This window comes from Sceloporus undulatus, chromosome 4 (assembly GCF_019175285.1).
Source record: "Sceloporus undulatus isolate JIND9_A2432 ecotype Alabama chromosome 4, SceUnd_v1.1, whole genome shotgun sequence".
NCBI classification, from domain to species: Eukaryota; Metazoa; Chordata; class Lepidosauria; order Squamata; family Phrynosomatidae; genus Sceloporus; species Sceloporus undulatus.
This window is the reverse complement of record NC_056525.1, coordinates 4,364,836-4,436,924: the sequence shown is the minus strand read 5'-3', so window position 1 is coordinate 4,436,924 and position 72,089 is coordinate 4,364,836. Positions and strand designations below refer to the sequence as shown.

General features: G+C 44.5%; 2 protein-coding genes across 2 annotated transcripts; both read right to left on the bottom strand.

The window, feature by feature from the left end:
- Window positions 1-13,589: 13,589 nt before the first annotated feature.
- Window positions 13,590-27,184, bottom strand: NRSN2 (neurensin 2). The gene is made up of 3 exons (XM_042464533.1): window positions 26,684-27,184; window positions 18,701-18,897; window positions 13,590-13,967 (listed from the first exon to the last, which is right to left on the bottom strand). Exons 2-3 carry the CDS (start codon window positions 18,890-18,892, stop codon window positions 13,590-13,592), a joined length of 570 nt encoding a protein of 189 aa, XP_042320467.1. The 5' UTR covers window positions 18,893-18,897; window positions 26,684-27,184.
- Window positions 27,185-54,862: 27,678 nt separating this feature from the next.
- Window positions 54,863-61,092, bottom strand: SOX12 (SRY-box transcription factor 12). The gene is made up of 2 exons (XM_042464528.1): window positions 60,699-61,092; window positions 54,863-57,201 (listed from the first exon to the last, which is right to left on the bottom strand). Exon 2 carries the CDS (start codon window positions 56,733-56,735, stop codon window positions 55,752-55,754), a length of 984 nt encoding a protein of 327 aa, XP_042320462.1. The 5' UTR covers window positions 56,736-57,201; window positions 60,699-61,092; the 3' UTR covers window positions 54,863-55,751.
- Between the last annotated feature and the right edge of the window lie 10,997 nt (window positions 61,093-72,089).

The following is a 72,089-nucleotide window of genomic DNA, read 5'->3' as shown; positions in this document are numbered from 1 at the left end:
TGTTTTAGGCAGGCGGTGGTGAGACCATTACTGAAAAAGACCTCCCTGGATCGTACTATTCTCAATAACTATTGGCCAGTCTCTAATATTCCATTCTTGGGCAAGGTTCTGGAGTGAGCGGTGGCCTCCCAGCTCCAGGGGTTTCTGGATGAAAAGGATTATCTAGATCCATTTCAATGTAGCTTCAGACTTGGCTATGGGATGGAGACAGCTTTGGTCGCCTTGGTGGATGACAAAAGGCATTCCAGGGGAGTCTCAATTGGCTACAAAATGTGTCTTGGGGACCACACATCACCCAACCCTGCCTTCCGATGTCAGGGCAGTGCCCCCTTTGAAGCCAGCTTTGCTTCCCAGGGCTGGCAGCCTTATTATGAACAGAAGAGGTGCCAAGCAAAGCTGCCACTGTCCTTTTAAAGTCCAGGCACTGATCTCTCACCCTTCCTTTTCTTGGAAGAGCAACAACTCCAGCTCGTGCCAGAGGAATGCAAGTTGCATCAGGACAGGAGTTACGCAAGGAGCTGAGTTTGTTGACCAGAAAATGTTCTCTGGAGTCAAGACGCCACCGACCAGAGAGTGAGGCCTAGTGGGTGGAGGAGGGAGAGGGTTTCCTTCTTTCCTTCCTTCCTCCAGACATTCTGTCCAGCTTTGGCCGTCATATTTTAAGGAGAGAGGAGACAGTGTTGGAGGCAGATGCTGATCCTGTTTTGCCTGATCCTTGCTCCAGAAATAAGAACAGCATGAACTTGCCGCTCTAACAGAGTAGCCAGATGTTTTCCTTTTCCAGGACATGTCCGGCATTTCAGCCTTCTGCCCAGGAGGAATTCTAAAATGCCCTTCCTTTTGAGCATGACTAAGAAGCATGCATTTATGTTTATATGGAGTTTATCACACTGGGGCTAATTTTGCCATTAAAGAGAGATTAAAGCGCATTTAAAGCATCCCGCAAATCAAGCGAAAATGGTGAGTAATTGCATGAAGGATTATCACATGCAATTGCGCAAATAAAGCAATATCGGAAATGCATTGTCGCTGAAATCCTGAAAATAAAAAGATGCACATTAATGCTTCTCTGTGACCACTTCAATGGCAGGTTTTATGCACCATTGTGTGAAATCGATTCACATAATTATGTAATTTCCCCAGGATATTCATGGAATAAACTCCCGATTTCTTTCATGTGATAAACTCCTATGAGTGTTTTCATCTTTTGTTTGGTAATGGCCTACACTTTTCTGGAATGTCCTACATTTTGCGGTGCCTTTCTCTTCTCTGGTTAGGACATCTGGTCGCCCTGGGTTCCATCAGAAGCTAGAGAGTGGTGTAATGGTTTAAACCTTGTGCTGGAGATCAGTGTTTGATTCCCCGCTCAGCCGTGGACACCCGCTGGGTAACCATGGATGAGTCACACACTCGCAGCCCCAGAAAACGCAGTGATAGGTTCACCTTCGGGTGACCAAAAGTCAGAAATTAGTTGAAAGCACACAGCAACATTCCAGTCTTAGCCATGGAAACCCACTAGGTGAGCTTGGGCAAGTCACACTCTCTCAGCCTCGGGAAGGCAATTACAAACCTCCTCTAAACAAATCTACCATCCCTCCCTCTCTCAGCGCTGCCTTTGTGCTTGTGGTGTGACCTAGGGGCGCATGATTTTTAAAAAATTGATAGAAGATTCGATTCATTGAGGTAAGGAGTTGCAAAACCAAAGAATCAAATCTTCTACCAGTTAAAAAAATTGATAGAAGGTTCGATTTTTGATAGAAGATCACGGAGGCTCATAGTGGAGCAAGTAGTTGCAAAACCAATGAATGAAATCTTCTATCAATTTTTATTATATATATATATATATATATATATATATATATATATATATATATATAGTTCCCAAGCCAGGCTGCCCAGGCTGCCACGTACAGCACTGATGATGCACAGATGATTGACATGCATTTTGAAGCAGCACAAACTAATGGGGACGACAATCATGCCAAAAAAGAAGCGATTACAAGGGAATAATGAAACATCCGCTTTCATAATGGAAACAACGAGTCTTTTGGAACTGATTTACCAACATGGAGTGAAGGTGAGTCACAAACTAGTTTAAAAGTAAGTGGGAATAAGCCACTTTTTTTGACTGGCTGGCTGGAGGATGTTGGGAGTTGCTGTCCAAAAAAGAAGAACATTTCCAAACTCTTCGGTGCAGGGAAATATCAGGATATCATCCCATGGGAGACTCAAGCTGTGTCTGGAATGTCAACTCCCCCGCACCCCCCCCCCAAAAAAAACCCCTTCCTCCTGCCAAAGGAAACTCTCCCCACATGGGATGACATCCGTTTCCCTGACCCCTTGCTTTCCCACAGGCTTGGGGTCAGACTCTCAGGTCAGGACAGGGCCTTTTCTGCAATATTTGGTGGAAGCCTCCGCGACCGCAACCTCCCTTTTGAGTCCTGCCCAAATTTCAGGCTTTCTGGGAATCAGATGTCATACTAGATGGAAAGGAGGAGGCCATTGTACCTTAGGAGTTGATCACACTGGGGCTAATTTTGGCATTAAAGAGAGATTAAAGTGCATTTAAAGCATCCTGCAAATAAAGCGAAAATGGTGAGTAATTGCACAAATTGTTATCACACACAAAAGCAATATCAGTAATCCATTATCGTTGAAATCCCAAAACTAAAAAGATGAGCATTAATGGTTCTTTGTGATCACTTGTGACGGCGTGTGAAATCGTTACATGTAATAACCGAATTTTCCTGGGATATTCATGGGATAAACTCCCAATGTCCTTCATGTGATAAACTCCTTAGCTAGTTCTACCAAATGAAGGAGAAGCTGCCCTCTATGAAATTCCCCCTTCTGGGAAATGACTAAAAGGTATTCCTAAGTCTTAGGAAGAAAATGCTCTGGTGGGAAGAGCTGTTGAACAGCGGGAGGCGGTAGACTCTTCTTAGAAATTTTTTACGATCCCAGATCCACAGTTCTGTGAGTCTAGATCCTGGTCAGGGAGATATAGCACGGTTTGAATACTGGACCAGGAGTCTGGGAGACCAGGCTTTAAATCCCTGTTCAGCCATGGAAGCCCAGTGGGTGACCCTGGGCAAGTCACACTCTCTCAGCCTCAGAGGGAGGCAAGGCAAACCCTCCTCTGAATAAACCAGAGCCAATGGGGTGTGATGGTCTGAGCGTCGGACTAGGACTCCAGGAAACCAGGGTTCAAATTCTGCTCAGCCATGAGGCTCATTGATTGACCTTCTACAAGTCACTCTCTCTCAGCTTCAGAAGAAGGCAATGGGAAACTGCCTATGAATAAATCCTGACCCCCAGAAAACCCTATGAGAAGCAATGTGTTGTAGCAGTTTGAGTGCTGAACCAGGTTTCAAATCCCCAGTCAGCCATGGGAACACATTGGGTGATCTTGGACCAGTCACACTATCTCAGCCTCAGAAGAAGGCAAAACCAAACCACCTTTGAAGCCATCTGGCCAATAAATCCCTATGATAGGGTCCCTATCAATTGGGGACATGTAACAGCAAACTCCTGATCAGGCAGATTTTGCCTTTATAATACAACCTCAGTGGGGAGATGCTGTCAGCAGTGAGTAGCTCTGAGAACTGAATGATATAGCTTGGGAAAGTTACTTTTTTTGGACTACAGCTCCCAGAAGGCTGCTGGTTGCATGGCCTCTGGCCATACAAGCTGGAAACTCAGGCTGCATCTGCGCTGCAGAAATAATCTGGTTTGACACCACTTTAACTGCCGTGACTCAATGCTACAGAATTCTGGGAACTGTAGTTTGTTGTGGCACCAGAGCTCAAAATACAGTGAGCCACGGCAGTTAAAGTGGTGTCAAACTGGATGATTTCTGCAGTGCGGATGCAGACTCTGAGACCTTTGCTGTTTTGGTTTTTTTAACAGTATTGTTTCCAAGTTCCAACCTCTTGCTAAGTGGAACATCCAGCTATTGGCACAGTATACCTGAGTATACTAGGTATATGGCAAGGAAACAAGCAGCAGGAAAGAGTTGTTGTTGGGAGAAATAAAAGCAGGAATGAGAAGCTAGCTGGGGATTCAGGAACAAATTCCTCTCTCTCAGATCTGGCACTAAACCAGAACAGGAGCGCCATTCTGTTTCCAAAACAGAATACAATCTCACAACATTTCCTCTACTTGGTCCCAGGAAAGGGAACAACTTGACTGGCTGTTATATCTTCGTTGCAAGAAGAAGATGTCAAATTTTGCAGAAATTGGCAGCGAAAAGACGTGTTTGCTGCATCTACACTGCAGAATGAATGCAGTTTGACACTACTTTACCTGCCATGGCTCAGTGGAAATATGAGATGTGTAGTTTTGTGAGATATCTTGCTAAGTCCCCTATAGTTTTTGGTTTCTTGATTGCATTACAGAATCACCCTGTAAACTACAGAGTTCTGGATAAATTAGCTCCCCATTCCTAAATCTGTTCCTTGCTTCCTTCCTTTCACCCTGAGTTTCTCTTCTTCCATCCTTTCAGTAGTGACTCATGCTTCCTCTTTGCAGAGGGGTTTGAACCCTACCAGGAAGCTCTGACTCATATGCTCTCTTGCCTTTGTCACAGAGTGGGAGGATTCGGCCGGAGGTGGCAAATGACCCCATTCATAACAAGAGCCATGTTGCAATGGAAACACTTTGCCAATGAGTTCAATGTCTATATTTGCACTTAGAGAGTCAGGCAAGGGAGAGATGGATCAAAAATCAGGATTATGTTCTGCACTTGCATAAGGCTTTGGGCAAGTTCTTCTGGTTTTGGTTGTTGTTGTTGTTGTTACTATTAAAATTAATTTCCCCAAGATAGGAAAAGGCAGCTTACATACAGTTGGTCCTTCTTATATGTGAATCCTTTATCCATGGATTCAAACACTCGCAGCTTGAACACACACACACACACACACACACACACACACACACACACACACTCCAAATAGCAAAGCATAATTTTGGCATTTTTTAAAAGGAATTCCACTTTACAGTGCCGTTGCATTTAATGGGACTTGCGCATCCAGGGATTTTGGTTTCCATGGGGGTCCTGGAGGAAGCAAACTCCAGTGGATACCATGGGCCTGCTGTATTTAAAATATTACAATTAAAAACATACAAAAAGTGAACAACATTAAAACCAAATTAAACTCTGGTCAGCCCTCTACATCTGCAAATTATTTATCCATGGATTCAAGCATTTGTGGCTTGAAAATATTTTTCAAATCTATACATCCCAAAAAGCAAACCTTGATGATGCCATTTTATATAAGGGACACCGTTTTACTAACCCACTGTATATAATGGAACTTGAGCATTCATGGATTTTTAGTATCCACAAAGGATCCTGGAACCAAACCCCAGCAGATACCAAGGGCCCACTATGGTCCAAAACACACTCCAGAAATAATCCAGTTTGAAACCACTTTAACTAACCTGGCTCAATGCAAGGAAATTCTGGGAACTAGTTTTGTGAGACATATAGGCCTCTCTGTCAGAGAGCTCTGGTGCCACATCAAACTACAAATCCCAGGGTTCCATAGCATGGAACCATTGGAAGTTAAAGCGATATCAAACTACATTAAATCTGCAATGTGGCAGCAGCCACAGTCCAAAGAGGTTTTAAAAGCAACACAATGTAAACTAAAACAATGCAGCATTTACAGCCCTTTGTTAAAAGGTACTTTGAAGAATGTACTTGCTAATTATTAAAGGTAAACATGTTAAAGCTACAGTTGCTGTCTCCTGTCTACAAAGTTACCTCTATTGTAACAATTAGTGTATTATTATTATTATTATTACCCTAATTTCTTGTTACTGAAAACTCAGCAGTTACTTTCAGTCAAAAGACTAGGGCTTGGAAGAGTTATTATTTTGGACTGAACTTCTGAGAATAGCTCAGCTTGTGGCACGGAAATTATAGTCGGCACCACATTTTGCAGCCAACGCTGCAATTACTTGTGATAACTGTAACCCAACTACTCCCAGCGCAATGGCATTTTGACATTGAAGAATCTTCTCTTCCTTGAAACATCACATGGAAACAGCTTTCCAGGATCAACTCAGTAGAAGTGAAACCCATTCTGCAAGGTGGAATTTTACTTTTATGGCTTTTTAATTTTTTTAAAAAAAAAATTAAAATGTGCTGAGAAAACTTTATAAAATAAATAAATAAAGGAAGCTATCTTTAAAAGTTCTCCTTTCCACTGGGAAAATTTGCAAGAAATCTGGATTTTCAGTGCGAGGCAAAATTAGAATTTGAGCATTAGGGAGACTGATTGATTTGTAGTTGGTCCTAATGACATACCTAATGAAAGAGCTGATTAATTACCTATCAACACATAAGTAAATCCATGGATTCATTTGGTTTACTCCAGTTCAAAGATCAAGGAGATGGAGCATAACTATATGACAGAGCGGTTGCGCTGCCTTGGGAGTTCATGGCAATGCGGCATAACCAAATGACCAATGCATCATGCATCCATGTGCAATGCACTGTTGAATCCATGTGCAACCCTGCACAATACATGTAGACATCAATGCTCAGTTAATGGCCATGCATGCACAGTGGCATTGACTTAAAACTAAATATGTTGGTTCTGCAATGGATAAAAAGGTCTAAGACACCAACAGGATTCTGGTCAAAGACAACTCTAGCTTCCAACTAGAAAAATAGGACTTAGGCTGTGCCTTCAGGATTGTTGTTGTTGTGTGCCTTCAAATCATTTCCAACTTATGGTGACCCTAAGGCAAAGCAATCATAGGGTTTTCTTGGCAAGTTTCTTCAAAGGGGCTTTGCCAATGCCATCCTCCGAGGCTGAGAGAGTATGACTTGCCTGGACACATCTCTCCAGGGTCTCTGACGATGAATGGTCTCTCCCTTTACCTGCTGCTTCATAGTTTGAGGATTTGCCTAGTCTCCCAGGTTAGACTATTCTAAACCCAGACCTGGCTGGATGATAATCCTGGGGTTTTTCTCCCCAGATGTCTTCTGGCTTCACCTCCTGCCTGCCTGCTTTTTTTCCCCTCAGCACTCCACATCTGCAAATATAAATGGACATGAGGTGTGGAGGGACCCTTTGGTACCTGTTGATCATGAGTCAACAGTGTGATGCAGCAGCAAAAAAGGCCAATGCAATAGTAGGATGAATCTACAATACCAGAACATCCAAACTGAGAAAAGTAATACAGTCAGCCCTTAGTATCTGCTGGGATTTGGTTCCAAGACTCCTCATAGATACCAAAATCTGTGGATACTCAAGTCCCCTTATGTATAATGTAACGTGTTCTATGCTCTGTGAGAGCAAAATGCTAACTGGTTGGGGATGGAAAAACCAGCAGAGAGGGCAAATGGAATGGAGCTTCTTATGCAAGGGAGGAACTTTTCACTGCAACGTTTCATTGCCGTTTGCATGGGATTCTCCCTTTTCTAGCCTCTGGTGTAGAGCTCCCCCTAGTGGCGATGTGGTGAAGGAGAAGGGAGGCATAAGCATAGCAAAGATCTAGAATGTTCCTGGAAGGATATGTTTAATGAGAGTTGTCATGTTTTAAAACAGTATAGTCAGCCTTCCATGTCCATTGATTTTTTTAATCCATGGCTTCAAGCATCCATGGTCTGAACATGAATTTCAACAGGGAGAAATGTAAGATATAGCATTAAGTAGAAAAAAAATGGTGTGTGTTTGTGTGTGTGTGTGTGTGTGTGTATGATGGGGCATGGGGGACACCTGGTTTAACAAGACTTCTATGTGTGAAAGGGATCTAGGAGTCCTAGTGGACCATAAGTTGAATATGAGTCAACAGTGTGATGTGGCAACTAAAAAGGCCACTGGGATTCTAGGCTGCATCTATAGAAGTATAGTGTCCAGATCAAGGGAAGTAACAGTGCCACTCTGTTCTTCTTTGGTCAGGCCCCACCTGGGCACCACAGTTCAAAAAGGATGTGGACAAGCTGGAGCATGTCCAGAGGAGGGTGACCAAAATGGTGAAGGGTCTGGAAACCATAAAGCCCTGTGAGGAGAGACTTAGGGAGCTGGGTATGCAGAGTGATCTTGTAGCATCTTTGAGACTAACAGCCTTGACAGACTAGCCATCAAGGCTGGCATTGGGGTTGAGTGGGGGCATGGCGTCTGCATGATACACGGCATGACTCCACCCCATGCCACATGGCGGGCAGCATCATGGCGCTCCTCTGCCACTGCATCCAGATGACACAGTGCCAAAGGAGCGCTGAAAAGCCATAGCACCAGCGGCTATGGTGCCCTTTTTGAGGAGCAAAAAGTCCTGATTGGGGCCGCAGCATATAGTTTAGCCCCGATCTGGCGCTAAAAGGAGCGGCTGCAGGCCACTCCTAAGGGGCGGTCTGTTCAGCCCCAAACTGAAGAAAGAGTTGGGAGAATGAGTTTTCACAGGCCCTTATCACACGTGAAATTTGAACTAAAATCCAGAGCTGATTCGAAGTGAAAGGGATGCAGAGTCAATTCGAATCCAAGGCAATTCACATGATGAACTATCACACGTAAAGAACGAAATTGTGGTGATTCCTGAGTCAAAGCGGAGCAAGTGCACATTGAATTACCACACCAGTACATACCATGCAGATTCACCAATGCGAATTGGGACCCATGCGATGATGCGCATGCTCAGTGGGGGTCTGAATGCATTGTGAACCTTTGCACTTCTGGGGAGAAGAAGGGGCCACTTCCTAGTTCCAGTTTCACGTGAATGCTAGCCTCACCTGAATGATAGGGAATGCCACCTATCCCTACATGCCCTCTGCTTCATCCGTATGTGTCGCCGGCAAAACTATTATTATTATTATTATTATTATTATTATTATTATTATTATTTTGCAGCGAAAGAATTTTAAAATAATAATAATAATAATAATAATAATAATAATTCCATAACAACAACAACAACAACAACAACAACAACAACAACAATTTCTTTCACTGCAAAATAATCAGTGTAGAAGCTGCAGCTTTACTTGCAAGTAAATCCTTTGGATCTGAAGGAGACCCATTTTGGAGGATTGCAGAAATGATCCGGTTTCCCTTATTCTCCATGCTCCCTAAAGTACCACCTCCCTGAATCCAATCCACTCTCCTTCCCTTTGTAACAGTTGCCTTCTCTTAGGCTGCATCTGCACTGGGAAATAATCCGGTTTGACACCACTTTAACTCTCCTCATTTAGTGGTATGGAATTCCACACCAGACCAATTCGGAGTGAAATCGAAGTGAGCTTGGAAGCAACTTGCTAATTCGCTTGTTACTGAATTCACAAAAATCAGGAGTCACTTTGGATTGACTGTGGATCAGCCTCGGAACGACCCCCCATAGAAAGCAATCATGTGAGATAATACATCACGTTCTAACGCGAATTCGCATCGTTGGACCTGCAGTGGCTTCGGATCAGAGTTGCAAAACCCTATGTGTGATAAGGGCCACATACTTAAGTCTACTTCCTTGGATGCTCAAATGCGTCTGAGAAAGTAGACTTAAGTCTACAAAAGCTCATGCTGCCAACTTCTTTCTTTAGTTAATCTCAAAGGTGCTACAAGATCTCTCTACATACTGATTCTACAGACTGACACAGCTATATCTTTGAATTCTACCAGAGTTGAGTATGTTTAACCTGGAGAAGAATCATAGAATCATAGAATCATAGAATCGTAGAGTTGGAAGAGACCACTAGGGCCATCCAGTCCAACCCCATTCTGCCATGCAGGAAATCCAAATCAAAGCATCCCCGACAGATGGCCATCCAGCCTCTGTTTAAAGACCTCCAAGGAAGGAGACTCTATCACCCTCCGAGGAAGGAGTGCATTCCATTGTCGAACAGCCCTTACTGTCAGGAAGTTCCTCCTAATGTTCAGGTGGAATCTCTTTTCCTGTAGCTTGCATCCATTGTTCCGGGTCCTGTTCTCTGGAGCAGCAGAAAACAAGCTTGCTCCCTCCTCAATATGACATCCTTTCAAATATTTAAACAGGGCTATCATATCACCTCTTAACCTTCTTTTCTCCAGGCTAAACATCCCCAGCTCCCTAAGTCGTTCCTCATAGGGCATGGTTTCCAGACCCTTCACCATTTTAGTCGCCCTCCTTTGGACACGCTCCAGTTTCTCAATGTCCTTTCTGAATTGTGGCGCCCAGAACTGGACACAATATTCTAGGTGGGGCCTGACCAGAGCAGAATACAGTGGCACTATTAATTCTCTTGATCTATACACTATACTTTTATTGATGCAGCCTAAAATTGCATTGGCCTTTTTAGCTGCCGCATCACACTGTTCACTCATCTTCAACTTGTGGTCTACTTGACTCCTAGATCCCTTTCACATGTAGTTTCATTCAGCCAGGTGTCACCCATCCTATATCTGTGCATTTTATTTTTCCACCCTAAATGCAATACCTTACATTTCTCTGTGTTGAATTTCATTTTGTTATCTTTGGTCCACTTTCTAGTCTATTCAGGTCATTTTGAATCTTGATCCTGTCCTCTGGGGTATTAGCTATTCCCCCTAATTTGGTATCATCTGCAAATTTGATAAGTATGCTCCCAATTCTGTCATCCAGGTCATTGATAAAGATGTTGAATAGCACTGGGCCCAGGACAGAGCCCCACTGGACACCCCACTGGTCACTTCTCTCCAAGATGAAAAGGAGCCATTGCTGAGCACCCTTTGGGTTCGGCTGATCAACCAATTACAGATCCATGTACAGTGAAGAGGTGATATGATGGCCCTATTGAAGCATTTGAAGGGGTGCTATATTGAGGATGAAGCAAGCTTGTTTTCTGCTGCTCCAGAGAATAGGACCCAGAGCAATTGATTCAAATTATAGGAAAAGAGATTCCATTTAAACATTAGGAAGAACTTCCTGAGAGTAAGAGCTGTTCGACAGACGAACACACTCAGTTGGTGTGTGGTGGAGCCTCCTTCTTTGGGAGTCTTTAAATGGAAACTGGATGGGCATGAATCCTGTAACTGAGTTTCATGAGGAATTTAGAACTCTGTGCCAGATAGCAATACTGCCTCAGTAAACTACCAATCCCAGGATGCAGCCATGACAGGTAAAATAGTATCAGAATGCTAATATTGTATATAGTATGAAAGAGATCTATAGAACTGAAGGAAGACTGATACTGCAATCCCGAGACAGACTGTGCAATACAAGATGAATCTTCCTTATCTGAAATTCCAAAATGCTCCAAAATCTAAAACATGTGTAATGGGTGGCTGAGATAGTGGCGCCTTTGCTTTCTGATGGTTCAGAGTACACAGACTCTGTTTCGTGCACAAAATTATTCACAATATTGTGTATAAAATTACCTCCAGGCTATGTGTCTAAGGTGTGCATAAAACATAAATAAATGTCGTGGTGAGACTTGGGTCCCATCTCCAAGATATCTCATTTCGTGCAAATATTCCAAAATCTGAAAAAATCCCAAACAACCCATTTGTGATCAGGAAGGCTCAGCCTCCAGTCATGCCAAACAAATCAAGTCGTGATTCTATCCAAGCAAAGTCACTGGTTTTTATCTTTATTGGACCAGGAAGAGAAAATGCTGCCATCTGGTATGTAGGGGTATGCTTTGTATCCATGCTTCTTAATTTAAAAGGAACAGAACATGAAGGTTGGGGATAAACAGAGACACATTGGTCAGTTATCTGGTGTTTTCTATGCCACTGAGATGTACATCAGGCAGGAGTTCAACCGGTGCATTTCCCCCCCTCAGATACAGAAGAGAAAGCGGGTGATGGGGAAGGAGCAACTGTTGCGTTTCTATTTCCCACACAGTTCTTGTAGGTTCTTATCTTCTGTCTGTTGAACAAGTGGCAAACTCTTTCGTGCCATGGAAAATCAGAGCAGTGGGAACTGAAATCCCATTTTAATTCATTAATTCATTAAAATAGCTGGCATGGCTTGTTGGCGAAGAGAGTGGGGCTACTAACCAGTACCTCGTTGCTTCAGATGCCAGTTCTGCTTTGAATTTGCCAGCTATGCTAGGGGCAAACCAATTTCTCTCTGTCTCTGGACATAATGGGGATGAAAATAACTCTGGCCTACCATACCACATTGTAGCAGGATGTGCAAAAACACATACCTTTAAACACCAAAATTTTTTGCCAGTGCTGACTGTTGTTATTTAATTTGCCTTCAGAAATCCTTATGGTAACATCCATAGGGATGTTTCCCTTTACAGAATGGATTACATCTCTGTTTTTTACTTGTGTGTGTGTGTGTGTGGGGGGGTATTTTAGCATCTTTGCTGATAGGACTTGAATTTCATGTATATAACCTTCTGCTTCTTCCTCCTCCTAGCTAACCAAGATTTTCAAAATTCGATAATCTCTCAAGCTAGAACTAGCAACAGGCATTTGAAAGTCAGTCTTTCTTAAAAAGTGGGAACATTTTGACTTGCTGGCAAATTAGCTTCTCAGTTATGTGTTTTTAGCTGCCCTTGACGTATGGCCAAGAGCCCCAGGGTACACCTAAACTGTAAAATAATGTAGCTTGACACTACTTTGAGTGCTGCAGCTCCATCCTATGGAACCCTGGGATTTGCAGTTTTACAAAGTCTTTAGCCTTCTCTGTCCAAGAGTGCTGGTGCCTCACAAACTACAAATCCCAGGATTCTGTAGGATGGAGCCAGGGCAATTAAAGTGGTGTCAAACTGCATTATTTGTACAGTGTAGATGCACCCCCAGTCATGAAGTGCCCTGCTCAGTTTTTTCAAACTCAGGGCTGTGGCTTCCTTGACTGAATAACTCTAGCAGTAGTGGGTCTCTCTTCCCACTGCCTTCCATTTTACCAAGCATTTCTGCCTTTTCTATTGAGTTGTGTGTTCTCATTACGTGGCCAAAGTATGACAGCCTCAGTTTAGTCATTTTGGCTTCTAGGGAGATTTCAGGCTTGATTTGCTTGATTTGATGTGCATTTTCCTTCCGGTTTTTAGAGAATAGTTGTGCAAGGTCAGTTCTGCAAACACCTGCCACCAACCCTATGGTTTCGCCCCTTTGGCTTTCAGGTGATTTGGAATCAGAAGGTCTTCAAGTTCCTCCAGCATGTCCTTATTGATGTGGAAGGCCTATCTTTAGCCATTAACCATGATGCAAGGGAAGAGAAGAGCCTCCATATCCCAAAGCAGGCTTGCCTGTGTTTCTAGACCTGCCTTCTTGAAGCTCTGGTTAAGGCAAGGGTTATGAAGGAGGTTCTACCTCTGGGGTTGGAGCTCAATTGCCATTTTGCTCTACTATTGTGACAGTTCCTGAGGCTTTCTGATTGCTATTCAGGACATATCTACTGAGCAGGAGGGATTTTATCTCAGTGTCAGTAAAGGAAGAGCTGAGCCTCAATTCGTATGTGCCAGGCCACTTTCAGAAAGACACAGGGACTTGAGAACAACATGTCAAACCATTCCTGAATTGGCGGAGGACTGAGCTAAATGACCCCTGGGCTCCCCCCCAATTCTATGATTCTGCGCTCACTTGGAAGATAACCAAGTTGTGTCAGCTCTGAAACCAAACTGAGAAAGGATGTCTAATGCTTCCAAAGTGAAGCCCAGCAGGAACAAGAAACTACGGCTCTCTCTTTGGCTGAACGCACTGCACCCGTGAGGCTTGGAGGGGCACCGGTGGCTCTGTGACAATGACACCCCACCTCCCCTGTTGCACGATGGGGGAAAGCAGCGCTTCCTTGTTGGCTTCTTCTCCTTTGTTCATTCTGGCCAGACCAGAGGAGAGGACACAGGTGACCAAGAGGGCTCCTGCAATGGCACACAGCACCATGCCCACCGCCCGGCAAATGCCCAGGGCATGGTTGTACTCCACTGCCTGCTGATCCAGCACCACAAACTCGGCTTCCCCGATTCCTTCCAGTTTGGGAGAGAGGAGGTAGCCTGTGGCTAAAGCCGCACCTCCGATGAGCATCAATAGGCTCCCAGCAGAAAGAGTCACCTTGGAAGGAGAGGAGAAGGAGAACAAGCTTTAGGTTCATCATACGCACATTATCTAACAGTGTGATGCAGCAGCTAAAAAAAAGCCAATGCGATTCTCAGCGGCAGCACTGGAAGCATAGTATCTAGAATGAGGGACATAATAGTACCACTCTATTCTTCTTTGGTCAGGTCTCACCTTGAATCATGTGTCCGGTTCTGGACATAACAATTCAAAAAGGATGTTAAAAAGCTGGAGTGTGTCCAAAGGAGGGCCACAAAATGATGGAAGGTCTGGAAACCATAAATCCCTATGAGGAGAGACTTAGAGAGCTTCTCTAGACACTATACTTCTGTTAATCCAGCCTAGAATTGCATAGGCCTTTTTAGCTGTCACATGACACTGTTGACTCATGTTCAACTGGTGGTCTACTAGATCCCTTTCATATGTCGTTTTGTCAAGCCAGGTGCCCCCCTTCCTATATTTAGGCATTTAATTTTTTCTGCTATGTTCAGTACCTTACATATCTCCCTGCTGAAATTCATTTGATTAGTTTTGGCCCATCTTTCTAGTCTATTCAGGTCATTTTGAATGTTGATCTTGTCCTCTGGAAAATTAGCTATTCCTCCTAATTTGGTGTTATCTGCAAATTTGATAAGTATGCTCCCAATTCTGTCCTCCAAGTCATTGATAAAGATGTTGAATAACACTGGGCCCAGGACAGAGCCCTGTGGGATCCCACTGGTCACTTCTCTCCAGGATGAAAAGGAGCCATTATTGAGCAGCCTTTGGGTTTCACCGGTCAACCAATTACAAATCCATGTAACAGTTACCTTCTCTAGTCCACATTTTACAAGCTTGTTTGCAAGAATGTCATGGGGAACCTTGTCAAAGGCATAATAAGGTGGTACTTTGACCTCCCTCTAGATAATATACTTCTATTTGTCGGAATATTTTTTTTGCATTCTCTCTTCCCCTCTTTAGATAGATTTTCCTGCATGCAAATCCTTCGGTCTCCCCTCTTGCAAACATCCCTTTTGCCCCTACTGAATCACAGGGCAATAAATTTGCAAAGTGGTAAACAAACCATGTGAATCAGGTCACTCTCCATTCTGGGAAGTGCTCTCTCACACAAAGGTTTTCTCCTGCCCTGTTGGGTTCTCCATCTTCCTCCTCTCTCAACTTTCCTTGGAAAGATGGTGAGACAAAGATTTCTTCTTTACCTGAACTATTCATTAGCTAGATTAGGATATAGCCTCAATGGAAGTGGTTTTCAACCTTCCTAATGCTGTCACCCTTTAATACAGTTCCTCATGTTGTGGGAGTGTAGTGGAATCTCCCTCCTTGGAGGTCTTTGAGCAGAGGCTGGATGGCCATCTGTCAGGGATGCTTTGATTTGGATTTCCTGCATGACAAGAGGTTGGACTGGATGGCCCTTGCGGTCTCTTCCAACTCTATGATTCTATGTGGTGACCCCCAACAGATAGAGGAGCGGTGTCTTGGTTCCTAAGACCATTGGAAATATGTGGGTTTTTTCTGATGGTCTTAGGTGACCCCTGTGAAAGGGTTGTTTGACCCCCAAAGGAGTCGCGACCCACAGGTTGAGAACTGCTGCTTTATGGAGTTTATCACTGTAGTTGACTATATATATGTACTGTATATTAAAGTCATTAGTAAACATTTGTTTAAACTGCAAGCTACTTGTGTTGTTTTTTTTAAGTCAGTCTCAGTTTTCAAAGAAGCATAGTTACGACACATTTCTGCTATTCTGCTGATTTAAAGCTAGACCCTAACAGGCTTGGCTTTGATATTTTTGATATTTTTGTTTCCTTAGCAAAGGCTGAAACCTTAGGAAACTGGAATTGCCCTTTGATGCAGCCTAGAATCAGATTTCTCAAGTCAGGCCTGCCAGAGGCAAATTGTGCTGGTTGCAAAGGCAGTCTTGGTAGGGGCAACAGCAATCCCAATGGGAGTTCAAGGTAGTGGGCTGCAAGGGGAGGGCATGCCATGACCTCTGCTGCAACATGATGCTCCTTCTGGGTAGCAGCCATGATGCTCCAACACTTGCCTGCAGGTGGCGCCAGACTCATCCCAGAGGCTGCTTGGACCTCACTGATCTGCAGATGCTCTCCATGCGCTCAGGGGCAGCATTTGCAGCAGATTCTGGTGCATTTCTGCCCCTGCATTCATTGGTCCTCCTCCATTCTTCTGTGGTAGTTATGAACCTTCAAGCCAAACCTGAGTTGTAGCGATCACATCATAGGGTTTTCTTGGCAAGACTGATTCAGAGGTGGGTTGGCACTGTTGGCACTGCCTTCGCCTGAGACTAAGACAGTGTGACTTGACCCAGGTTACCCAATGGGTTTCCGTTGCTGAGTGGGGAGTCGAATCCTGGTCTCGCCAGGGAGACCTAGTCCCAAACACAAATCACCACACCACTTTGCCTTGCTAGGGTTTTCTTGGCAAGACTTGTTTGGAGGAGGTTTCCCATTTCCCTCCTAAGGCTGCCACTGCACTGCAGAATTAATGCAGTTTGACGCTGCTTTAACTGCCATGGCTCAGGGTTATGGAATCCTGGGATTTTCTGTGGCACCAGAGCTCTCGACAGCAAAAGCTAATATCTCACAAAACTACAAATCCCAGAATTCCATGGGTGTTAAAGTGGTGTCAGACGGCATTATTTCTGCAGGCAGATGCAGCCTGAGAGAGTGTGGCATGCCCAAGGCAGTACTGTAGTTTTTCCATGGCTAAACTGGAATTTATACCCTGATCTCAAACCACTACACCACACTGACCCTAAAAAGTAGAGTTTTATCAGCAAGATATTTATTAAGGGGAAGTTTGCCATTGCTTTTCAGTAAGGCTGGGAGAATGTGACTTGCCACGGTCTCAAAATGGGCTTCTATGGCCAAGCAGGGAATATGAATCCTGGTCCCCCGGAGTCCTAGTCTAATGCGCCAGCCACCACACCATCCTGGCTCTCACACTGGGGTGGTCTAATGTATTTATTTATATGTTATACTCTGGTTTCTCTTGAGATCACTTTTGTGTGTTTTTAATTATACTGTTTTTTTTTTAATATTGTAAGCAGCTCTGACTCCCAGTTTTGGGGAAATGGCATGATATAAATAATAATAATAATAATAATAAATTTAAATACAGTTGGCCCTTGTTATCCGCTGGAATTTGGTTCCAGGACCTCTCATGGATACCAAAATCCATGGATGCTCAAGTCCTATTAAATACAATGGCATTATAAAATGATGCCCCTTATACAGAATGGCAAAATCAAGGTTTGCTATTTAAAAGTACAGTAATACTTTTTAAAACATATTTTCAAGCCATGGGTGCTTGAATCTGTGGATAATGAATCCATGGATACGAAAGGCTGAGTGTATTATCATGCCAGCCTTTTATCATGAGATTTCAGGGCAACAAAAAAGAATTCCACAGTAAAATCAATAAATAATTTAAATAAGGAAAAAAACCCATATTAAACAACTCAGCCAGCTAAAACATCTGAAAAAGGCTAAATGAGTTCTAAAACTATGTACGTGCTGAAATGTAAATTAGGCCCCAAAGGCTGTAATAAAAAGCCATGTCTTGACCTGGCACTTAAACACCAACATTGGCACCAGTCGGGCATCCAGGGGAAGGACTTGAGTGGACAAGGTCCATTCGCTTTACAAAAGTTCTGTTTCTGGTATATATGAAGAGCATTGGTGGCTCAGTGGTTAAATGCCTGTACTGCAGCCACTCACTCAAAACCATAAGGTTGTTGTGAGTTCAATTCCAGCAAAGGGGCTCAAGCTTGACTCAGGCTTGTATCCTTCTGAGGAGGTAGGTCACTAAAATGAGTCCCCAGATTGTTGGGGGCAATTGACTTAGAAATGTACTTGCTATTGCTATGAAGACTGTCAGTTTCTTTTTAAAGGTAAGTGCTATAGCGATAAAGAACTGCTGCTTTTGGACTCAGCAGAGATGTCGCCACAGAGTCATGCTGGAGGACCTACTAGAGAAGTGTTTTCTCTAGGAATCTCTAGGTCCTCCAGGGCAATTGTATGGCCAATGTCTGGCAATGTTGTGCTGGAAGACCTAGAGGAGGGATAGGCAACCTGCGGCCCGCGGGCCGGATGCGGCCCGGCAAGGCCTTGGAAACGGCCCCAGCCCGGTCCTGCTGCCGATTGCCGCCGGAGCCTTTGGCCTCTCGCGTGAGGGCGTGGAGCCTTTGGCCTATCAGGAGGAGGCGGGCAAGGGGGGCAAGCGGCAGGCAAGGGGGGCAAGTGGCGGGCAAGGGAGGCAATTGTCTATAGAAGCCTCCGAAACATGCATTTATATTAACATTTTTTAAAAAATCAGCAAATTTTTTTGCGTGTCCTCCATTTTTTTAAAAAAAGTGTCCTCAATTTGAAAATTTTGTCCTACATTTGTCCTGGGTTATTGATTTATTTATTTTTTTAAAAAATTATTTAATTATTTATTTGTCTGAGGGACAGCAACCTGGCCCCCGGCTCAAAAAAGTTGCCTACCCCTGACCTAGAGATTCCTAGAGAGAACATAATCAGGAAAGGTTCAAGCCCACATTCCAGATGAAGGAGGGAATGATCGGACTGTGCATAAAGTACCACGATTCTAAGTTCCTCACACCCACCTGACCTAGAGATTCCTAGAGAGAACATAATCAAATCCACAAATAATCAGATCTGCAATAGTCAAAGCCACAAGTGTGGAGGGGCGACTGTACAGACTCTTACCTTCCAGAGGACAGACATCCATCCATTGCTGGCTGGAGAGGCCATGGGTTCCCCAAGATCATCATCCAAATTGGCGCCAGTGCAGTCCTCATAAAAAAGGTGCAAGTAGGAACGGACACCATACCACTTCCCCTGTTCCACGTTTGGGCCGCGACGGCAGCCGCACAAATGCTCGCAGGTTGTGGTGGGCATTGGACCTTTTTACGAGAGGGTGTGGAGTAAGAAAAACATTTCAGTTTCTGTTCATTTTTGGAGAAATTCGTTCATCTCAATCCCAAACCCAATCAGGAGTGACCAAATGGGAGCATAGCACAATGTATTTGTACACTGTGACATTGCTTTGCTGGCTCACCATCACGTAAAGAATTAGATATGGATCTGCAACAAAATGTTGCAGCATTGAATGAAATGCTGCTATTCTTGGTTCCAGGTAGCCATACTTTCCAGCACTTCATTCCTTTCCCAGTCAGTAAACACACACAAACATGTAGATCTGAATACCCCGCACACACACCTTTGCAAGTTGCTTGGGATTTCCCTGATCGTGATGACGTCTCTCTTTCCAGATAGTACTATTTTTGCTAAATCAGAAGTCATAATTTGTGAATGCATTCACTCTAGTGTACTGGATTCCTCTTTGGAATGCAAGTAGTAATGCTACCTTGGTTCAGATTATCAAATTATACTTTGTTAATTTATACAATTCTTCCTTTACTTTAATTTTCTTTAAAGACAGAAAGGCATTGCTTTGCATAATAGAAAATGTACTCTGTAGGAATTCTCTTTGCCTCTAGCTGTGTTGATTTTTCAAAGTTGGAGTCAGCCAGCTGGGCTGCAGATGCTCAGTTCACTATTTTAAAATGTAATAATTGTTTATTTTCTTAGTAAACAATAAACTATACCTTTCTGGAAGAAAATTGCACTCGTTCCCAAGTAAACATATTTAACACCAGGACAGCAGCATTTTATGACTGCAGTCATAAAAGTGAGTTTAAAATGCACATGCTCACAGAATTTATTTTCTTCCTTTTAACACAGACAGTTTTGCAAACACTGGCATTGGGGGGCTTCCATGCCTCCCAATGTACTCTACCTTGTAACTGGATTTAAAGGAATTGCCAGTGATGGTGCTGAACCCTATCCCCCAAACAGGCTCAAGCACTGTGGGCAGTGCCAGTAAAGCTTGGACTAAAAGCCAGAACTGGTTCACTGACCCACTGATGTGGAAGACAACAACTGACACTGCTTGCAGTCAGCATAGTTAGACTGGGAATCTGGGAGTTATAGGCCTGGGACAGACTGTTGAGAAATGGTGGCCTGCCGGAGGCCTAGTTTCCTCCACAGGGACGGAGCAGCCCCCAAACGGCGCGCCATCCCTACAGAGGAAAAAGAACCCAGAAAACCTGGGTTCTTTTTCCAGCACCGCAATGATGTCACGAGTGCAAAAATGGATCACGTGCAATGTAAGCGCCGCGTGGCAACGTGCAGGCGCCATGTGGTGCTTACGTAACAATGGCAGCACCCATGTACACAGGATGCTGCCATTGTTACGCCACCGCACTGTGCTAGGGTTAGGGATCGTGCGGTTGCCGCGTGGTCCCTAACCCTAGAATTGGGGCTGGTACGGCGCAAATGGCCGGTGTGTGCCGCGTCTATGTCTAAAAAGGCAATCGCTCTAAGAACTGGCTAGCTGCACCATGTCTCAGTTTAGGATTGCACCCTAGGCTCACAAATCTACTTTAAAGCCAATTTAGCATTCAAAGGATCTTCTAAAAAAATTACAAGATCATCCGCAAATGCTTTTAATTTATATTTTTGTCCTTTAATTTTAAGTCCGCTTATTTCATCGCATTCTCTGATGTTGTTGTTTAGGACTTCAAGAACTGTTATAAATAACTAAGGTGAAAGTGGGAATCCAGTACTTAAACTTCTTCCTATACCATACCATATCTTTAGTCATGTTTTTTGTAATAATGTTATTAACAAATTGTAATTCCCACATATTGCTGAATATAATGGCAATACAGTTGGCGCTCTACATTTGTGGCTTTGACTTTTGCGGATTTTATTATTTGCAGATTTGATTAATATGTTCTGTCTATGAATTTCTAGGTCCTGCAGCATAACTCCGCTGCAAATTGACCATAGAGTTGTGCTGGAGCACTTGGAGATTACTAGAGAAAACACTCCTCTAGGCATGTGCAGGTCCTCCAGCATGATTCTGTGGTCAACATCTGGCAGATGTTGAACACAGACTTGTGCTAGAGGACTTAGAGATTCCTACAGAAGTGTTCTCTCAGGTAAAAACATAGCATTTTTAAAAATTTGCAGTTTATCCACTTTCACGGGTGTACTGTGCCCCTAACCCCAGCAGATATAGAGGGACAACTGTAGTTGTGACATTGAAAACTAGCAAAATTGTACCTTTAAATTACAATATCGTATGCATAGCCTAAATGTATTTAGGTGTGCATAGTTCTGTGTGGTTAAAGTGGACATGTGGTAAGATGTGAGGGTTTAAAAGAAAATTTTAAAATAATAAAAAATTTAAAACTTAAAAATAAAAAATTCAATTAAAAAAAACTTGGGTCTGGCTTTTCTCCTCCGACTGAGCCATGCCCCACTCACACTATCTCTCCCGCTTTTTAAAGGCATGCAAGCAAACCTCACAGCCCATTTTTGCAAAAGGCAGATTTTTGGGGACCAGCCGTGTCACCCCCCCTTAGAATGGCATCTAGTGCATTCTGCACCCCACAGACCCCCTAATGACGCCTTTGACTCTGGCAATCATTCTGCAATCCAACTGCTCATCAATAGCCCCTGTTCAGAGTGTTGATAATACAACATAGTGGTGGGAAGGTGCATGTGTGTACATTATAGAACCATAGACTCACCAAGTTGGAAGAGACCTCAAGAAGGGCCTGATCCAGTCCAACCCCATTCTGCCATGCAGGAACTCACAATCAAAGTATCCCTGACAGATGGCCATCCAGCCTCTGCTTAAAGACCTCTAAGGATGGAGACTCCACTACACTCCGAGGAAGACGTGTGTTCCACTGTCGAACAGCTGTTACTGTCAGGAAGTTCCTCCTAATGTTGAGGTGGAATCTCTTTTCCTGGAGCTTGTATTGCTCTGGGTTCCATTCTCTGGAGCTGCAGAAAACAAGCTTGCTCCCTCCTCAATATGACATCCCTTCAAATATTTAAATTTAAACAGGGCTATCATATCACCTCTTAACCTTTTCTTCTCCAGGTAAACATACCCAGCTCCCTAGGACATAGTTTCCAGACCCTTCACCATTTTGGTTGCCCCCCCCCCCCTTTGGACGCGCTCCAGTTTTTTAACATCCTTGTGGTGCCTAGAACTGGACACAGCATTCCAAGTGAGATTTGACCAAGCAGAATAGAGTGCCACTATTACTTCCCTTGATCTGTACTTCTATTGATGCAGCCTAAAATTGCATTGGCCTTTTTTGCTGCCACATTGCATTGTTGACTCATGCTCAACTTGTGGTCTGCTTGGACCTCTAGATCCCTTTCACATGTAGCTTCATTCAGCCAGGTGTCCCCCATAATCCTATATCTGTGCATTTCATTTTTCTGCCCTAAGTGCAGTACTTACATTTCTCTGTGTTGAATTTCATTTTGTTAGTTTTGGCCCAGCCTTCTAGGGCATTTTGAATTTTGATCTTGTCCTCTGAGGTATTAGCTACTCCTCCTAATTTGGTTTCATCTACAAATTTGACTGACAGACAGACACACACACACATACAGTGGGCCCTCCACATTCGTTGGGGTTAGGGGTGTAGGACCCCCGTAAAAGTGGAAAACCTGCAAATAAAAAAAAAACTACTATTTTTTAACTAAAGAGAACACCTCTCTAGGAATCTCTGCGGCAACCAGGCAACTCTATGGCCAACATCTGCCAGAAGTTGACTGTAGAATTGCATTGGTCTTCCAGCAGAATTTGACCATACAGTTGCACTGGAGGAACTAGAGATTCCTAGATATAACGTATAAATCAGATCTGTGAATAACCAAAATCCGCAAAAATCAAAGCTGCTAATGTGGAGGGGTGACTGTATATGTGTGTGAGGGAGAGAAAGACTTCCAGGAGCTTTGCTTTTACCTCCCAAACCCTCCAGCTCCCAGCCCAGTGCTTGAATCCAAGTCATTCTGCCAGGTGCGGAAGCTCCAAGCAGAGAGGAATGCACATTGAAAGGCCCATTGCTCATCAGCTGGGAGCTGTTCTCCTCCTCCTCCTCCTCCTCCTCCCCAGTTTCCCTTTTTCAACCATGTGCAGAAGATGAGTCCCGCCACCCCTCCCCCTGCCTTCCCTTCTGCTTTCCAGCATCCATTCCCCGCACATCTCTTCCCAGCCCTGCTGAGCCTGGCTGGCTGGCAGTGGGCAGGCAGCATCCCTCCTCTCCCATTGGCTGTTGCCATGGGAACCGCCTCACACAGAGATGAGGGAGGAAGGTACCAAAGGCAGCAGCCATCCCTTTAGCATGTGGAGAGCCAGAAACCAGTGGAGGCAGTCATGATTGGAGGGGGGGGGGAGAAGCAGAACTGGAAAGACAGACAGAGAAAGAGATAAGAGACAGAGGGGCCTGGTCCAGGGATAGGGTTGCCAGATTGAAAACTGGGGAGGGTTCCTGTACCTTTCACAGTTGGATGGAAGAAGGAATTTCAGCAGGTCTCACTTGTCATCCAATTAGATACCAAACTGAAATCCTTTCTTCTACACAGCCATGAAAGGTATGGGTATTATCTCCAGTTTTCATTCTAGTAACCTTAATCAGGTATGCCAAGGAATTCTCCCTTTGGAAAGGAACAGATGCCACCGCATGCCTTAGCCTTTCAATAAGGGTAAACCACCTCTTCCTGAAAGAAGAAAATGGTTTATAATGGTGATGATGGTACTACTAGTGGCTGTAATCCACCTGGCTTTGGTTCCAGGACCTGCCATGGATACCAAAATCCATGAATGTGCAATTCCTATTAAATACAGTGGCATAGTAAAATGCTGTCCCTTATATGAAATGGCAAAATCAAGGTTTGCTTTTTTGGAATTTATGTATTTTTAAAGGTTTTCAAGCTGGGGATGGTGGAATCCGTAGGTAAGGAATCCATGGATATGGAGGGCTGACTGTATTAATACCAGTAGTAATGGCATGATTCTCCACTCGGCCATGAAACCCACTGGGAGACCTTGGGCAAATCACACTCTCTCAGCCTCAGATGATGGCAATGGCAAACCCCCTCTGAACAAACTTTGCCAAGAAAACCCCATGATAGGAGTTGCCATAAGTTGGAGAGGACTTGAAGACACAGAACACACACAGACAATCTTTCTATAAGGATAAACTGCCTGCTCCTTGGAGAGGAAAATGTTTCATGGAAGCATTAGGAGTAGCTGGATTAGTGGTAATGGGCAGAATTCTTTATCGATCTACATTATGTAACTTTACGGATACTTAGCTATGTAGCGGAGGCGCTAAGGAATACTATTTGTCAATTGCAAAGATGTGTAATAGGACACCACCAAAGTACAATAAAATCCATATACCAGCAAGAATGCCCTGATCCACCTTGGGTTTCATTGCACATTGGGTCCTGTTAGACAGGCTTAATAATAGTGGGGGTACTAATAGCAGCAGCTGTAGTAATATTAATGGTAGTTGTAATCCTTTAAGAGCCAGTGTGGTGTAGTGGTTTAAGCATAAGACTAGGATCCGAGTTCAATTCTCTTTGTTATTGCTGTTATTAACTTCCTTTGCGTCGATCTCGACCCATGGCAATCCTTGATCAACCATTAAAACACACTTTGTGCAAATCACACCTTCTCAGCCCCAGAAAACCTTAGGGTCGCTATGTGCCTGAAATGACTTGAAGGCACACAACAACAACAAATAATAATAATCCTTCAATCAGAATGAATAAGAGAATAATAATAATAATAAAAACAACCCTGTTTTATAGTTCTAGTAAGCATGGTGTAGTAGCAGTTTGAGTGTCGGACTATAACTCTGGAGATAAGGGTTCGAATCCCAGCTCAATCATGAAACCCGCTGGGTGACCTTAGATAATCACATGCTCTCAGGCGCAATGACAAACTTTGCCAAGAAAACCCCATGATTAGCATTGCCATAAGTTGGAAATGACTTGAAGGCACCTAACACACACACAAGTGCAGCAATAGTAGCACTAGTAATCCTTTAGTGCAGGGGTAGGCAACCTGCGGCCCGCAGGCCGGATGCGGCCCGGCGAGGCCTTGGGAACGGCCCCAGCCTGGTCCTGCCGCCAATTGCCGCCGGGGCCTTTGAGGGGCAATTGTCTATAGAAGCCTCAGAAACATGCATTTATATTAACATTTTTTTAAAAATCAGCAATTTTTTTCACGTGTCCATTTGAAAATTTTGTCCTACATTTGTCCTGGTTTATTTATATATTTAATTTTAATTTTTTTTAATTATTTATTTTTTGGCTTCGGCCCCCCAGTTGTCTGAGGGACAGCAAGCCGGCCCCCAGCTCAAAAAGATTGCCTACCCCTGCTTTAGTGGGAATAAGCTGCCTGCTTGAAGGAAAGAAGCATTATTTATAATAATGGTGATGATGGTAGTAGCTGTTGTCATATTAAAAGTAGTAGTAATTATTCAGTAAGGACAAAAATTATTCAGTAAGGACAAAATACCTGCTCTCTGGAGAAAGAAAAATGTTTATAGCAATAGTGTCTGTAGTACTATGGTAGTAATACTAGCAAATAGGAATCCTGTAATAAGGACAAGCTGCCTGTAGTCCAAAAATGTAACTTTGCCATCCTCTGGGTGGGTATGGGAGACCACCAAGTGTGATCCCACAATTTCAATGGAAAATCACAGTGACTATCGGGCTGAACAAAATCTCTCAGGCCAGGGGATGTTAGGAACTGTAGTCCCAAAGTTTTTAAATTTTGAATTTTAAATGATGAATTTTAAGTGTGGATTGTTTTAATATGTGCATATGTTATTTATCATTTTAAATTGATGTGTGTTTTAACTGATATGTTAAACTGATGTACAACAGGAGTTATTTGTTCATTGTTCTTGTTCCCTGCCTCGATCCATGGGGAGAGGGGGTAAGAAATAATAGTAGTAGTAATAGTAATAGTAGTAATAAACATTATCAGCAGGTGAGACACAACTTGACAACCTTGTCAAAGGGGAAACCTTTACCTTAAACTTTGTAAGAGAGCCAGCATGATGTAGTGGTTTGAAAGTTGAACAATTAATCTAGAGACAAGGATTCGAATCCCTGCTCAGCCATGGAAACCCACTGGATGACTTTGGGGGAGTCACACTCTCTCAGCCTTAAAGGAAAGCATAGAATGCCCCTCCAACAAATCCAACCCAGTTCTTCCTTATTCTTGTACATGGGCATCAACTATGGCCATCCAGGCTCATCCAGGTGGTCAAACGTCTCCTCGTTCTTCCCCATTTGAGTCTCCAGTGAACATGAAGCATCACTGTTTTCATGACCCAAACTTTCTTTAGTCCTGTAGTTTTGTGAGCGATTTAGCCATCTCTGTCGGAGCATTCTGGTGAAATCCCAGGATTCCATAGGATTGAACCAAGACAGTTAAAATGCTATCAAATTGCATTGAGAGTCAGTGTGATGTAGTGGTTTAAGCATTGGACTGTGAGTCTGGAGACCAGGGTTCGAATCCCAGCTCAGACGTGTAAACCCACTGGGTGACTTTGGGCAAGTCACACTCTCTCAGTCTCAGAGGAGGGCAATGGCAAACCCCCTCTGAGGTAACTTACTTAAAAAAAATGTGTTCGACTTAGGGTTGCCATAAATCAGAAACAACTAGAAGGCATACAACAACAACAACAGTGCATTAATTTTGCAACATGGCACAGCCTGAATCTTATACAGGCGATTCCAATGCTTCCCTGGAAGAAGAGACTCTTAGGTGAGTTTTGCCTTGGCATTCTTCCTTACCTGTGTTTGAGCTTCAGCTGAATCCTAGCACATCTCTCTCTTTCTCTCTGGCCAGTGAGGATGAATGCAAGGTAGCCCCAGACACCGACAGAGTTGGATAGAGATGGATCGCAAAAGATGGAAGGCCTGGATGGTGAGAAATCAAAGACCCTTCTCTCTGGTAGCAACCTGAGGGGTGCAAGGTGATGGGAGACGTGGCATCATGGCAAAAGTGAGCAAGAGCTCACCTGTTGCAACAGCATCCGGAGACTGGTTGCAGCCCAGCGTGGACTGCAAGTGGAATGCCTGAGCTCCATGTGAGTCACTGTCAGAAATGAAGCTGCTTCTCGCTTGCAAGTGGCTCCACAGAGATGAGGAGAGCAGGATGTCTTCTCCCTGCTCCTGGCTGAGTCATGGAGATGGACTATATTTACCCACTTCCAGCAGGCAATGAGCAGCATCTTCGGCTTAGCTGGGCAGCTGCCACAGCGTCACTTTCTCTCTCTAGTAATGAACGGGCCCAGGATTTGTACAATCCAATTATCTTGTTAATTGAGACCCAGAGTGTAAGAAGCCTGTGATGCAAGGATGTAGTTCTCCATGGTAATGAAGGAGGGGGGGTTGATGGACAAAAAATGCACACTTTTTAAACATTATACAGATAGAAACTGGGACGCATTTGGCCAAGCAACATCAGAGTGGGGTCGAGATGGTGAAGGTTATTAGTGAAGAAGAATAGACAAGTTAGGAAAAGTCACATCAGCTTGTACTTTTGCTTGAGCCTCCTGGGGCTCATTCCCACTTTCATTTAAACCGGTTTGGCATTTGCCTTTGCTCTCTGTTGGTAAATCGATTCCAAAAGGTCTGTTGTTCCCATTATGAAAGCGGATCTTTTCATTATGTCCATTTAATAACTTATTTTTTGGCACGATTGTTGTCCCCACTAGTTTGCGCCGCTTCAAAATGCATGTCAGTCATCTGTGCATCATCAGTGACATAAGCGGCAGCCTGGGCTCTGGGTGGGGAGAAGGCACTGGCAGGCACTGGGCCTCTTGGCTGGGCATCACTCAGGAGGCGCTTCCTCCAAAGAGCTGCTCAGGAACACAGTGCTAAAACCCTCAAAGGACTCTATGGCATTTACAGATTTTTTTAAAGAAATAAGGTGACCGAAGATTCAGTTTATTGGTTTTGCAACTACTTGCCTTTGCATGAATGAATCGAATTTTCTATGACGTTTATTTTTTTTAAAAAAATGTACCCATAGGTCACACAAAAAGCCAAAAGGCAGCACTGGTGGATCTACCAAAAACTGAGGAGGGATGGTAAACACCCCTCTGACAGTAGTCCCTCCCCTCCAGAATGATGTGATTCAGATCCATCGTTCCCACTTGTTGAGCACATTCCAGAATCAATTCTTTCCAAAAGAATCTCCAAAGAACTAGTGTCAGGAAAGAACAGTTTTTTTGCATATGCCTCGCTTCATCGCGATTGTAACTGATCACACTAGGATCAGAACTGGTTTCAAATGGGAATGACGGTCATATAAACTGATCGGCAATTCGCATTAAAACATAGTAGCAACTGGAAAGGGAGATCCTGCACCCTCCTCTCCTCTCCCTGCTGCTGACTTTGTTGTTGTTGTTGTTGTTGTTAACCATCCTCACGTTGTTCTCAAGTCATGGTGACCCTGTGGATGAGACATCTCTAAGACTCCCTGTCTTCTACTACACTTCTTAGTTCTTCCAGATTCATACCTGTAACCTCCTTCATAAAATCGATCCATCTAGCATGCAGTCTTCCTCTCTTTCTATTACCCTCCACCTTTCCTAATATCATTGTCTTTTCTAATGAGTCCTGCTTTCCCATGATGTGCCCAAAGTACAACAGACTCAATTTGATCACCTTGGCCTCCAGGGAGAGTTCGGGCTTGTTCTGTTCTAGGACCCATTTCTTTGTCCTTTTGGCTGTCCATGGTATCCTCTGCACTCTTCTCCAGCACCACATCTCAAACGAATTGATTTTCTTTTCGTCCATTTCCTTAACTGTCCAGCTCTTACATCTATACACAGAGATGGGAAATACGATGGCTTGGACGATTCTAACATTTGTGCTTAGTTGTACATCTTTGCTCTTTAGGAGATTTTGGGGGTCCTTCTTAGTGCTGATTTAACTGAGTGCAAACTACTTTTCCATCGTGAATTCAGTTTGCAGCAATTGAAGTAAGCTGAGGACACAAGAGGAAAGTGGCAGGAGGAGAAAGAAACCAGGACATTTTTAACCAGCTGAAAAAATTGGAATGGTAGAAGTCCTGATGATAATCAGGACTGTCCCTACCAAATCAGGACAGTTGGTGGGTATGCTGCTGTCTGAGTAAATGGGACATTGATTACCTAACTTCTGTGACTCCACCCAAACAGCTGATGGGTATAAGAGGTGCTTTGCTCTTGCAAAGTTGTACATTGGGTAGCAAACTAGGCCCAGAACGTTGCTGGTGTGTTGTTATGTGCCTTCAAGTTGTTTCCAACTTATGGCAACACTATCACAGGGTTTTGGGGGTGTTCCCCCCCCCCCAGAATTGTTCAGAGGTGTTTTGCCATTGCTTTTCTCTGAGGCTGAAAAAGTGTGACCTGTCCACAGTCACCCAGTGGGTTTCATGGCCAAGCTGGGAATCGAACCTGGTCTCCAGAATTGTAGTCCAACACTCAAACCCTATCCCATGCTGGCTATCAGTCTAATTACAAAAGCTGTGGTCGCAGGAGGAAAGAGGCCAGGTGGTGCCATCATGGCAGCCTCTGGTCCACATGGAGGCCACGATGATGATGCAAGTGCAGCACCACAGCCACACGTCGGGGTGCCGTGCTTTCATCATTTATCCAACACAGTGTACCAATGGCACATTGATGGTGGGACCCACACGTACCCAAAAGAACTCACTTTTGGAGCGGAGGGAACCCACACAGTTTGGCTGCTGCGGGTTCCCTCCGGAGGGAAAATGGGTGGCTCTAGACCGCCCCTTTGGGGCAGTCTGCCGAGCCCCTGTGATATCATAGTTGTATCAGTTATATCACAGGTTGCAGTTGTAATATAATGAGGAATAACTGCCTTCCAGTTACGTGCATGGCATCCACAGAACTCTTCTCCAGCACCACATTTGAAACACATTGGTGTGTCTTCCTCCCAGCTGTTTGCACTGTCTAGCTTTTACCTCCATACAGAGAAACTGGAATTGGAAATACTGTGCTTCTATGAGGGAATGTCAATATGAGTTAGAGCCCAACAAAATTCTGGTGATTATTGGTAACACAATACTTCTGTATTTTGGTCCAAGATGCATCCAGTCCCGACTCTTAGAAAATCATGCCTAGACTCTTGTTGCGGCGTTGTTGTCGTTGTTGTTGTGTGCCTCCAAGTCATTTTTGACTTATGGCGACCCTAAGGTGAACGTGTCATTGGCAAGTTTCTTCAGCGCAGTTTGCCATTGCCATATTCTGAGGCTGAGAGAGTGTGACTTGCCCAAGATTACCCAGTGCGTTGAGTGGGGAATCAAGCCCTGGTTTCCAGAGTTGTAATACAACACTCAAATACCTACACAATGCTGGGCCTTGTGGCTTTACACAAGTATAAATGCTGCTACATACAAGCAGTTGCACCTGTTCTGAGGTTATGTAAACTTGGCATCCTATTCAGGGGAAGTGCAAGTCCTACAACATCCATGTAGCCCTTTATAGAAACTTAATATCATTTTCTACAATGCTCCTTGAGTGTGGTTCATAGCAATGAGGTGTACAGGTGGATTGACTGTTGAATGATGGGAAAGTGTGTGGCCATGCCATCCATTAAGTGATCATTTGCACTGTGGCACAGTCCAGTGTCCAGCATCCAGCGTCCAGAGGATCTGGGCCCAAGCTGGCTTCTAAGGTTTGCAAAAAAAGCAAATCTATGCCTCTGCTCCATCACTGGGCAAAGAATCCGACGAGTGCAAAGACAAAAATATTTGTATCCTTCACACGACTCCCAGGTTGGTTTAAATCAATCCTGATCCCTTCTGTAAATAAAATTAATCAGGAGTGTTTACCAATTGAGGCTGAGGCTGCACCATCAGGTTAACAGTGGTGGTGTTTGGAAGCCTTGCTTTCCGTTGCTAGGAAATGGTGCGGCTGGTGGCAGTGATGCTCTGTTGCTGGGATGCTGTTGCTATGGGAAGGGAGGGAGCTGGTTCCCCTGTTGCTAGGATACTCCTGTTGTCAGGAGACGTGGAAGGTGTGGCTTGTTGCCAGGGCGCCTTAGTGAAGCCAAGGGCTTTGAAAGGCCAGGCACAGCAACAGGGTGGGAGATGTTGTCCTTTCAGTGGTACCCTTCCCATTTTCCCCGCAGGGCGCCTGATTGGTCCAGATTGGTCCACCAAGAGATGGTTGCCATGGGATTCCATTAATGGGGAGATGCATGGGAAATTTGCCAGTCATCTCTGTGTCCCTTCTTCCTCTCCTATCCGTCCCCCATTGTCCTCTGCCTATACACACACACACACACACACACACACACACACACCTGCCTCGAATCCCATTGTAGGAGAAAGGCGGGATATAAACGGCAAATAAATAAAATAAATAGGAGAGGAAAAAGGGACACAGAGATGACTGACAAATTTCCCATGGATCTCCTGATCTATAGAACTTCATAGGGAACTATTATTATTTTTGCAATAACACCATCAGAGTATGTGAGTTTTTTGGGCTATGTGGCCATGTTCTAGAAGAGTTTCTTCCTGACGTTTCGCCAGCATCTGTGGCTGGCATCTATAGAGAATGCTGAAGATGCCAGCCACAGATGCTGGCAAAACGTCAGGAAGAAAATCTTCTAGAACATGGCCACATAGCCCGAAAAACTCACAAAAAAATATGGATGCCGGCCATGAAAGCCTTCGACTTCACACCATCAGAGTATACCTCTCATCTTGAAGCATAACCTTTCTTAGGCCTACCCAGGTCCTGTCTGCATACATGCATGTATATACATACATATATGCACGCGCGCACATGCACGCACGCACACACACACACACACACACATTTCTTCCCATTTGCTGGGGTTAGGGGCACAGGACCCCCGTGAATGTGGGAAAACAACAAATAACAAAAACACTCTATTTTGACATTAGAGAATACCTCTCTAGGAACCTGTAGGTCCTCCAGTACAACTCTTTGGTCAACATCTGCCAGACATTGACCACAGAATTGCACTGGTGGAGCTACAAATGCCTAGTGGAGTGTTCTCGCTAGGAAACTCTAGGTCCTTCAGTGCAACCTTTCATTAAAGTTGAACATAGAGTTGTGCTGGAGGACCTAGATATTCCTAGAGAGAACATATTAATAAATCCGTGAATAATCAAATCCACGAAAGTCAAAGCTTCAAATGTGGAGGGGTGTGTGTATATGCCTAAGAAACTGATGGTTTTGAAAGTGCAGGGCTGTCTGACCGAAACTTGGACAGGGCTCCTAGGCCTTTAATAGTTTTGTATAAGAGGCAATGCCTATCTGTGTTAGTTGTTTGCAAACAGCATGAGATTCCCTCTTCTGCACTACAATTTTTGCACAGGAGTCTTCTCCAGTTTTCAGTCTGTTGTTCTTGCCATGTGCCTTCAAGTCATTTCTGACTTATGGCTTCCCTGAGGTGACCCTATCACAGGTTTTTCTGGGGCTGAGAGTGTGTGACTTTCCCAAGGTCACCCAGTGAGTTTCTATGTCTGAACAAGGAAGAACTGGAAAAAGATGTGTAAGCCACCTTGACTTCCAGTCTTGGGGGAAAAGTGGGCTATAGATAAAAATAACAATGACAATATTGATTCCTTGTTGTCTCAATCCATCCAAGTACCAGCCAGGACTGACCTTTGTTAGCTGCTGAAATCTGACAAGATCAAGTGCTTTCAAAGTGGAATAAAAAGAGGTCCTTTTAAAAATAAAATTATTAGGAGTGATTTGTCATGCAGCTCCATTCTGAATCCTCCAGATCGATGTGGAGACCTGCTTATTCCAATGGGAAGCTGCAGTTGAGGTTGCCGGAATGAAACCTGGAAAGGAGACCTTTACCTTTAATGGTTGGGCAGGTGAGGCAGTTTCACCAAGTGTTGCTTATTACCTGGTTGTGTGACAAGGATAGGGTTGCCAAAGGGAAAACTAGAGAGGGCTCCTCTGCTTTTAGTGGTTGGGCAGGTGAGGTTTCAGCAGGTGTCACTTGGCTGTGTGAAAAGCATAGGGTTGCCAGAATGAAAACTGGTCACGGCTGCTGTGCAGGTGAAATAATTTCAGCAAAAGTGCAAATAATTTTTGTATGTTGCATGGCTGTGTGACAAGCACAGGACAGACAGAATGTAAATTGGACTGGATCCCTTCATCTTCCATCTTCAATGGTTAGGCAGGTGAGATAATTTTCAGCGAGTGTTTCATGTTACCTGGTTGGGTGATAAGCATAAGGTTGCCAGAGAGAAAACTGGAGCGTGCTGCTGTACTTTTAATGGCTGAGCGGGTGAGTTAATTTCAGCAGATGTTGTTTGTTACCTGGGAGTGTGACAAACCTAGGTTTGTCAGAGGGAAAACTGGAGAGGGCTCCTGTACCTTGAATGGCTGGGCTGGTGAGATAATTTCAGCAAGTGTTGCACATTACCTGGTTGTAGAACAAGGAGCATTTTCTGCTGAAATTGCCTCTTCTGCATAGCTATTAAAGGGACAGAAGCCCACTCCTGTTCTGAATCTGGCAACCCTTGCTAGAGTGCTTCTTGTTGCCACTGTGACAAAAACCATGGAGCTGGGGCAGGAATTTCCACGGGGCATGGAGACGAGGCATAGGTTCAAAGCAGCAACCGCTCTGTCAGGATTTCACTTCTGCACTGGCCTGGGTCTCTCCCCACCCACTTAATGGTGGGGATTAGGCCTTGCAGTTCATGGTGATGAGTTGCCCTGGAATTCAACCAGTCTGGCATCCCCTGCTTCTTCGTGTGACCGTTGCAATGAGCCACAAACAAACAAGGGAGCAGCTGCCCAGCCTAATCCGAAGATGGGATTGCAGGGAACTCTCTAAGGGGATTGGGTTGGCTGGGTTATTCCCCGCTCAGGGTCTGGCTACAGAAATAGCTGGGGGTCTCCTCTCTCCGCTTGGCCTGTTGGCTCTGTTGTCATGAGTCAGTAGGCCAAAGCCACCATCCTGTTGCCGTGGAGACAGCATCCTGACAAGGGATGCTGATGCCGTCACTGGGATGCTGCTTGGTACCATACAGGGAATGTTGCTTTGGACTCTGGCAACCATTTTCTAGGAGAGAGAAAAAACATAGCTGGCCCTTTGTATCCATGGATTTTTTCTCATCATCCATGGATTCAAACATGGTTTGAAAATATTCAAATACACACACACACACACTCCAAAAAGTAACCCTTGATTTTGCCATTTTATATAAGGGACATCATTTTCCTATGCTTTTGTATTTAATGGGACTTGAGCATCTGCAGATTTTGGTATCTATAGGGAGTCCTGGAACCCAATCCCAGTGGATCCTTAGGGCCCACTGTATATAATCAGTCCTTTATATCCACTGATTTTTTTATCCACTGATTCAAGCAGCTATGGCTTTAAAAATATTCAAAAATATATAAAAACTCCAAAAGGCAAATCTTGATTTTGCCATTTTATATATGGGACACCATTTTCTTATGCCTTGGTATTTAATGGGACTTGAGCATCTGCAGATTTTGATAGGAGCCAAAGCAGGACTCTGCTGCCTGTGCTGCTCAGTTGTATTGCAACATTTCGATGCAAACTTTAAACCCCAAAAGAAAAGATGCAAATCAGGTGGAAATGCATAATAGCAATTGGAATTTACCTTTTTGTTCCCTCCTAAATATACAGCTAAACATAGAGTCAGCTCTGCATATCTGCAGATTCTTTATCCATGCCTTCAGTTATCCAAGAATATCTAAATTCGAAAAAGCATACCATGATTTTGTCATTTTATATAAGGGACACTATTTTTCTATGGGACAAGCATCCACAGATTTTGATATCCACAGAGGGTCTTTGAACCAAAACCAAGAGCCCACTATATAAAATTACCTTCAGACTAAGTGTATAAGGTGTCTACAAAACATAAACCAATTTCTTGTTTAGAAGTGAGAAGAAGGAAGTACAAGTTGAGTCACTTCTCTGAAATGCTTGGGACCAGACGTGTTTTGGGGTTTTTTAGATTTTGGAATATTTGCATCTGTACAAGTAGATATCCTGGAGATGGGACCCAAGTCTAAACAGGAAATTGGTGTGTGGCTTTTTTCAGGCTCAGCGGCCATGTTCTAGAAGAGTTTCGCCAGCATCTGTGGCTGGCATCATCAGAGAAAGATTTTTGTTCCTTAAATGTTTTGTATATACCTTATACCCTGAAGGTAAATTTATACAGTGGACCCTTGGTATCTGCTGGGGTTTAGTTCCAGGACCCCTGTGAATACCAAAATCTGTGGATGCTTAAGTCCCATTATATACAATGGCACAGTAAAATGGTGTCCCCCATATAAAATGGTAATACCAAGGTTTCCTTTTTGGAATTTAGATATTTTTAAAATGTGGATGGTTGACTCCATGGATTAGGAATCCAAGGATAAGGAGGGCCGACGGTCCATAATATTTTAAATAATTTTGTGCAAGAAGCAAAGTCTGTGTACAATGAACCATTGAAAAGCAAAGGTATCACTGTCTCAGCCATCCATGGGGACAATTTTGGATTTTGGAGGAGGGATAAGGGAGACTCGGCCCTTATTAAAAATGAAGGAACTGACACATCTCGGGGTTTGAGGGTTTCATCCTAATTTTTTCCCCTTGGGATTCCCCCCCCCCCAAAAAAAAAACCCTGTCATTAGTTCAATAAGAATGATGAAATGTGGATGTGATTATGGCTCCCTTTCATCTCTTATGATGATGATAATCCAGACAGGAGATTAAAGAAACCTGAACCTTACCATGCTATCTGTATTTTTTAAAAAGCATTTTCCCACCTATAATGACTGCATTCCAGTGGGCCTAATGAGAAAAATAACCCAAATGTCAGAAATCAAGGCTGTTTATCTGTTTTGTTGATTGCTACGCCGTTTCTTTAAGAGTGTTCAAAGCATAGCCATATTCCTTTTTCTTCCAGTATAAAAAGGAGGTGGAGGGATGCAGAAAACTAGTGATATTTTTAATGATTAACTGCATGAGCTTTAGTGGCTTTCAATCCAATTCTTCACAGATTCTGTAGACAGAATACAGTCTTCAAGCACGGTTATTATATTGCTCTGGGTGTGTGATCAGAATGTAACGAATATCGTGCTAATTGTGAAACTGGCCACTTTCAATGTAGTTTCCTTCTCTCCCCTTTCCTCCCTTTCCTTTTTATTTCTTTAACATCTTTGTGTGTGTGTGTGTGTCTTTTATTTGCTAAATTTCATTCTGCAGTTGCTCGGCGATAGTGAGTTCTTACCATGTATACTATATATTAATATTTTACATTAGTTCGATTCCTTCCTGCTTTGTGGCCTTTTTCCTCTGCTGGCCTTCTGGAGAGAATTGGAAAATTAGTATGTGTGGTTTTAAAAATAATAATGCATGGAACATTTTTTTAAACTAGAGATATTGAGAGCTGAACCTGGGTCTTTCTGCACAAAATGTCCCATCATCTTCTGCCAGTGTGCACTCAGCACTCCCATTTGTGGCGACTACCATAAATCCACACATGCATGGGAGAAAGTGTGGTGCATTGGTCTGAGCATTGGATTATGACTCTGGAAACCAAGGTTCAAATCCCTGCTCAGCCATAGAAACCCTCTGGGGTGACCTTGGGCAAGTCACACACTCACAGCTTCAGAGGAAGGTGACAAGTCTTGAACAAATGTTGCCAAGAAAAACTTCACAATAGGGCCACCTTAGGGTCACCACAAGTCAGAAACGACTTGAAGGCACACAACAGCAATGCCATGTTAGGTTGCTGCAGCTAAATAACAATTTCATCGAAACTTTAAGACTAAAGGATTTATTTTAGCATGAGCTGCAAAAATGAGTTTTCATTGACTACAGTCTGCTGTATCAGATGCACAAGAATATAATCTGGAGTGGGGATCAAGATGTTGATTGATTGCAACTCCTAGCATTCCTGACCTATGCTGGCTTTGGCTGCTGTGGCTTGATGTCCAAAATCTGGAAGAATATACTTGATGTAATGGTTTGATGTTATATACAGTGCTCGTGATTTATGGTTGAATGTTGAGAGTGAAGCCAGAGGAGTTTAGATACTGACAGCATACTTTCACCCTGGTTTTCAGGGACAGTCCTGATCAGTCCTATGTCTTCCCACTTTTTCAGCTACTTTGAAAAACTCCTGGTTTCTTCCTTTTCCTCTCATTTTCCCTCTTTGTCCTCATCTTACCTCAATTGCTGCAAACTACTAAAGGTGCAAAAGTAGTTTATACTCAGTTAACTCAGCAGAGGAAGATAGGGAGGAAGCAGAATCTTCCCAGTCAGCTCAGGCAAAAGCAAACCACTGCAGCATCTCTTAATTTGTGTGTTCTTCTTCACTGATCACTTTTTCCTCATTAATGACATTTTGGTCCACATATGTCCAAGTTTTCATCTGTGAAATGTGAAAGGGATGTAGGAGTCCTAGTAGACCAGAAGTTGAACATGAGTCAACAGTGTGATGCGGCAGCAAAAAAGGCCAATGCAATTCTAGGATGCATCAATAGAAGTATAGTGTCCAGATCAAGGGATGTAACAGTGCCACTGTATTCAGCTTTGGTCAGGTCTCACTTGGAATACTGTGACCTGTTCTGTGCACCACAATTCAAGGATGTTGAGATGCTGGAGCATCTCCAGAGGAGGGCAACCAAAATGGTGAAGGGTCTGGAAACCATGCCTTATGAGGAAAGACTTAGGGAGCTGGGTATGTTTAGCCTGGAGAAGAGAAGGTTAAGCAGCAATATGATAGCCCTGTTTAAATATTTGAAGGGATGTCACATTGAGGATGGAGCAAGCTTTTTTAATGCTGCTCCAGAGCACAGGACATGGAGCAATGGATAGAAGCTACAGGAAAAGAGATTTTACCTAACCTTAGGATTCCTCACGGATATCATCAATGCATCCTTCAGGGAAGGGCATGTTCCATCTTGTCTGAAGGAAGCGGCTGTTAAGCCGCTTCTGAAAAAACCTTCCCTGGACCCCCTGGATATGAACAACTATAGGCCTATTTCTTTGCTGCCTTTTTTGGGCAAGGTAATCAAGAGGGTGGTTGCTCTTCAGTTCCAAGCTGTCTTGGGTGAAACCGATTATCTAGACCCATTTCAAACGGGCTTCAGGACAGGCTTTGGGGTTGAGACTGCCATGGTTGCCTTGACTGACGATCTGCGTCTCAGCATCGATAGGGGTAGTGTGACCCAGTTGGTGCTCTTAGACCTCTCAGCGGCTTTTGATACAATAGATCACGGCATCCTCCTGGACTGCTTGGAGGGATTAGGTATCGGAGGCACTGCATTGCAGTGGTTCCGTTCCTTCCTCTCGGGCAGGTCTCAGAGGGTGCTGCTCGGGGACAGTAGCTCCAGAAAGAGGGAGCTCCTTTGTGAGGTCCCTCAGGGAGCTATTTTGTCCCCAATGTTGTTTAACATCTATATAAAGCCGCTGGGTGAGATCATACGGAGTTATGGTGCTGGGTGCTATCAGTACGCTGATGACACCCAAATCTATTTCTCCATGTCTCGTTCGTCGGCCTCGAATTCTAATGGCATCTCTTCTCTCAATGAATGTCTTTGGGCAGTAATGGGCTGGATGAGGAAAAACAGATTGAAGCTGAATCCGAACAAGACGGAGGTGCTCCTGGTAGCGACCCCGAAACCAAGAATTGGGTTGCAACCACCAGTCCTGGATAGGATCACACTCTCCTCCAGTGACTGTGTTTGAAGTCTGGGAGTGCTCCTTGACTCGTCGCTCCTGATGACAAATCAGGTGAATGCGACGGTCAGGAGCGCCTGTTATCAGCTTCGGCTGATATGCCAGCTGCGCCCTTTTCTGGAAGTAAGGGATCTCAAGACTGTTGTGCACACGCTGGTAACCTCATGCCTTGACTTCTGTAATGCACTCTACATGGGGCTACCCTTGTGCCTGGTTCGGAAATTACAGCTGGTTCAAAACATGGCAGCCAGGCTTGTCTCAGGAACATCTAGGAGGGACCACATTACTCCGGTTTTGAGGTCCCTCCACTGGCTGCCTATCGGCTTCCGGACCCAGTACAAGGTGTTGGTTATTACCTTTAAAGCCCTAAATGGCTTGGGTCCAAGCTATCTCAGAGACCACCTCTTGCCATACAATCCTCCACGCGCCCTCTGGTCCTCTGGGAGGAACTTGTTGCAGCCTCAAAAATCGAGGCTTGCGGCGACCTCTTGGAGGGCTTTTTCTGCTGTTGCCCCCAGGCTCTGGAACGACCTGCCGGACGAGATCCATCAATTAACATTTTTGGACAGCTTCAAAAAGGCTGTCAAGACGGATCTCTTCAGGCAGGCCTTCCCAGACTGAAATATCCCGGCCTCAGGATCTCCCCCCTCCTCAGTAATGTCTCCAAACCCCCTTTTCTTTTCTTTAGAACTGAAGTTGCAGTGGTTTGTTGGTTGGTATTATTTTGTTTAATTTATTGTTATTTTAACTAGTTATTGTGGTTTTAAATTAAATAAGGTATTTTATTAACTTTTTAAGGGGGGAGGGAAATATATTGTTTTTATGCTGTATGTTATTTTAATGTTGTAAACCGCCCAGATTGGTTCGCCACAGGGCGATATATAAATTATTATTATTATTATTATTATTATTATTATTATTATTATTGGAACATCCTGAAAGTAAGAGCTGTTTGACAGCGAAACACATTCCCTCAGAGTGTAGTGGAGTCTCCTTCTTTGGAGGTTTTTAAACAGAGGCTGGATGGCCATAAATTGAGGCAGAATGGGGATGGATTAGATGGCCTTTGGGTTCTCTTGCAACTCTGTGATTCTAAATGTTGGAGGGTGTGTGCACAGTTGTGTTATGAAGACTGGCTGTTCAAAGAAATATTGGTCATAGCACAATATATTTGCAGCAGGGTGACTGTTGTGAGATTAGCCAGTGACTAAAAGAGACCCTTGCTTTGTTGTGAATGGCAAAATGCGGTTGGAAAGGAAATAGGATGCCCCTTGAGCATCTCTGCTAACTCTATATTTCTATGATTTGAGAGCAGAACATGGACTGCCTTGGAGCATGGTGGACTCTCCATCTGGAGAGGTATTTCAACCAAAGTTGGATGGCCATCTTTCTGAAGGGCTTGTGTTGTGGATTCCTGGATGGGAGAATGGGATCGAACTGGATGGCCCTGGAGGGTCCCTTTTGACTGGAATAATCTTTTCCTATATTCTGTGATGGAGAAGAAGAGATTTCCTGTAAAGGCTGCTCCATAACACTCCATAACCTCCAGGTGTCCCCAGCACTTTAACTTATCCAGTACTGTCCTTTATCCTGAAGGGACCTGAGGCATGTTTGTATTGTGTGTATCCATCCTAGAAACCAAGAACAGGAGCCTTCCACTCCATGCTGCACCATTTTGTTGCAGAATAATAAGATGCTGGTGAGGTGAGGTCAAAGATCACAAATAATTTTTCCATTTAATGTGTTTCTAGTATTGCCAAGTCAAGACTCTCCCAGGCACTCAGTATATACACAGTATATATATGTCTGGTGTAGTGGTTTGAGTGTTGCACTCTGACTCTGGACATCAGGTTCGAATCCCAGCTCGGCCATGGAAACCCACTGGGTGGCCTTGGGCAAGTCACACACTCTCAGCCTCAAGAGAAGGCAATGGCAAATCTTCTCGGAATAAATCTTGCCAAGAAAACCTCACTATAGGTTCGCCTGAGGGCTGCCATAAGTTGGAAATGACTTGAATGCACACAGAAACAATAAACAGAGTGGGATTGCCATTGCCATACTTGAAGCTGAGAGAGTGTGGCTTGCCCAAGGACATCCAGTGGTTTCCGTGGCCAAACGGTGGATCCGAACCCTGGTCTCCCAGAGTCATAGCCCAGCACTCAAACCACTGCACCACGCTGGCTCCCATGAATGAAATATTCAGACCAGGTGTTCATATGTTTATTCCCACATATTAATTCGAAAAATGATGTAGCAGGTGGATATTTACGTAAGACTCTGTACAGATCATAGGCATTCCTAGTCTTGGTTCCCTTTCCTCAACTCTTTGCAGAGGAATGGGCGTTTTATGTCTGCTTGGCACTGGGACAGGAGACTAAATAATTTTGTTTTGCTCATGTTGATGTTTTTGTTTTGTTTTATTTTATTTAGTAAATAGGCAAAAGCAAAGAAATTCCCCTTTAGTACAGATGTTGACTATCATTCTAGACCTTTTGCAACAATAGTACAGTCGCCCTCCGTTTTCGCAGGGGTTCCGTTCCGGAAACACCCCCCCCCCCCCCGCGGCATGAAAACTGAAATTCGTGTATATTCAAGCCCCATTGGCTTTAATGAGGGTGTGTTCACATGGGTGACTGCAGGTGCGTGCCAGAGGCGTGTGCCCCATTATTTCCCCCTCCATTTCCCACTTGCAAATATGCAAGGGATGCGGATCTCAGGTCCATGAAAATGGAGGGGTGACTGTATTTTTTAAAATACATTCAGTTGGCATTTATTTGGTAAATAAACTCACAGAATCATAGAACCATAGAGTTGGAAGAGGCCACAAGGGCCATCCAGTCCAACCCCCTGCCATGCAGGAAATCCATATCAAAGCATCCCCGACAGATGGCCATCTAGCCTCTGCTTAAAGACTTCCAAGGAAGGAGACTCTATCACCCTCCGAGGAAGGAGTGTGTTCCACTGTCGAACAGCCCTTACGCTCAGGAAGTTCCTCCTAATGTTGAGGTGGAATCTCTTTTCCTGCAGCTTGGATCCATTGTTCCCAGTCCTGTTCTCTGGAGCAGCAGAAAACAAGCTTGTTCCCTCCTCGATGTGACACCCCTTCAAATATTTAAACAGGGCTATCATATCACCTCTTAACCTTCTTTTCTTCCAGGCTAAACATCCCCAGCTCCCTGAGTCGTTCCTCATAGGGCAAGGTTTCCAGACCTTTCACCATTTTAGTTGCCCTCCTCTGGACACGCTCCAGTTTCTCAATGTCCTTTTTGAATTGTGGTGCCCAGAACTGGACACAATATTCCAGGTGGGGCCTGACCAGAGCAGAATACAGTGGCACTATTACTTCTCTTGATCTAGACACTATACTTTTATTGATGCAGCCTAGAATTGCATTGGCCTTTTTAGCTGCTGCATCGCACTGTTGACTCATGTTTAACTTGTGGTCTATTTGGACTCCCAGATCCCTCTCACATGTAGTTTCATTCAGCCAGGTGTCTCCCATCCTATATCTGTGCATTTTATTTTTCTGCCCTAAGTGCAGTACCTTACATTTCTCTGTCTTAAAGTTCATTTTGTTAGCTTTGGCTCAGCTTTCTAGTCTATTCAGGTCATTTTGAATCTTGATCCTGTCCTCTGGAGTATTAGCTATTCCTCCTAATTTGGTGTCATCTGCAAATTTGATAAGTATTCCCCCAATTTTGTCCTCCAAGTCATTGATAAAGATGTTGAATAGCACTGGGCCCAGGACAGAGCCCTGTGGGACCCCACTGGTCACTTCTCTCCAAGATGAAAAGGAGCCATTGTTGAGCACCCTTTGCGTTCGGCTGGTCAACCAGTTACAAATCCATGTAATGGTTACTTTGTCTAGCCCACATTTTACAAGCTTGTTTGCAAGAATGTCATGGGGAACTTTGTCAAAGGCCTTACTGAAATCAAGATATACTATAACCACAGCATTCCCTTCATCTACCAAGCTGGTAATTTTATCAAAGAAAGAGATTAGATTTGTCTGGCATGACTTGTTTCTCTGAAACCCATGTTGACTTTTTGTGATTATGGCATTGCTTTCTAGATGTTCACAGACTCTCTGTTTAATGATCTGCTCCAGGATCTTTCCTGGTATTGATGTCAGACTAACTGGAGGATAATTGTTGGGATCCTCTTTTTCCCCCTTTTTGAAGATGGGGACAATGTTTGCCCTCCTCCAGTCGGCTGGCACTTCTCAAAGATTATTGCCAATGGCTCTGATAATACATTTGCCAGTTCTTTTAATACCCTTGGATGTAGTTCATCTGGTCCTGGAGACTTATATTCGTTTAGGTTGAACAGGTATTCCTGTACTATCTCTTTACTTATTCTGTAAAGAAATTCCTCTAATCTGTCCTGTATCTATGTGGCAGGTTTAGGATACATGTCAGGCAGGGACGTAGCCAGGATTTTGGGAAGGGGGGGTCCAGACTAAGTGCCACCTCTATAATAGGGCTTTGGGTGCAGTGGCGCACGCCATTCATTGTTTTTAACGGAAGGGGGATCCAGACCCATGGACCCCCCCCTCCAGCTATGTCACTGTGTCAGGTTTAGTATATAATTTGTTACACAGTTGTTAATATATAGGTATGTATGTATGTATAAGGACTTAAATAATGATTGTGTTTGTATCATTCAATTATACTTGGCCCTATCGAACCCAGAAAAAGTTCCACTTGCTCAGTAAGGAATTGTGGAGGCAGCTGCTGTTTACGTCGCCTGTTGCATGCAGGCATAAGTTACAATAAAATTGAACAGAGCACATCTATTGAGTGTATGTTAGGAAGGAGCATGCACATCATTCTCAGCTTTTTGCAAGAAGGGCAAGAGGCCAATAAAATGTACACCAATGAATACACAAAAGACCGGAACTCCGGACCAAGAACACACTTTATTCCAAGATTACAACCACCATTTCACCATTTCCCGAGCTAGCCACATAACCACATAAGATGGATCAAGTGCCATTAACTTTTCCCCCTTTCCCCCCTACAATCCTACTTTTCTTCCAAGACGACAGTCACCACTAACACAACATTTACCGAGAAGGAAACCCACAGCTTAGAGCACCATCTTGCAGGTAGACCATTATTTATTCATCATCATCATTATTATTCTCCATTATTAGTCATTTCATTCTGGTTGCTACTGTTGGCACCTGCGGAAAAAAAACTGTCAGGCGTTGGGAGAGGTTTAAGAAGAAAGGGGTGGGGACGCTGCCCAAGACACCCCTGCTGGCCACAGATCTGTGGAGTTTGTACCTGAGAAAGAGTTTTATTTATTCTATTTTATTCAAAAATTATCGTCATCATTATTTATATATATATATTTATATATATTTTAAAATTTTCCAACAAGTCACGCACACCCACGCACGCACACGCACGGAAGCAAAATTACAGGCGGCAGGAACGCGAAGGAAAGGTTATTCACAGCAGAAAGGAAACCCAAGGCCTCATTCCCACTTACAGATAAATCGGTGTGCGATCCGAATCAATGGATCGATTTGACATCAGAGCGTGGTTCACACTACATTTGCCCTGATCGCATTTTCTGGCATCAAAATAACCCACTTGTGGTTCCTATTCACTAATGAATTGGTTCAAAATTATTCAGTTCCAGCCCGTTGAAGGGCAAATTTGAATCAATTCCAATCTGCTTGTCGTTCACACTTGCATTGAATTGATTTGGTGAAAAAGATGCGGAAAAAATCGGTGTCAAAAAGACGTGGGTTAAATGGGTCTGGTGCATGCCCTCCCTCACCGAATCACTTCAGCGAATTGATTTAAGTGGGAACCAGGGTCATTTGAACCAGTCCAAACCAAATTGTGATCTGGTTTAAAAGGTAGTGGGAATGAGGCCGAAGAGAGAAGGACACACTCCATACATCTCTAATGCACTAAATGTTGCACACTTTGTCTTTTCCATGTGAATTTCACCACTGAGCACCATTTTTTCTTCCCTTACAAACACAATCCCACCCCGATGCCCACCCCCATTAAACCCTAAAATTATAAACTGCTCCAAGAGGGAAAAAAAGTCAGGAGAAGAGGAAAACAGAGCTTTCAGAAAAATTGCTTTTGGGAAGGGACAATGACACCACCCAGAATCCCCCTCTAGTTAGCGATGCTGGCTAGGGGGGATTCTGGGTCTCGTTGTCCCTTCCCAAAAGTAACTTCCCCAAGCTCTGAGAGGAAGCGTTGTGAAGTTTGTGCTTGGAAGTCAGAAGGAAGAGAGACGGCGCCGGAAGAAACCAGCCCCATCTCCATGGTTGTGGGTCAGACCATGGCAGGTTTGATCCTGCCCAGTTCTGGAACCTGAGGAAGTTTTCTTTTTTTGCCTGAAAGGTTTGTAAACTCTGAGTAGTATCTGAGGCCAGACTGGTCCCCATGGGCACAGGGGTGGGGAAGAGATATGGCCCCGACGGGCAAGGCGAGAAAGATCACCAGTCCAAAAGTAGAACTGGAAGAGCGGCAGAGATCAGACAGACAGACAGACACTGGCATAGACTTCAGAAGAGGCTGGCATTGCAGAGGGTGTCTCTGTGCGGGTTTGGGTAGTGGCCAGACACAATCCGCACTGGGTTCCTGTGTCCATTTGGGAGAGGGAGTCACCCTCTCCTTTTAAAAAAAAACATATTGTTTTTGCAGACTAGAGTCCTTTTGACCCCTGAGGCCTGTCCTGCATGGGCCCCAGGACTCAGTTTCAGAGCCAGGGCTTTGCCCTGAGATTTGTGACATCATAAGAGGCAAGAGTACCTTGAAGCGTGTGCAGAGTGCGTCCTCCACACACATGTACACACACACAAACAATGAGCAAAGGTGGGTTTCTAGGCTGCAGGTTAGGGAGTGGGGACAATAGGGCTTCTGGGATGAAGCGAATGAAATGAAACAGCACCATTTATGAAGTCAAAGGCTTTCATGGCCGGCATCCATAGTTTTTTGTGGAGTTTTTTTTATCTATGTGGCCATGTTCTAGAAGAGTTTCTTCCTGACGTTTTGCCAGCATTCTCTGAAGATGCCAGCCACAGATGCTGCCAAACATCAGGAATAAACTCTTCTAGAACATGGCCCCATAGCCTGAAAAACCCACAAAAAAATATAGCACCATTTGTGTTCGGTCATGACTCCCAGCCTAGCAGTTCCTGGGTCTGTTGGTCATATAAGATGTCACTGGTTGTGGTCACTGGGGATGATGGGTGTTGAAGACAAACTTAACTAGAGGACAATGGCTGGGCAAGATCGCCCCAGACCTAGCGCGTTACAAGATCAACCATGGGCTCTTTTGCATGCAGGCATCATGTTCTCCAACTGACCTCCCCTGGGAAGCACGGGAGATTCCACATGAGCAGCAGAATTTGGGGGGATACAACTCCCACTATCCACAGCTAACATGGCCACTGGGAGCTGCAATCCAGAAAGAGGTGATTTCTGGTTCTGCCGCTCAGGAATCAAACCCTGGCCTCCCACTGGATTGGGATGGGTAAACCTGGGGGTTCCAGTTCTACCCAAGTTACTGTGGGTGGCAATGTGGCCATTTCCTAGAAAAAGGAGGTGGCATTTCAGGGTTAAGCAATTTGCAGTTTTCGGTCAGTTTAGGGAAGCAAATTTGGGGTGTTGAATGTTGAGGAAACGCAGGTTGATACACAAATGACACAGCATCCCCATGAGTCCTTTTTTCCATTTGGTGGGAGATGAGATGCTCCAGGGACATGAGATGCACAGGAATCCCCAAGAAATAAATGTGTTGCTTCACATTTCCCACCCTTGCATTCTTTGCAAAAGGAGACAATAACATGCTGTCCCATCCTGTCCCTCCTCTGCATGGCCCTAGCATGAAAAGCCTGCTCTCCTTGTTAGGTAGGCAAAGACTGGGATGGGGACGGGGCTGCATCTCTCTGGTTTGGGTTCCTTACCAATAGGCATTCAAGTCTGGTGGCATAATAATCAATTTTGAGAAAGGCAGAATGATCAAGACAGTCCTCATAGCCAAATCCCCCAGCAGGAATAGTCCGAAAATGTCGGCATGTGTGTTAATCCATCTAAACAAACCACTTCTAGCCATTTCAGCTTCGCCGGGATGGGTCTTTTGCACAGGTAATGCTTCTTAGTTGCCCTGTCAAGACTGAGCCATCCCCAAAATAACTGATATTACAACTGGGATTGCTCCCAGCCCTGCTGCTAGGAAGTCACTCCATTAACCCTGGTTATGGTGAGGTCTGCAGCTACGTTCCCACTAACAAAAAAGACCCAGGATTTCAGGACTTGGTTTCCACTAAACCCCATATCAAGTGACCCATTCTGGACTGCCAAGAGGGGAGAGGCAGTTGCAGAAGTTTGGTGTTGCTTTTCAAAAGCATCAAGTAACCAGGATGTTGCTTTGGGACATTTCACAGATTGAGGCTTTCTTGGGCTGCACAACTATCGCAAGTGTAAGACAAAGAGCAAAAGAGATGCTTGTTAAGAGTAAAATGTGCATTCTGGTCAACAAAGGCTTTACATTCACCTTACATGGTACTAAGTAACCCTCCCACAAGGCTAGATGCCTAGATGAATCTCTGTTCTCCTTGACTAGAAAGCCAGCATGACATAACACTTAAATAAATCCAAGCTAGGACTGGGGAGACCCAGCTTCAAACCTCTGCTCAGTCATGAACTTTGAACTGAGGCCAACACTATCTATTGTAACCCTAGCCTACTTTGCAGGGTTGTTGTGAGGATAAAATGGGAGGAACCAATTTGAATTCCTTAAACAGAACATTAGTGTAATAATGAAGGAATGGATTCAGAGGTTTTTTGCAAGCTGGTTCTGGGATGATTTTTTTTTCTTTTGTTATAAGATAGCTATCTTCAAACTCCCATCCATCCATCCATTATTGTAAGGAGGGTTACTTTCTGGACCAAGAAAACCCAGAGTCTGCAAAAAGAACAAAGCATATAAATAGATTTGATGATAGTTTTAATTGCACCTTGAATGCCAGTTCTTTCTTCCACATTTTGATGGGAATTTCCGCACTGCACAATGATATGAGATCAAACCCCTTTAACTGTCATGGCTCTTCCCTGACGTAATCGTGGGATTTGAAGTCTGGGGAGATACTTCTCTAGCAGAGACACTGGGCTGCAATAGTGCTGGAGTTCAGGAGAGAGCAAACTAGAGCTTTCCAGCAGAGAATTCTAAGCCCTTCAACAAACTGCAAATCCCAGAATTTATTAGGAGGGAACCTAGACACATAAAGGGGTATCATAGTGTTCTAAGTATGCAGTTATATGCAGAGATGTAGTACAAGGCACAACTACAAGGAGGCAAGAAAAATCTTGCTAAGCCTATATGCAAATGAAACATACTTGCATACATTACTGATAGATCTGCTTATTTAGCATAATTTATTTGGCTGGGTTTAAATACCAGATTAGAAAGAAAATGGAACACTCAGAGCTTGGACATTGTTTTTGGACTACAACACCCAGAAATCCCCCAGCTAGAGTAGTTAAGGATTCTTGGGAGTTGTAGTCCACAAAGTAACTTTTCCAAGCTCTAGAAGTCTCTGACATGCCTGCTGACTCCCTCATGCAAAGTGACACATGGCACAGGTTATTAAAATGAATAGCACTCCCTGGGCTGGCCTGAACAGTGTAATCCTGCTGCCAAATCTTGGAAAAGTTACTTTTTTAGAGCCAGCCAGCATGCCCACTGGCCACGGCAGGTGGGGATTATGGGAATTATGTTCCAAAAGAGGACTTGATTCTACAAGACAACCCTGGAGTTTATCACACATGAGGAATTTCTTAATTTCGAATGAAAAGAAAGTGGGGTCAGAACGCATTCACTTAAAGTTGCTAGTTTCGCACAATTACGTGAATACACATTGCATTCGAACTGACTCCCCATTGCCCGAAAATAGCATGCCATTGCCCAAATTTGCGTGTGGCAGTCTATCACGCAATAACGTGAAACCACATGATTGCGCTCAGACTGACTTCCCATTGCCCGAATTTGTGTGTAGTGGGTTATCATGCAATAACATTAAACCCCATGATTGTGTTCAGATTGCCATTGGATTATACTCCCAATTTCCCTTGTCTGATAAACTCCTCTGCCTCCGTGTAGAAATCCCAAGAGGGAAGATGAGGGTGGGAAGCTGGTGTCTATAAGAAGCCAGGGTCCCAAACACTGCAGCAAGCCTGAGATTTCCTGGAGAGCTGGAAACCCAGCAAGGTTTCTAAGATTAGCAAATATAATTAGCAAAATTGCTGCGGCTAAAATAAGCCAGGAATGGAGAAAGCACCAGGGAAGGAATGAAGGGGGGTGCAGAACTTCAGCACTGATGGCTTGGGCCAGCTGTTTTTAAGGGCGCAGACAGACAAGCTGAGGCCTGGTGTGGCCACCCAACGGGTTCGTTTCAACCACCTAGAAGGGCCAGAATCTATAACATTCGCTGCCAGAGTTCAACACCCAGAATAGAAGTAATGTTTTAAAAACACACGTTTGTGCTTGTACAGAATAACTAGAATCCTAGAGTTGGAAGAGTCTAACCCAATTCTGCCATGCAGGAAGACACTGTCCAGGCAGTCCTTGTGACAGACAGCCATCCAACTTGTTTAAAAACCTCCAAAGAAGGAGACTCCACCACTCTCCAAAGCAGCATATTCCACTGTTGAATAGCTCTTACCATTAGAAAGTTCTTCCTAATGTTGAGGTGGAATTGCTTTTCCTATAGCTTGCATCCATTGTTCCATGTCCTATTCTCTGGAGCAGCAGAAAACAAGCTTGCTCCCTCTTCAATATGACATCTCTTCAAACACTTAAAAACAGTGCTATCATATCACCTCTTAACTGTCTCTTCCCAAGACTAAACACGCCCAGCTCCCTAAGGACCTGTTCAGACCAGCCATTAAGGCTGGCCTGGGGGCAGTCGGGGTGTGGCATCCATACGATGCACACCCCAACTCCGCACCCAGGCCGGCAAGACACCGCATGCCACACACCGCTCACAGCATCATGGGGCTCCTCTGGCACTGCGTCTACATGACACAGTGCCAAAGAAGCACGGAAAAGCTGCATGCCACCTGTTCTTCTTTACCACCAATCAAGGGACAGGAGCCCTCTCTAGTTTTCACTCCGGCAGCTCCATAGGGCTCTCTTCTGTAGCTATTTCTGCATCCAAAACATTGTACTAAACTTGGGAGTGCCTGCAAGCAAGAAGCTGCAGAAATGCCTCCTTCTCACCCCCTTGCCACCTTATTTTGAGTTCAGTTTCAGGAGAAGCAAAACCTCAGATTTGAGGGCAAGCAAGAAGGGGAACCAGTCACATCACTTGCCAACATATACACCAGGTTTTCTCAAACTGGCACCTTCTCTGTAGTTTGGATTATAACTCACAATTTAGGGGAGCTGTAGCCGAACTCTTCTGATAAAAACCCAGTTGAGGAAACCTGACCTTGGTGGTTTGACAGTTGCTTCAATGTTTTATTCTGTAACCCAGAGCTGTAACTTTTCCTGGGACACCCTTATCCAGGTGGTAAAGACTAATGGATGCTGTGCTATGTTAACTGAAAACCAAGGGCTGGGAGATTAATGTGGATTTCCACATTCCTGCTTACCCTGACTAGTCTTCTTGGATGAGAGAAGAAGAAAAAGTTGAGCACAAATCAACCCATCTTGCATGCTGATTCTATGCTTTGGTCCAAGTGGATTGCTTTTATGTACCCTGGCCTTTTGCTATCTCCGTTCTGAACAATCAAAGGCTGGATGGGTTTAGCTAGGCCTGAGAATACTCTACGTCTTCAGTATAGTTTGCCCAATACAAGCAAACAATATATCTTCTAATACAAAAGGCAGGACATTTCTAGTCCTCATTGTTCCAGGAATCTGTTGCAAAAATCTCCACAGACTCCTAGAAATTCTCAACTGGAAACCTAAAACATGGGATGTCTTGAGACAGCTCTCATTCTGGAGATCAGGGGTTTAATTTCAGCATTTGCAACCATCCTTGAGCAGTATGGGGCCTTTCATCCTGTAAGAGCTCTGACAGGGATGGCCACTGGTTGCTGGCACTTAAGAATGGACTGTAAAATGCCAAGACCTCTTTCTTGTCTAAATGTCTAGCCTGCATCTCATTTAAACTCCCTGCATTTATGGCCACAGAAGCAGAAGCAAGGAACAGAGACAAACACAACTGTGGTGATTTCATCAGCATAATTTATTCTCTTTCTAAATTTATTCTTATGAATGAGGGCCCGAACAGACAGGCCAAAATAAAGCTGCTTCTGGTCACTTTGGAGGTATGCTGTTTAAATGACACACACATCCTAAGGGGCCAGAAACTGTGCCAAAACTGTGCTCCAGTCCTTAGGACTGGAGCATGGCTTTGGCACGGCTTCCAACCTCTTAGGACACATGCATTATTTAGACAGCATACCTCCAAAGTGACTCAAAGCAGCTTTATTTTGTCCTGTCTGTTTAGGCCCTGAATTTGGGCTTCCTTGTTGCAGAACATCTCCTCTCATCCCCTGGGGAGAGGCGGGTAAGAAATATTGTTATTTTATCATCACATCATCTCCTTCTCCTCCTAGATCAACTTTATCCAATCTGGATCCTGCTCTACTGTTTATATCCATATCGCCAGCCTTTGTGCCCAATAGTCAGGAACAATGGGAATGATAACTCAAAACAGAGTCCATTTTAGGGAGTCAGCATGCACCCAAAGGCCACCTAGTCCAACCTCCTGCCAGTGCAAGAATCCACACCTTAAGCATCCCCAAGAAATGACCATCTACCCTCTGTCTAAAAAAACCTCAAGGTTTTTCACCTTGCAGCAGTCACAACAAAAAGGGGCAGAAACTTGAATCCAAATCAGACCACCAGGTGCAGTCTGTGAGCTGCATGAAAGATGGAAGCTTGCAAAACAGTGGGAGGGGGAAGCAAAATGAGATTGTCCCCCCATAACAATTAGTCACACAAAATGAAATTTTTCTTCAATCCCCAAATTTTTAGTGTTGCAGAGGCATTGGAAATGGTTTATACTCAGAATGCTTCTGTTTGCTGTGTTTGCATTCCCTGGGTCACTTTGGCCGCCCCTTTTCTGTGGATGCCTAAACTCAATTTTTAAATGCTCAATGGAAATATTAAGTCGCTGGATCTGAGTTAGTGACTCTCCCAGGGTCTACTCATTGTCTTTCAATATCCTCAGCTGCAGTCTTGGTGGGCCATGAAGTATGCAGCTGGTCTTCAAAGCTGGCTTTTCCATACACAACAAGTGCCTGATCCAGCTTCATTTCACAGGTTCCTTACACAACGAAGTCTATCTAGCTGCATTTATGGAGCCCAGGGATTCTCTCACAATCACTGCAAAAGTCTGGTCTCATTCTCATTTTATATCCCAGTTGCTAACTAAGAAGTGGCATTCCTGGGGGAACCCTGTCCTGCAAGTAGCCAACAAACACAGGGCTGCCTTAAACAGTATTTCTGAGTCAAAGCACATTGCTAAGTGTGGGAATGTTTGTTCAGAACCTGAAGATAGTTCAGTTTCTCACCTGTATTTTGAATTCAGCTTATATGGGGAAGAATGCAGAAAAGATTGAAACATTTTCCTGACTTTTACACTGTATTGGCCAGGAAGCATCAATTTCAAACAAAAATAAGTTTGTAAAAGATGAAGACAATCCCAACCTAAGGAGCAGCATGTGACATGACTCCAAGGTATCTTAGATCTCCATTTCCAAACAGAAAGTACAGGGTGAGTCTCCTTTATCAGAAATGTTTGGAACTAGAAGGTTTTTTTTTTTTTAATTTTGGGGAAAAAAGGTTTTTTGGATTTTGGAAACAAAATTTATTTATTTGTCAAATACACCTTATGCACATAGCCTGAAGGTAGTTTTGTACAATATTCTTACATACTTTTGTGCATGAAACAAAGTTTGCTTACACTGGACCCTCAGAAAGTAAAGGTTTCAGTGTCTCCATCCAGTCTGACCACAGTTTAAGTGCTGTGGTTCAGTGCTAAGGAATTCTGGAGATTGTTTCACAGCACTTAAAAAGGTGTCAAACTGGATTCTCTCTGCAGTGCAGATGCAGCCACTGGTTTCAGCCACACGTGAAAAATCTTTTGGTGTTTGGAGAATTTTTCAATTCTGGATAAGGGAGACTCAGCCTGTACTGAGGGACAGAAACTTGTGCAGTTCTTTACTCTGGTTCAAGCTCCCAAATCCAATGGTCTGGCCAATCAGCAGCCTGACCTCTAGCCCTACCTCTGTGAACAGCTGACTGGCTGCACTTGCACACTTTGCACACTTTCCGTTCCTACTCTCACCTTGCAGACGCATCTCTGTAGCAGCCGATCGCACCATATGATCTTCAAAATGGGCTTTAAAAAACCCACACTCTTAAAACTGTTTTGCAAATGCAAACCCTCTTGTGGCCAGAATGCACATTTAATGATGAACTCTCCCGTTGTCTTGTTTTGTTGGTTTATAAGAAAATCAACAAAGCCAACATAAATAGACCCAAAAGCATCTGAAAAGATAGTTGTGGACTGTGTAAAAATGCCTTTGATAGGACACCTCAAATTCAACACCAGTTTGGTTTCCCACAAGGAACCTTGGAAATGGAAGTTGAGTAAGGGCCCGCTTGAATTCCACTGGAGGCTGGAAAACTATAGGTGGGTTATAAACCGCCGCTTTTAGGCAGTCTGCTGCCGCCGCTGCTTGGTCCGCACGGGAGCCGTAGCACCCACACCGCGCGGCTCCCGCACGGACCGAAAAAGAAGCTCCAAAATGGAGCTTCTTCTTGCGGCGCCTCTGTGACATCGCGAGGCGCCAGGGGCGCATTCGCGATGTCACAGACGCCGTGACACGTTCAGACGCACAGCGTCCGATACGTAAAGATGGTGGCGGCCGTATGTAATGGCCGGCACCATATTGTACGGACAGAGTCCGTACTAGAGCCCGGGGCGTCTAGAAGAGACGCCCCTTTTTTAAAATGGGACGTCCTCCGGACATCCCAATAGTTCCCAAAGAACCTTGCAGGGAGAGAAAGAACACTATTTAAATCATTTTAAACACATACACCCAGAGAAAGGCAAAGGGAAGCAGCAGCTGGAGATTCTAGAAAATAAAAGCTTCACGTGGAATGAAATTCTGTCTACACCGTAAGGGCTAAGCTGTTTTAAACTGCCACAGTTTCTTTAGGAATGGTAGTTCTGCAGGGTGCTTACAAGGAGGCAGAAACAAGGATTCCTCCATACCCCAAACAGAACTCCCAAAAAGAGTTTTTATTAAGATAGGCAAACCTCATAATATGAAGCTGGTTTCAGATCATGGGTGCTGATATCCCGATGTACCCAGCCCTTCTTGGCATCTCCAGAAGGAATCTGGCCATTCAAGATCTCAGTCATTCAATGCCACCTTCCGGCCACCCTCTAAACTCCTGAGAGATTCCACTTTGGGGGAAATGGCTCCAGCCCAGGAAACCTACTTTTTGGCACCCACAACTCTGGACAAAAGAGGCTGGACCCCAGGGATCCCATGAGAGGAGATGTGGAGAGAGCCTCACTTGCCCAGATGCAGCCCGTCACTTCTCCCTGGCGCAACAAGACTCCCTTGACTTTGGCACAAAGGTGGTGCCAACTGACTCCCACCCCATAACAAGCCTGGCATACCTCGGGAGCTATGCCCACTGGCGCCACTTGGGATCTGTCATCTCTCTGGATGGCAGGAGAAGATCATAAGGGACCTTTTGGTGAGCCACTATGATGCCTTCTACCCTCAGCATCGCACATCTGGTAGGAAGCAGTTGCAAACCTTCTCCCGATTACAACCTTGGATTTGACCTTCAGTGAAAGTCACAGCCCTCTGAGGAGGATGGGAATCATGCTCTCTCGCTTCCAGATGTGAGTCAGGAGAAGCTGATCTTTCCATGTCAGGACCCCACAGGGAAACCTTCCATTTCTTGGTCAAGGAAAGAAAATGGGAGAGGGAGTGGCAGGTAGAGAATGCCAACGAGATGGCAAGCACATCTCGCTCGCTCTCTGCTTTTAATGCAGCCTCACAAGGAGAAGAAGGAGGCAGCCCATGACTTCTACTGATGGCACACCTCTGGCAAAGGAAGCAAAAAAGGACAGGGGGAATTCCTTTTAGGGAGGCGAGGCAAAGCTGCCACGCACGAGACAGGCGCCTACGTGCGGTGTCTCGGATCCACGTGCGCACCACGTGCGTGCAACTTTGTCATCTCTTCCCCCAAAGTGAATCCTCCCCAGCACCAGGAATGAGTTTTCACCCATTCCGCTACACAAAAAAATCTTGTGGAATGAGGACCCCAGAGCCCTACCCCTCTCTGGTACCAGAGACTGGCACGCTTGCAAAATGGCCCTTAGCATCTATAGAAAATGGGACACAGTCGAGCTGGCGACTCTTTCTGTCTTTCCCTGGGAGCCATTTCAAATGGAAGAGAAGGGAAGAAGGGTGTGTGTGAGAGTGGAAATAACAAATGAGAGAATGTAACCCAAAGACAAGCATGAAAATGGCACCGGAAATCAAAGCCCCGGACGGATAGATGGATGGATGGCCACAGAAGCAGAATCAGGTGTGAAGAAACAGCTACGGTGGGCAGGGGCTGAGGATAGAAGGGGAAGGTGGTGGGCTTGGGGTGGGGATGGAGGGGGTCTCTGTCTCAGCCACGGATGGCGGAGCTGGGAAGCAGCTGCAGCCAGGAGGAAGAGGGGGAGTCGTGGCGGGCAGAGAAACGACTGGAGAAGGTTACAATGAAAACCTGATTAGACAGTCAAATTTCATGGGTAAATAAACACAGGCAGGACCTCTCTGTCTCTCTCAGTGGATTTTTTTTATGGGGGGAGGCGAGAGAGGTGATGAGATGCCAAAGCCCCACCATGCCAAGCCGGCAGACACCGGCAAAGTGGGTGTGTGCCGATTGGGGGGGGGGGGATTGGCTGATGGAAAGAAAGATTGCCTTTGAATGCAGCCAAGGCAAGGGTGGGAAATGGATAATACCTGATTCCTGCATGTAAACAGTTGGGATTCTTTTTTCATTATTTTTTTTCTTTCTTTCTTTTGATACAACCTGATTGCGGAGAAATGAGAGTTTACCTGGTGAGGACTCAGTATGTAAAGACCAAGTCCGAGATACTGGACATCAGCCAGTCCCCGGCTATCATCTCAGTCACCTCCGGGGTACAATAATCCGGAAACTCAAAGTGAGAGGCGGCCCCCAAAGGGAAGAGGTCAAGGTCTTTGTCAAAGACAGACCAGTCCGGGGTCCCACAGGGCACCACCACATTTGGCGGGGCTCGGCTGGGCAGGAAATTCAAGAGCTCTTCTTCCAACTCTTCATCCGAGGAGGCGAAGGAAGAGGGAGGTGACCGGGTGGATGCCGGAGAAGAGATCTCAGAGGACCTTGCCTCGTCCAAGAAGGGCTTGGTCAACCCGACAGCTTCATGGTCTTTCGTCTCTCCAGAGTTGGACGGCCACCCGCCTTTCTCGTTGGAGTTTGGCACCACGTGCCAGAACTCCTTGGTGGGCATTTTCGGGCTGTCATCCAAAGACGTCTCCAAGAGCCGCACTTCTAGGGGGTCATCATCATCCTCCGGCTCGGGTGTCGACCGTCCCACCTGACCGCTGGCTCTGGGATCCTGCTTGGGCACGTGCCTTCGGGTGGAGGCCACCCTCCCTAGGACTGAGGGCTTGATCTTCACCGGTACTCTTGGGCGAGACTTGGCATTGCCCATCTTCCCCTTCTTCCTGGGTCGGTACTTGTAGTCGGGATAGTCAGCCATGTGCTTCAGCCGTAGGCGTTCCGCCTCCTTGACGAAAGGGATCTTCTCGCAGTCCTGCAAGAGTTGCCAACGCCGGCCGAGGCGCTTGGAAATCTCGGCATTGTGCATGTCCGGCCACTGGTCCATAATCTTCCGCCGTTCGTTCTGGGACCAGACCATGAAGGCGTTCATGGGGCGCTTGATGTGCCCGCTGGGTGTCTTGCACCAGCCTGGTTCTCCTTTGGCATCCTTCAGGATCAGGGCATCTTTGGGACACACCTCCCTCTTGGTCTCTGTCCCCCGGTTCCTGACGCTCCTTTGCTGCACCATCCTGCCAAGCTGACCTTTTTTCCTCCAGACCTTCTCTTGCTTTCTCTCCTTTTCTTGCCAGATGCTGATCTCAAACCAAGGGTTATTTTTTCATCGTCCACTGGCGGGTGGGCAAAGAAGCAGCAATTCTCAATCTCTCTGCCTGCCGGTGAGCGCTTTCCCTTGGTCCACGCCCCCCTTTTAACTCAGTCTCTCGAAGGCGCTCGCTGGCACATTGACAGAAGCGCCTGTGGCACTGTCTTCCATGCAGGGCAGCCACCGCCGTACCTCCTGGTGACGCCAGAGAAGGGATTGCCGGCGAGTAGAGAGTTGTCTTGGCTGCCTCCAAATGTTTTTTTAAAAATGTATGCAAAAAATTCAGCGGCTGGTGGGTGTCAGCGCCAAGCTGGGGGCTTCTCTGTGCTCAGCATCACTCGAGGACGACCCAGGCATCACGCCTTCTCTCGCTTGCCGCTAATGTTCAACCCTTGGGGCAGGAAAAAAGGAAGAAAGAAAGAGCAATGAAATGAATGGATGGGTGAACGAAGAGGTCAGAAGAGAGGGGCTCCCAGCCCCCGGAGTGCCTTCCACGCCTCCTGGCTCCACCACCCGACTCACGCCCACCTCTGGCTCCGTCTCTCCCCTCTTTGCTGCCTTCTCTTATAGCCCATCCTTGCTGACAGCCCCTCTTCCTCCTCCTCTTCCCCCACTCCTCAGCCCCTCCCCTCCTGTACAGTGCAAGTCGGGGGGAGTGTGCACATTGCTGGTGCACACTGCTGCTTGGAGTAAACACCAAGGTGCTTATTCTATCAATGGGAGGCCCCTCCTCGCCCGCCACGTCATTGGTTGCGGGGCAGGAAAGGAGCATTTGCATCCCCCAATCCGAGAGGAGTTGCTGGAGAGAATGTCAAAAACTTTCTCCCTCCTCTGCCCAACAAAGGATGCTTGCCCACCCACCCTTTCCTCCCTGGCATCTCTTCCTGATGGGCAAGCCTCTGCAATCCCTCATCCCATCATCCCCTGCAATCCTAGACTGTTCCAGAAGAGCAAGGGATAGTCAGCAGCCCAGTTTAGGAGACCCCTCCCCCGTGTGCAATTTTGGAGAACTCCTTTGTGTGCAATTTTGCAATCGAGGGCATTTTTGCAAAATTGGCATAGTTTGTAGTGGCACACCAGTTTGAACCTTGGACTGCCCTAGGAGTCCAACGCAAGTAAAATTCATCCACCAAATGTCTGCCCGAAATTAAAATGGCTTCATGATTCTAGAGACCAGGGTTCAAATCCCAGATCAACTATGGAAACCCCTTGGGTGACCTTGGGCAAGTCACACACTCTCAGCCGCAGAGGATGGCAATGGCAAATCCCCTTGAAAGAAACTTCCCAAGAGGTTTGCCATAAGTCAGAAACAACTTCAAGGCACACAACAACAGCAGCAGCAGCAGCAACAGCAACAACAGCATGGATTTACCAAATTTGTGGCTGCTGCTGTAGGGCAATTAGTCAGGAAAAGCACTTCACATTCCTAAGAGCCTTCAAGGGGTTGGGAAGAATGAGTTTAAGCATTAAGGAAAAAGAGACATTTTAAAGAATCCTACAAGACACCAGAGAGTCAGCTTGGTGGTGTGGTTTGAGTGTTGGACTAGGGACTTTATCATACTGGAGGCAAGCATCATTAAATCAGCATTAAATCCCGTCAATATTGCGCAATAACTGTTTTATTTTCATACGACGTCACACAATCCTGTGCGTAAAGTGGCAAAATTGCACCGCTTTTTATTCACGGGAAAATCACACTTTTGCAGCTTTATTCACAGGATAGATAATGGCACGATAATGGCAACATCATGTGAAAATCAACTCATTATTGCTCAATATTGGTAGGATTTAATGCTGATTTAATGACGCTTGCCTCCCTAGGACTCAGGGTTCAAATCCTGGCTCAGGCATGAAAACCCTTCTGGATGACCTTGGGCAAGTCACATATTCTCAGCCTCAGAGAATGTCACTGGCAAACCACTCTGAAGAAATCTTGCCAGGAAACCCCATGATAGGGTTGCCTTAGTTGGAAATGACTTGAAGGCACACAACAACAACAGGGCACCAACCAACCATCATCCCTGAAAATCAGGTCTGGACTAGATAAACCTAATATTATGTAATTAATTTGCACCCTTCCTTTCTGTCATCAATGGGGTCAAAGGCAGCTTCCAACAAGGCTAATACGAGACAGAGCTAAAAAAACTGATAACATGTCAATTTATGGCAACCCCATTAATTTCATAGGGCCTTCTTACGGCAAGTGTTTTGCCAGTCCCTTCCTCTGAAATATAGGCTTACTATTCTTCAGTGGTCTCCCATCCAAATGCTACCTGATCCTTTTTAGCTAGCTATACCAAGAACTGAACCCAGAACCTTCCGCACCCACAGGGAGCTCTCCATTAGGGCTGAACATCCCCAGAATTTCAGAAGTCGCTCTTAGCAAGGAGGTTTGCCAAAGGCTGAGTCTGGGTTTCTTCCAGAAGCAATGCAATAATTTACTGGTCTGCCTTTACATTTAATAAGTACAGTTAACAGCAATTTATGATATAAGCAACTATATAGATACTACTTGGTGGGGATTTTCTTCTGGTCAGTGTTATTAGCTTGCTTTAACACACTGTGTCCTCTCCCCTTGAGCCCATGATACAAGACTGGTTAAAGATCATGGGAATTGTGTGGTTCTCCACATGTTCTTGGAGTGCAACTCCCAGTAGCCCTAGCCAGAGAACCACAAGATGGGTGTTGCAGTCCTCTGAGCATCTCGAGGGCCACATGATTCAAGCCCCTGTCCCATTAATCCAAACCCACACTGGAGGGGCCAAAACCCTTCACCTGTGAGATTTGCCACTCCAAAAACAGTAACAACCAATGGAAAGCACAATCTATGGGAAAGTGTGGATGCTGCATATACACAACATGTTGTTGCTGATGGAATCTGGTGTTTTGGGGTTATTTAGGCCCTGTATTATATTGTATGTGTGCCTTCAAGTTGTCTCCAATTTATGACAACCCTAAAGCTAATCTAGCATATGAATTTATCACACTGGGGCTAATTTCAGCCATAAAGAGAGATTAAAGCAGCCCGCAAATAAAGCAAAAATGGCAAGTAATTGCACAAAAGTGATATTGGTAATGTATTGTTGCTGAAATCTCGAAAGTAAAAAGGTGTGTATTACTGCTTCTTTGTGACCACTTTAATGGCGGGTTTTGTGTGACATCATGTGAAACTGTTTCACATCATTACATGATTTTTCTGGGGTATTCATGGGATAAACTCCCGATCTCCTTCATGTGATAATCTCCATAAAGGGTGTTTTTGGCAGGTTTCATCAGAGGGGGTTTGCCATGGCCATCCTCTGAGGCTGAGAGAGTGTGACTTGCCCAAGGTCACTCAGTTCATTTTCATGGCTGAGCTGGGATTCAAACCCTGGTTTCCAGAGCCATAGTCCAACACACAAACTGCTACCCTTCCCTATATCTCAGGGTGAGAGCCAGGGTAGTATAGTGGTTTGAGCACTGGACTCTGGAGACCAGGGTTCAGTTCCCCACTCAGCCATGGAAACCCACTGGGTGACCTTGGGCAAGTCACAGACTCTCAGCCCTATAAGACCTAAAGATGAGGTGGCCTTAGGCTTGCCCTAAGTTGGAAACAACTAGAAGGTGCATAACAACAATATCTCAGGCCAGCCTACAAAATTTAAAAATCTTAAGTGATTATAATTCTACAGTCTAAACCCTTACAAATTTAACCAAATAAAACAAGTTAAAACCATGCACAATGGGAAAAGAGAATCCAGCTATTAGGCTTTAACAAACGCTTCGCTTTCCCCAGGCCTCAACTGACCCAAGAACGTCTGCAACTACATTTCAGAGAAGACTGCACCAGAAGCTATGCAACTCTTCAGCTCTGCTATAAATGTTTTGCAAGAGTAAGCCCATACTCACCTCTTGTGCACCATCTTGGGTACCAGTCTAGTCCAGCATCCTTCCAGGCACTTGGCTCTCTCCATTGCTGGCCTTGTCTTTCCCCTGGCTCTTTTTGCATCCAACAAGGAAGGGTCCCTGCCTTCCTGACTGGGTGCCTCTGTGGCCCTGAACCCCCCCCCCCTCAGCCCCTCCTAGCCATCCTTGGACTACATGGTTCAGCAGCTATCAAAAGATGGAGCATCCAGCAAGACTTCCCAAAATATGGCCTTTGGGGGAGTTGCTCATGGCACCAGCTCCTCCCACTGAAAGCTGAAGCCCACAGGTCCATGACTTAACCCTTAATAGCCACAACCTGGGGCTCCTGGTAGCCTACTTCTTGTTGAGGTGTGCCCTCAAGTTATTTCCCACTGATTGCGAGCCTATCATGGGGTTTTCTTGGCAAGATTTGTTCAGATGAGTTTTTTGTGGGTTTTTCGGGTTATGTGGCCATGTTGTAGAAGATTTTCTTCCTGATGTTTCGCCAGCATCTGTGGCTGGCATCTAAGCTGGGATTCGAACCATGGTCTCCACAGCCATAGTCCAGCACTCAAACAGAAACAATTTGAAGTCACACAATACTCACAGAACACACTGCCTCCTTGCTAGCAGACCTGAAGGTGGATTGCAAAGGGAGGGTTTGACTTGGGGAGCAGAAACTAGGAGGTGCAATTGAGGGCTACCTCACCAGAACAAGTCCAGAACAATCCTGTGCCTATGTGCCCAGTTAAAATATATGTTTCTTTGAAACGGGTGTGAATCCTATGGAGCTTCAAATATTGTTGGACTGCAAATCCCATCAGCTCTAGTCAGGCCAGCCAATGGTAAAGGGTGATGAAGTCCAACAATATCTAGAAGGCTGCTGCAGAATTGCCACCCATGCTTCAAAACCAGATGTTCCAAAAGGCTAGAAGCCATGCTGGATTAGACCAAAGGCAGGGGCCCTTTCACACTGTGCAGATATATATTAGGAGGAACTTCCACTAATTTTTATGTACCAGTGCAAGATTATAAATTTTTAAAGTAATTTAAGCAAAACTGTGACACGTCTCACCTGAGTGGAAGAAAGAGAGAAACAGGGACATTTTAAAAGCACTGGAAAACTGGGAGGACAGAGGATTAAACAGACCTGTCCTTGCCCAATTGAGACAGTTGGAGGGATTAAAGCAACATTGTGAGCCACCTTGGGTCCCTTGTTGGGGAAAAGGTGACATAAAAATGAAAATAAATAAATAAATAAATAAATAAATAAATAAATATTGCTGCAATGGGTCCTTTAAGGGGCAAATGGGTGCCACAGCAGAGAAGGCCCTTCTGCCTGTCATCCTGCAGCATATTGCCCTGACTGATGGCACACAATAACAGAGGATACTGGGTTAGACAGATCAATAGTTCAATTAAATGATAAGGCAGATGTAGGTATATACAGAGGGCCCTCAGTACCCACTGGCATTTAGTTGTAGAACCCCCCCCCCCCCTTGAATACCAAAATCTGTGGGTGCTCAAGTCCTATTACAGTTGGCCCTCCCCATTTGTGGCTTTGACTTTTGCAGATGTAATTATCCATGGATTTGATTAATATGTTTTCTCTAGGCATCTCTAGGTCCTCCAGCACAATTCTATAGTTGACATCTGCCAAACGTTGAGAAATTCCTAGATAGAACACTTCTCTAGGCATTTGTAGGTCCTTCAGTGCAATTCTGTGGTCAATGTCTGGCAGATGCTCACCACAGACTTGCACTGGAAGACCTAGAGAAGGCAGCATAAAAATGTTCTCTCTGGTTTAAAAAAGGTGGGTTTTTTAAAATTTGCATTTTTCCACTTTTATGGAGGTTCTGAAGCCAGTAAATGTGGAGGGACCCCTGTATATACAATGCCATAGTAAAATGGTATGTGGGGAGATCTTGTAGGACCTTTGAGACTCACCGAAAGAAAGAAATTGGCAGCATGAGCTTTCCTAGACTTCAGTCTACTTCTCAGATGCATCTGAAGAAGTAGACTGAAGCCTATGAAAGCTCATGCTGCCAATTTCGTTATTTTGTCTAGTCACAAAGGTGCATCAAGATCTCTCCACATACTGTTTCTACAGACTAATACGGCTATATCTTTGAATAGTAAAATGATATCCCTTACGGAAAATGGTAAAATCAAGGTTTGCTTTTTGGATTTGTTAAAAAATATTTTAAAGTCGTGGATGGCTGAATCCACGGGTGCAGAATCTGTGGATATAGGGGTGGGTGGGGTCCAACTGTATACTGAGAAATGATCAAATAGATATATTGTTTGAAACTGCATTTTGGTTGAGAACCAAAATGCAATAAAAAATGCAGGAGCTCCTTTTCTCGGCGGTGCTTTCTCTTCATTCTGTGGCAGCTATCAGCAGAGAAATTTCTCCTGTAAACATTGCTTAGTGACCCTGGCTTGAATCCTGGGGTACTTCCCTGGCACAGGCTGTGGCAGGAGGAGAGAAAAGGTCACAGGTGCAGTGACCCCAAAGGAAGTCAGCATTGCAGAAATAGTCTGCTCAGAGCCAGCTGATTTTCCCTGCCTTCTGTGCGGCATGAGTCTGGGGGAAGAACAACAACATTAGGATAGTTAATGGACAGAACTCTGTCCCGAGTGTGCAAATCTGACCCCTTGTACGTGTGTCTTTGGCAAGAGGAGCAGAGGAAGAACGGTTGCGTGTGTACATTACGTGTGTGCTAAGCACTGCATACATTTTGTCAGCTTCATTGCATTCTGTAATTGTATCCTGTCATGCTAATGGCATTGCTGGGCGAAAGGTAGCTGATAAATATTTATTGCAACTACCATTTGCAAGTTCAGATCTGTACTTCGTAACAGGGACAGGAAAGCATCTGCAAACCAGGGCAATGAGATGTGTGGCTTCTATCTGCTCTGAACCTGGGCAGATTTTGATCTGGAGGAAGCATCTCTGATGACTACAGGGATTTTACCCCTCAGTACCAACCCTGGCCTAGACCTGTAGCCCTTTATGTATCTGGGGCTGTAGCTGAAGGTTATTTGATCTTCCCATCTCAGACTTCCCATTCAGTGGGCTATGCAAGTACCAGTATTCTGCAACTGTTTGAGTTCTCTGATGGAAAAGACTAAATATTTTACAAAACTACAAATCTCAAAATTCCAAAGCACTGAGCCATGGCAGTTAATGCGGTGTCAAACTGCATTATTTCTGCAGTGCAGATGCAGCCTCCATTATTAATGTGGCCCATGCGCCATAGCTTCTGGTTTAGATGATGGCCACAGACACCAGGTTGTAAAAATTGCTTGGGTCATCATCACGCATCCTCTGAACTCCATCTTACAACAACAACAATTACAATTATCAATATTACTACAGGTTGAGTCTCCTTCATCTGAAATGCTTCAAGCAGAAGTGTTTTGAATTTTGGAATTTATTTATTTATTTATTAGGATTTTGGAACACCTGTATTTGCATATATGTACATAATGAGATTTGTTGTAATTTGTAAATGGGACCCAAGCCTAAACCCAAAATTAGTGTATGTTTCATCATACAGTGGGCCCTTGGTGTTGGCTGGGGTTTGGTTCCAGGACCTCCCCCCCCCCCCATGGATAACAAAATCTGTACTTGCTCAAGTCCCATTAAATGCAATGCAATAATAAAACTGTGTCCTTCATATAAAATGGCAAAAGCAAGGTATGCTTATTGGAATTTGTATTTTGTTAAAATATTTTTAAGCCGTGGATGGTTAAACCCATAGATGAAGAATCCATGGATACAGAGGGCTGACTGTACATATTATACACACAGCCTGAAGGTAAAGTTACACAATATTTAAAAATAATGTTGTGCATGAAACATTTGTATGCACTGAACCATCAGAAAGCGAAGGTGTCACTGTCTCTGCCACCCATGGAAAAAGTTGTGGGATTTTGGAGTATTTCGGATTTCAGAATTCCAGATAATGGAGATTCCATAGGTTTTTGTGGGTTTTCTGGGCTCTGTGGCCAAGTTCCAGAAAAGTTTCTTCCTGACGTTTCGCCAGCATCTGTGGCTGTCATCTTCAGAGAATGTTTGCCTGGAAAGGACTTGGGTATATATAATGTGTGACCTGGAAAGGCAGAAGGGATTTGTATGTGTCTTGTTGGTTGCTGATGGCAGGCCTCAGGCTGCAAAAGAGGGTTAATGTCTGCTTGATGATGCTCATTGTCTGCTGGGATATTTCTCATTTGCATTTGTGGAGTCTTTCAGGACTGGTAGCCAAACCTTGTTTAAGGGTTTCCTCTTTAGTTTTTGTGGGTTTTTCAGGCTATGTGGCCATGTTCTAGCAGAGTTTCTTTCTGATGTTTTGCCAGCATCTGTGGCTGGCATCTTCAGAGAAATTAATTTCAATGGCTTCCCTGTGCATCCTGACATCATAATAATAATAATAATAATAATAATAATAATAATAATAATAATAATAATAGGTTTTATTTATGTTTTCCCACCTCTCCCAATGGATTGAAGCGGGATTACAGTCAAAGTAAATGCCTGTACTGCAGCCATTCACTCAAGACCACAAGGTTGCGAGTTCAAGACCAGCAAAAGGGCCCAAACTCGACTCAGGCTTGCATCCTTCCGAGGAGGGAGCTAAAATGAGTACCCAGACTGTTGGGGGCAAATTAGCTTACTTGCTAATTAGCTGACTTGCTAATCACCGCTATGATCTTTGGAATAGCGGTATATAAATAAAACAAATTATTATTATTATTATAATACAATAATATGATACAACAGTACAAGTAATTCCGATAACAATTATTTAAAATCAGAGTATAAAAACAATATTCTATCTAAAATCATGCATTGTGCTGATCCCAGTTAACATTCTGAGGTAGACTTCTGTTTGAGAGTGATATTCTTTATAAAGAGTCGGGGGGTATGCTAGTCGGAAGAGGTAAGTTTTCAACCCCTTCTTGAAGGCATCCAGAGCAGAGATAAGTTGGATCTCTTCCGGGAGATTATTCCAATGCATGGGGACCATAGCCGTAAATGCTCTTTGGTGAGTAGTTGTTAGTCTCACCTTGGGATGCTCAAGTAGATACTTCCCAGTTGTTCTGAGAGTGTGGGGCAGATTGTGTAGGGAGAAGCATTCCCTCAAGTAACTCGGGCCCAAGCCATGTAGGGCTTTAAAGGTGATAACCAACACTTTGCATTGGACATGGTAGATTACCATGTCAGGATGCACAGGGAAGCCATTGAAATCCACAAACACCTGGACAATTTCAACAGGAAAGAGGAAACCCTTAAAGTAAACAAGGTTTGGCTTCCAGTCCTGAAAGAAAGCAAGACAAAGACTCCACAAATGCAAATGAGAAATCTCCCAGCAGACAATGAGCACCATCAAGCAGACCTCAATCCTTGTTTGCAGACCCTCCACCCTGAGGCCTGCCATTAGCCACAAAAACAATAGACAGGCAAATTCACTCCTGCCTTTCCAGGTCACACATTATATATACCCAAGTCCTTTCCAGGCAAACATTCTCTGAAGATGACAGCCACAGATGCTGGCGAAACGTCAGGAAGAAACTTTTCTGGAACATGGCTACAGAGCCCGAAAAACCCACAAAAAACTAATTTAAATTCTATTTGAATGCATCACTTTTGTATGTTTTAACCTGTACAGCTCTTTTAAATTGTAAGCTGCTCTGAGTCCCACTTTTGGGAGGTAAATGGAATATAAATAAAAATCATCATCATTAAGGCTGTCAAGGTGGATCTCTTCCGACACCCGTGGATATGGACTACCATATTGAATACCCCAGGATGCCCATCTCTCTGTCACTGACTGATTGTTTTAATAACTTAAATGATATTTTATTATCACATCATTGGGAGAATTATAACGTTGTTTTTGGAGGGAGGGAGAATGGGTTTTATCTTGCATTATTGTGTTTTACTCTTGTTGTAAGCCGCCTCGAGCCTGCGAGAGAGGTGGGACAAAAATAAATTTTTTATTATCATTTTATTCATCATCATCATCATCTACTGCTACTACTACTCTTTGTCTCATCGTCCAAGATGCTGGGATTGTCTCCTTTTTCCACCGCCTCCTTTTCTGCTTTGAAGGTGGCAACAGAGGCAAGGATTGCTGAGCATGGAGACAGTGCCACTGGGTCCACCAGATGTGTTCATGTTCATCACCCCCTAACTTAAAAGAATAACCCCTCCTGTCGGCAATGTGCTTCCACTGCCAGGTTGTGTGGCCTGCTGGTTCTGGCAAGTGGCAAATGGGCAAGGAAGGAGGAAAAGGTGGCTGGGTGATGTTGCCTGAGCGACTGGGAGCTTCTGGGGCAGGTGAGCTGGTCATTGGTTCCTCTGGCGGCTGAGGACTTCCCGGAGCAGGTGAGATGCTTATTGGTCGCCCGGGTGACTGCAAGGATGCTGGCTTCAGGGCTCTGCTGATTGGCTGCCGGGCTGAGTGATGGCTTCTCCGAGTGTCTGGTCCTGTGGATGCAGTTTCCGTGGCAACAAGCATCGCAAAGGAGATGCAGGCCGCATTTGGCAAAGGTGGGGAGGGGGGGTGAAAGAGACCCTTCTAGAGGGATGCATGCATGCATTGCCTACTAGGGTTGCATCAGAAGAGCCAGGCCCATGAGCAGCATTTCCAGCTGAATACCTGACTGATGATGCTGGTGGTGATGATGATGATGGCTTTAAAACAAAGAAGACAAAGAGATGAAAGATTATGAAGTATCAAGGCCTGCAAGTTGAGTTTCAGCGCCTCTGGAAAAAGGAAACCACTCTGGTTTTACTGAGAAGATGCGCTGGAAGCAATTCCAAACAGACCAGGGTGACCAGATGTCCTCACTGCAAAATTGGACAAGGCACTGCAAAATGTAGGACATTCAAGAAAACTGGAGGGCATTCCCAAATAAAAGCTAAAAGTGCTCGTATAAATTCATGCTTTTTAGTGCTGCTCCAAATGGAAGACATTTTGGAATTCCTCTGGACAGAAAGCTGAAATGTAGGGAAAGGAGGACGCCTGGTCACCCTGGAACGGACCGACAAAAGATCTGGATTAAACTGCCATGGCAAAAGCACAATTCCAACAAGCGATCGTGCCACTTTATGCCACTCATTCCTCGGTTCTTGATAGAATCCAAATCATCAAAGCTGCAAAACTCCAGTCATTAACACCGGGGAGACGGTGAATGCAAGAGGGCTTTAAAGCACTTTCAAAGTGATGTACGGAAATTAAAATATGAGATGAATATAGATTTGTCTGTAAATATAGATCTGCCTATTTATTTTTACTAGATGCAATTCTGTTTGCTACCAGCATGTTTTCTTTTTGCAATTTAATACCAGGACAGAGGAATGGGCAAAACATGGCTCCACATCGACCCTTGATATCTACAGTGGTACCCCGGGTTACGAAATTAATTCGTTCCGCGGTTAATTTCGTAACCCGAAATACCTTCGTAAGCCGAATTCCCATAGGCGCTAATGGAAAAATAGCTCTCTGCTGCCCTCCGGTGGCGGAAAATAGCGCCGCGGTTTTTTCGTAACCCGAAGAAACCTTCGTAAGCCGAAGCAATAAATCCCTATGGGATTTTTTCGTATCCCGAAAAATTCGTAACCCGGCGCATTCGTATCCCGGGGTACCACTGTAGTTAATTTGTAGGTTAGAAATAGCAGTTATGGCAAAATGTGCCACTCTGCCAAGCTGCTGACATGAAGAAAATTTAGGAAGAAACAAAGATCTAAATCCCATTGCTTGACCCAAATTAAATTGCTGTTACATGCCTTCAAGTCAACTACAAGTTTTGACTACTATGTCATAGAAGGTGTATCCACACTGCAGAAATAAAGCAGTTTCACACCACTTTAATTTAACTCTTGGATTATTAGTTTGGTTAGGCACCAGACCTCTCTGTCAGACTTTGACAGCTGGAAGTTTTCTTGGAAGGATTTCTTTAGAAGTTTGTCCTTGTCTTCCTTGAAGGCTGAGAGAGTGTGACTTACCTGAGTTTACTCAGTTGGTTTCCATGGCTGACCGGAGATTCGAATCCTGGTCTCTTGAGCTCGTTTCCCCTACACTACTAAAGCACTATGATTTCACTTAAACTGCCATGGTTCTGTCCTTTGTAGTCCTGGGATTTGTAGTTTAGGGAAGGTCATTTAGAATTCTCAGCAAAAGAGGTCCGATGCCTCACCAAACTACAGATCTCAGGATGCCACAGAATGCAGCCACAGCAGTTAATCTAGAATTAGAGTGGTATAATTTCTGTAGTGTCAATGGTCCCCCAAAGTCCTAGTCCCACACTCAGACTAATAGACCAGCCTAACTAAAATATACCCATTGAATCAATTGAATGTATGTAAATCAGATGTTGTGGTTCCCAAACTTTGGTCCTCCAGGTGTTTTGGACTTCACCTCCCAGAGGTCCCAGGCATCTTGGCTTAACAGTCAAGACGTCTAGGAGCTGAAGTCCAAAACATCTGGAGGACCAAAGTTTGGGAAACGTTGGACTATAACTTCCAGCATCCTTCACCAATGGATTGCCTGAGTGCTATGATTTACAGTCCAACCATATCTGGAGGGCCATGTGATTCGTACCCTTGACGTATGTGCTGCTAGACCATTCAACAATTGAGTCTAATTCAGTTGGAATTAGGAACTGGATTTTGTCCCAGAGAAGATGTGTGTGTGTGTGTGTGTGTGTGTGTGTGTGTGTGTGTATAATTCATTTATAAGATTGATATGCCAGCCTCCAATAAGACTTTTAAGGGATGGTTCCAATAAAAAATAAAATAAGCAATATCCTGGTGATTGACAGTGATATATGTATTTAGATAGACAGATTTTTGTTAATGGAGGTGTATAAACTCCAAACATACATGGAGAGAGAAATCCCAGAGGTGCAAGCAGGATTCAGAAAAGGAAGGGGCACTAGGGACCACATTGCAAACATATGATGGCTAATGGACCACACCAAAGAATGCCAAAAAAGAATCAGCATGTGTTTTGTAGACTACAGCAAAGCATTTGATTGTATAGACCACGAAAAACAATGGAATGCACTGACAGACATGCAGGTGCCACTGCATCTGAGAGTCCTGATGAGGAATCTGTATCAAGATAAGAAGCTACCATCAGACAAAATTCGTGGAAACAGAGTGGTTCCCAATAAGCAAAGGGGTTAGGCAAGGCTGCATCCTGTCACCCTACTTGTTTAGTTTATATGCTGAAAACATCTTAAGTATAGTAATGGATACCAGGCCCTGGACTGGAGGGTGAGTGGGTGGCTGTGCGGCTGGAGATATGAACTTGTCGTGGGACATTAAAGAAACCCCAGTGTAAAAGAGCCCCGAGCCTCTTGAGCAGAAACGGTACTCATTGCTATGCAGATCTATTCTACATTCTTTTAATTACCATGCTAATTGGCATTTCTGCCTGCTGAGCAGTTTACTATGCCAAGGCAACTTTACTAGAGCAAATAGCCCAGCTGAGCAAGATGGAAGGAGAAGTAAAGCAGGTATTAGCATCCCTGCCCACCGAAAGGAGGACTTGGAGCTACAAGGGCCTCCATTTCAGGCTGGGGTAAAGCAAAGAGAAGGGGAAAGTGGTGTAGTGTCTGGGTTTTGGAGTAGGAGTGCATCTACAGTAGCAATATTCATTCATTCATTCATTTTGCCTCTGAATTAGAGCCTACAGCACCTGGTATATCTATATTTTAAAGTATATATAAACATATGAATGAGCTAGTGTGACGTAGTGGTTTGAGTGCTGGACTATGACTTTGGAGACCAAGGTTTGATTGGGCCTGAAAACCCACTAGATGACCTTGGGCAAGTCACAAGCTCTCAGCCTCCAAAAACCCTATGACAGGTCAGCCTTAGGGTCACCAAATATCAGAAACGACCTGACGGCACACAATAACAAAAACGTATTAATACATTTATAATGAGAGCCAATGTGGTGCCATGATTTGAGCCTTGGACTATGCCTCTGGAGACCAGGGTTCGAATCCCAGCTCAGCCATGGAAACTCACTGGATGACACTCTCCCGGCCTCAGAGGATGGCAGTGCCAACCCCCCTCTGAAGAAGCTTGCCAAGAAAACCCCAGGACGGGTTCTCCTTAGCGTCGCCATAAGTGGAAACGACTTGAAGCCACACAACAAGAAAAACGTATGAATATATTTATAATATATAAAATAACAGCTAATATAATAATAATAATTTGTTTTATTTATATACCGCTATTCCAAAGATCATAGCGGTGAACAGCAAGTAAGCTAATTAGCAAGTAAGCTAATTTGCCCCCAACAGTCTAGGTACTCATTTTAGCTCCCTCCTCGGAAGGATGCAAGCCTGAGTCAAGCTTGGGCCCTTTTGCTGGTCTTGAACTCGCAACCTTGTGGTTTTGAGTGAATGGCTGCAGTACAGGCATTTAACCACTGCGCCACCAGGGCTCCTAATATGTGCTAATATATGTAATTTCCAAGACAACACTCCTACCCTGAGATTCCTCCCCTTCCCCTGTAGACAGGTCTGGAAAAGCTAGACTAGGGCTGCACTTGGACTGCATAAATAATGCTGCTTGACACCAGTTTTAACTGCCATGGTTCAATGCTATGGAAGCCTGGGATTTGTAGTTTTGTGAGAGATGTTGCCTTTCGTGTCGGAGCCCTCTGGTGCCACAACAAACTAGACAACCTGATGGATTGCTAAATTGCTGAGTTGTGCCTAAGGTTGCCAAGATGGGTAGTGACTGATAAGGAGTTGTTTTAGGAGGTTAGCATGTCATTGTAGCATTATAGCATTATAGCGTTTTTATTGTCTGTGTTTTATTGTCTGTATTAAATTCGTTGGATATTCCACCCTTTGCTGAAAAGGGTGTTATAAATAAATGTTATTATTCCATAGCATGGAGCCATGGCAGTTACATCAATGTCAAACTGCATTATAGTTGTCCCTCCACATTCACTGGGATTAGGGGTGAAGGATCCCTGTAAATGTGGAAATACCGCAAATAAAAAAGACTCTTATTTTAAGAGATAACCTCTCTAGGAATCTCCAGGTCCTCCACTTCAACTCTGTGGTCAACATCTGCCAGAGAGTGATCATAGACTCATCCTGGAGGACCTACAAATGTCTAGAGAAGCATTTCCTCTAGAAACTTCTAGGTTGTCTAGCACAACTCTATGGCCAACATCTGGCTGAGTTGCGCTGGAGGACTTCGAGCAGCGGTTCCCAAATTTTGTATTATTAACATTTATTTATAGAGTGCTGTAACGTTTGCATAGTAAGGGTGAAATAAAATAAGGAGGGGAAAAGAATAAAAACCTGCCAAGCAGCGTAGAGTCTAAAACCACAACATTACATGATTAAAATATC

Bases quoted from the DNA above. Each gene is read 5' to 3' on its own strand.
- NRSN2 (XM_042464533.1), bottom strand. From the start codon at position 18,892: ATGCCCACCACAACCTGCGAGCATTTGTGCGGCTGCCGTCGCGGCCCA. The intron at 13,968-18,700 runs GTAAGAGTCTGT...TCTCCTTCCAAG, and splicing joins GGATGTCTGTCCTCTGGAAG to GTGACTCTTTCTGCTGGGAG.
- SOX12 (XM_042464528.1), bottom strand. From the start codon at position 56,735: ATGGTGCAGCAAAGGAGCGTCAGGAACCGGGGGACAGAGACCAAGAGG.